This window comes from Liolophura sinensis, chromosome 9 (genome assembly GCF_032854445.1).
Source record: "Liolophura sinensis isolate JHLJ2023 chromosome 9, CUHK_Ljap_v2, whole genome shotgun sequence".
Lineage (NCBI taxonomy): Eukaryota > Metazoa > Mollusca > Polyplacophora > Chitonida > Chitonidae > Liolophura > Liolophura sinensis.
Genome location: NC_088303.1, coordinates 23,714,353 through 23,786,441, shown reverse-complemented (window position 1 = coordinate 23,786,441; position 72,089 = coordinate 23,714,353). Strand labels below are relative to the sequence as shown.

The following is a 72,089-nucleotide window of genomic DNA, read 5'->3' as shown; positions in this document are numbered from 1 at the left end:
GTGTACACTGATGCTTAGTATGATTTCAAGGCAATATTCCTAGAGTTCAATTATTCAGGTGGATATATCCCATACATGTATCGATTGATTGCATTTTTACCTTACGTTTACCCGAAAAATAAGTATAGGGTAACATGACCCGTTCGTTAAACAGGGTAAGTATAGAGGAATTGAAACTACGCTGTAGCCAGTAAACTAGTAGATTCAAACAGACACATTCTGATTTATACATGCAAAATCAGAGGCCGATCGACGTATTAGTCTTGCGCCGTGGAGCTTTCTCCCTGAAGTGAGTTACTCATCATGTTGTGTACTATGTGATGAGAGTTGTTGAAATACTGCATGGCTTTAGGGCCACTTCCCCATTATAACCCGCCAAATCAAAGCTTTATTTATAGGCTTTTCATTGAGAATTGATTTAAGTTTACAGTGCATATTGTATATTGTGTACAAAAAAATTATATTTGCATATTTATCAATATATCACAACATAGCGAATAGGCCTATTGACTGGTGTATATTTCAGTGCTCAACGTCTGTCATCAGCCTGTGGATGGTTGTGAGTTCCCGGGCTCTGTCTGGTTTCCTTCCACCATACTGCTGGCCGCCGTCGTATAAGTGAACTATTCTTGAATACGTCGTAAAACAGCAAATTGCTAATATTTAAGCATTTACATGCAGTTAGAATAAAGCTGTAACTTAGGTAAATTGACGAGAGGGCGCCTTTCACCGGTCATGTCTGTTACGTGTGACTATTTGCCAGGTATCACAATGATTGAATCAAGCGCTCAAAACAAACAGCGCCATTCGGTGTCTCAGTCAGGCAAATGGATATATGTCTTCGACCATAACAAAAGTTTCGCCTTTTTCACAACATTTCTCACGAACAATCAGTCATTTCACTATGATGTTTTACTTATTCATACAAAAATAAAATAGCAAAATGATAACTTTGAACTAAGGGTATTCTAGTATTAGCTTCATGAAATAAGAGCCCTCTTTAAGAAAAGAGTAGGCTTATTTGCCAGAACCATAATGGCTTCCACCGCTAAAACCAGTCACTGTTTCCGACTATAGATGTGAAATAAACTGTTATAACATCAGTGAAATAGATTAAACTTTTGACAGAGGCAAGTAAATAACAAACATTATCTGATAAAGTAGTGTCAATTATTTACTATTCTTTTAAAGTAATAGTACATAAAACAGAAACTAGAAATGATATCATTTTCACATTAGCGTATGTATGTACAAGTAACTGTTATAATGAATAAAGACTTGAAGTCTAAACGACCGTTCAGCTAAGTATGAAAAAAACCCATAATACAACAGTAATGTCGATGAAACGGTCGAACGAAGCGATGGAACGATCGTGCGAAGCGATGAAACGATACTGCCAAGCGATGGAACGATGGGACGAAGCGATACCACGATACTATGAAGCGACGTATGCAAGCATTGTTCCGTCGCTTCATAATATCATTCCATGGCGTTGTAGTATCGTGTCATCACTTCCCATTATCGATATGGTAGATGATATGGTAGATTTAACATTTTCCATAACTAGACATTATTTTTCTGTAAATTGCCTTTAATGTACACGCTATCTTCGGAGCTGTAAGATATACTGAATGGTTACCAAGGAAATCTCTGGTAAATATTTTAACGTAGAGACGTCTATAGTACAGTACACTTTCATAACAAAATGTAAAACAATCTGATCATAAACGACCAAACGATAAAAGACGCTAAAAGTGTGTTCCACCCATGGCACCCATTCGTCAACCATAATGAACGTTGGGGTCAATAATCTCAGATCAACTTTAAAGACAATGTTCAACTTAAACCAGCAACGGACAAGAAAGTATATAAAGAGAGAAATCAAGACGAAGTTAAATATGAGAAGCAGTCAATATTTTTCTATGATTAGGGAAGACGCAAGGAATGGTCGATGCGAATGAACGGAAGTGTCCAAATTGTGCACTATACTAGTTCGTACGTTGTCACTAATCAAAAAGATGTATCTTAAGCTCGGCAGAAACAAGAGCTTAATACGTGACTCAGCTTAACTCAACTGGTAGTACGGAGTTGGTCCAAATCACTGAGGGCCATGCCATTTCAAAATTGACCGGCATACATGTAACGATTGGAGTACAACTCCAATCGAGTCGAGTGAATATTTCGCACTTAGGACCCGCCTCGAGTTTAAGATCTCGTATATACCGAGCTTCAGTCGCCCTTTGATTACGTTTAAGATCTTGTATATATCGAGCTTCAGTCGCCCTTTGATTACGTTTAAGATCTCGTATATACCGAGCTTCAGTCGCCCTTTGATTACGTTTAAGATCTCGTATATACCGAGCTTCAGTCGCCCTTTGATTACGTTTAAGATCTCGTATATACCGAGCTTCAGTTGCCCTTTGATTACAACTGTTGAAATTAGACCCGGCGCGGTTGTTCAACGTTATGAATGTACAGTCCCTTGTCTCTTGTTTAGCGGAATTTGACACAATGACGTGGATGAACTTGGTGATCCAGGGCAACCCGCCCATATTCACTCAAGAGAAGAACTATGCTCATTTTACCCCCAGATCTACCGCAGTCAGGCTTAAAAGCTAGATTTAATGCGCGTAGCATAGATGACACGAACAAAGGAATTGCTGATTGCTGATGCTCACATTATTTACTCACAAATATTTAGCTCCAGTGTTCTATTTGCCTCAATTTATAATGTCCGCGTTGGACACAAGTCAGCAAGTAACAGGGCGAAGGAAAAAGAAGAGAATAAAAAGGAAAAAAAAAGAGTAATGCATTTGCTTGTATATATTTAATAAAAAATTGAATGATTACAAATATGGCAGTAATATCAGTGCATATTATCACAAATTCTCACACACTGTTTCCGTTACAAGTACAACATGAATGATTCTCTGCAAAAAACCTCAAAAGTACTGTTGGATATATCAGATACATGGCTGTACGAAGAGTTAATGAAAAGTTTACTGTTTCTCATGGTTGCATGCAGATGGGAAAAAATGACAGGCTAAGCCGATGACTGGTTAATGTTCTCAAGGAAATCACCCGAAGAGAGTTGTTGTTTAATTTTATCATTGGCACAGGTTATTTGCCGTTCCGCAGAAATACTCCAGGTAATTCTCTCTTGTTACCTCTTAAAGGCATGAAATACGTTGCCAATTGATTCACAAACTGGGTCCATACAGCAACTCAAACACATTCTAAATAACTTCCTTAGTGGCGAACAGTTGATCTCCAGCCATTTCAGGTAGGGTGTGATGTACCAGATGTGGTAGAAGGCCGTCTCAGCGAAGATACAACCCCAGTTCATGGCGATGCAGATTCCACAACAGAGAGTGGCGATGTTGTAACACAGCTGTTTCCAGAGAGTGAAACATTTGTAAGTGAACTTCCAGACACAGTCCATGGAACGGATTCCTTCCGGCTCGGCCAGCACATCTTCAAAGGCCACCTGAAAATAGATCCGAGATATAATTTAATGAGTTATTGGAGAATTTTGTTTTCAGTTCTTTTATTGATTTGATGTTTTTTTTAAACTCTGTACTCAACAACGTTTCTCTTATTTGACGGCACTAAGGTGCACATGTGGATGGTACCAGATTGCTCGGAGTAAACCACCGACCTTTCCTGTTTTTTTTTTACGTCTATGTAAGGTTCTCTTCACCGATACATATGTGAAAAAAGTGGAAGACAGATGAAATAGATGTCATTTAGCACCCATAAGTTGAGGCAACAATAAATTTTAGTTAAAGTTTTCTGTAGATACACATAAAATCAACCTTGGGAAAGAATTGTTTTTCTAATCCTTAAGGGGGCGTCCGTGGCTCAGTTGGTTAGCGCGCTAGCGCAGCGCAATGACCCTGGAGCCTCTCACTAATGCGGTCGCTGTGAGTTCAAGTCCAGCTCACTCTGGCTTCCTCTCCGGCCGTACGTGGGAAGGCAACCTGCGGATGGTTCTGGGTTTTCACCGGTCTTTGCCCGGTTTCCTCCTATCATAATGCTTGGCCGCCGTCGAATAAGTGAAATGTTATTGAGTACGGCGTAAAACACCAATCAAATAAATAAATCAAATAAGTCTGTGTCGAAACACTGAACTGTGTCGTCGGCCTAATCACGCGGAATTTTTCTTGATGCCCCTTTTATGATTGGTCGGATATAACTGGCGGCACTAAACTTTTCGAGTTTCCGTAAACGACATCAATAATGCGATTATTAAGAAACAACGGGGTTGAATATGCCGTTCAACAGGTTGACTTGAAATGTTACATCAGTTAATGTGGAAAGCTTTTTTTCTGACTGACGTATTTTTTTTTTACAATTTATGGAAAAAAATGATTGTGGCTGTTTTATTGCTCTCGACAGACAAACACTAGCGTGTCGCTTGTATTTCCAGTGGCAGCAAGCCAAATCGACCGGCTATGTATATACATTCCGCCAATTTCCAAGTGTCACAGGCGTATGCTCATTCCGTCAACTTTCAACGTGTCATATACTTAAAAGGCTTAAACAATTTTTGTTTAACACACGTTCTTTGCAAATATTACGCGGACCTGATTAAAGTTAAAATACTGTAAGATTCTGTCTTTTTAAAAAGTTTTTTGATTTCTTACCTGGATATGGCTGTTGATGTCATTGGGGTCTCGCATCTGTAAATCAAGATCTGCCATGATGTTGTTGTTGTCGCAAAAACCGTTGCACGAGTAATGGTGCTTAGACCAAATTTGAATGACTGTTTGATTTTTCCTGGACGTTTATAAACCAACATACCTGCATAAGCTCTACAGGGTTCATGATGACGTAACAAAGGCTCATTAACGAGGCCCAGCCATTGATTATTACGAGCCCGAACAAGACGCGCGGATTTGAAGGCCAACAGTGTCCACATATCATTGTTAATGGTCTATTAAGCCGTTTCCATAGTACGCATATGTATGATTAGTTAGATCTGAACACGAGTTGACGGGATTACATATTTAATAGGAAGTGTTCATTTATTGAAAGGACGCATCGCTTTCAGGTGTAAAATGTGCATTTGAGACATAAAATATTTATTCTATTACTGACGGCAGTGCATACCTCAAAACTGATTGATTGAAAATCCACAATCCACAAATGTTGGCTTAGCAATTTCTAATTTAGTGTTGGGTGTTAGAGTCGAAGAGGAGACTACGAATGCGTTAGTAAAGGTGTTATCAGTGGGGTAGAATGTATGGTTTAACAAAAAGTTCTCCAAACTAAATAAACCTCTAACATTAATCCTCGCCCGTTTCACCTTAAACTAACTCGGACAGAAGAGTGACAAACTGGGAAAACCTAACCAAAACATATCATGTACTGTATAACAGTAACTTGTTCGCAAAATTTCCATATTAATTTGGCCTTTTTCATGATAGGCCTACAGGTACATAATGTTGTGTTACCAAATAAGCACACACAAACATTTACAACGTTTACCAAAGAAGCAGTAGGATAGATAGGCAAACCCAGAAGTAGGTCTATTCGCCAAATCCTCGGGGAATAAAGAAATGGCAAACATAGAGCATTTGCATAATCCAAAATGGCTCTTAATGTTTGAAAGCGCAAATAAAGCTATAGCTGTTATTAGATCCAGAGATTATTTCTTTTTTCTAACCAAATAGACACATACTTGTTGTAATATATAACATCAGGTGTGCCCATCTTCGGGTTTTACTTCTTCTGAACTGCATACTAAGTTTATTATACTAATTATCTGTGGACAATTGGATTTTTATTTTGGAATGAGATGATGTATAAGAACAATAGTTTAAGGTATAACGCTATAGGGTGTAGATGTATGGGTGTAACGCCGTGTGCTATGTTCCAGAGGTCCCCAGTGCATGCGGTAGTCCACTGCCCAGGCCTCCCAGGCTACGTCACCCAATAACGGATTATGGTTGTAACTATAAACACGGGAGGCGTAAGCCGGTCAGTCTGAATTCGTAACAAACAATGCCTAGGCTTAAGTGACCAGCGTTTGTTGTGTTGTTGAGGAGGCAAGGAGACAACTGTGAATATAAGGGGCCGAAACAGTTGGCAACTCGAACCATTCCTTACCTTCCTAGGCCACAGTCACTTCCGATTCTTTGCGGTTGTAGTAGAGCATATAACAACACAATGGCGGATTTAGACTTGGTGAACCGAGATCCCAATGATATCAACAATCATTTACAGGTAAAACAATGCTCAGCTCACTTTTTACCTGCTTGGGTTTTTTCTATTGTTTTTAGCTCTGCTTAATTTAGGTAATTTCCTTCAGTCATTTGTGGACTGATCAAATGCTTTTCTCGAGGCCACCGTTCAAATTCCCTAACACAAATAGAAATTGCATGTTTATTGTTTAAAATGAAAGGGAATTCTCCTTCGTCCAGCTAAAAGGTTAAATATTGCCTTCAAATATTGTCAATTTGAAGCAAAAACAATTGGTACAACAAATCAGGTAACAAAATGACGTAAATGAATCAGGCTTTTTCCCGTTTAATCTTTAAGCCGAAAAAGAGAACTATGCAAATTATACGTGGCATCTTTCTCGAACAGTTCTATCAGTTAAAACAAATGTACGAGAGCAATTCAAATGAACAACAATTGGGGAATGGGAAAAGACGCAAAACTGTAGAAGCCCATTTTCTTTCTGAAGAGCTTGTTTTATACAAATATATGCATGGTAATAATAATCAAATTACTGCCCTGTATAGAGTGCCTTTATTAAATAATGTAATACTGTTGAATGTGAATTAAATTGCAGGTGGCCTTTGAAGATGTATTGGCTGAACCGGAGGATGTCCGTTCCATGGACTGTGTCTGGAAATTCACCTACAAATGCTTCACTCTCTGGAAACAGCTGTGTTACAACATCGCCACTCTCTGTTGCGGACTGTGCATCGCCATGAACTGGGGTTGTATTTTCGCGGAGACGGCCTTCTACCACATTTGGTACATCACACCCTACCTGAAATGGCTGGAGATCAACTGTACACCACTTAGGAAGTTGTTCAGAATGTGTCTGAGTTGCTGTATGGACCCAGTTTGTGAATCAATTGGTACCGTTTTCCATGCTTTTAAAAAGTGACCGCAAACCTGTTAAACAAAGAGTTAAATTAAACAGCATAAGATTAAAACATTTCGGAATATTCCAGTATTATACTGTATATCTGTTTTACACAAAGACAGCTTAATTAACGCTTAATTAATTTTTGTGTCATACTTTAATAAAGGAGATTGTCTGTGATTGCAAAACCTGAACTATTGTATAAATCTAACTTATCTAACTGAAAGATTAACATGTAATAAACAATACTTTATTTTTTATTCTGGCATTCACGTCTTCTTGACATTGTCGTATATGCTTGTTGTATGCTGTGCTTTGTCCGGCCGTACGTGGAAAGGTTTGGCAGCAACCTGCGGAGGGTCGTGGGTTTCCACTGGGCATTGCGCGGTTTCCTCCCACCATAATGCTGGCCGCCGTCGTATAAGTGAAATATTCTTGACCACGGCGTTAAACACCAATCAAATAAATAAATAAATACATGCTGTGTTTTGAAAACAGTATATAGAATGAAATTTTCTGAAAGGTATAAGTGCCATGTAAATAATTGTAATAGGTGGCACTGAGATAAAGCATATTGCAACAAAACGGTCAGTTATTTTTGCAGGGCTTCATCCCTCTGCCCCTGACTTTTTGAAGCGTCATATCGGAAATCGAATATATAATTTCATCTCCAGATGCGTTTCGTGCGAAGACCATAATGGTTTCCTATTGCGACGACTTTATTACAAGAGGGATATTGTCAATTTTGACATTGTGAGTAATCCTTACTTGGATACATTGTAGCAATGTAGCGAAAAGGCCGTAATTTGGCGTGTACATATCTAACCTTTCAGCAACTGTTAGATCCTGCGTGCTGTGTATAAGGATTCAAACCAATTAAGGTCACGAGTTACTACTGCAAAAATAGTATGACAAGGTTATTATATGTACATCAAACACATTCACTCTGAGTTTCACCGTGACTACACTGCCCTTTTCAAATAAATATGGATGGAGTGCCACACTTGTCCTAATTGTGTCCAATTCCGCTTAACCTGGGCAGGGTTCGGATATTCATCATGTTAAACACGATCGCCATGTCAGCATTCAAAGCACAACTAAGATATATCCTTTGATTAACGACAGCGTGTGAGTTAGCACAGTATACAGTTTGAATACTGATTGAATTCATTCGCATGGGACATTCTATGTACCTTACAGTCATTACTAAAAACTGCTGGCAGCCTGTCCTTGTACCAATCTGTCATAATTTCATACTTCATATACTTTCACACACTTTCTTTAATGGTTTGTATTAAACGTTTTGAAAATTGCTGTGGTGATAAATGATCCGGAAAATCCATTATGGTTACCGGCTGGTATATCAATGAGCGTTTTAATTACTGATGCTTTGATTCTGAATTCTTTATTTTAACCGAGAAAGCTCACTGGAATACCTTGCCGAGAAGTCTGAGTTTTGTTGCCAGATTTCCTTTTACCTGAATGCTGTCGTATAATTCTGATGTTCTTGATACAGAGTACCTGAACCAGTGAATCCAGAATTTAATCAGACTTATCAGTCCTGAGTATGAAAGTTCAAACTTGGTACAGGACACACGAGATAATATCTCCGTCACAGTCTCGCACAGGGAATCCGATTATCCCGCTTCCACTGGTTAGCAAGTCATAATTGGTGACAGACAGAGTGACTTAAAGGTTAAGTGATCTTGAATCATGTTCATTGGCAACTATTTACCGCACACCAATAAGGCATACACATTTTGTGCTAACTCCGAAGTTGAAAAGCTTTGTGTGGGTCGTGGGAAAGTCCTTCATTTGCGTTCTAATGGCGGGTGGTTTATTCCATGTATTTTGGTTTCCTCAACTCATAATACAGGCCCCTGTTGCATTACAGTGAAAAATTCACGAATATGGCGTAAAAGGCCCAATTAAATAATGAAATGTCTTGCTATGCCAAAGTCCCCGAATACAGACAAAGAGTTACAATTCTACATTTGAGACGAACCTGGAAATGGTCAAGAAGCGTTTAAAATATAAAAGATCCCTGCTAAGGGGGTAAAAAAAGAAAAAAAAAGAAAAACCAAATGCCAAAAGCCATGCAGGTTTTCCATGTATTGATGGTTCATCGACTTCCCTCTTCTAAATAAGATTTATAGTCTTTTTATTTTTCGCATTTTCCCTTGAAGGTTACCCTCGAAATGTGCAGTATACTTCCGCAAGAAATAGACTTTAGAAACACGCACAGCAAAACCTCAATTTGCACCCTTCCAACAATACAATTCTCAGCTTAGTTTTACCACAATAGAGAGTTATCACTAATAACCAGATTGAACTTGTGTGCAAAAGAAAAGTGTTCAAATATACTACTGAAACATTCCAGAGCAAATAACGAGTTAGGTTCTGAGCTCAAGAAGAACGTAAACAAATTTCGCCTCTTTAGGTGTGGGTAATGATGTGAATCAGGACAAAATTCTCGCTGATCTTTCTGTTAGACATTTACAAAGTTACAAAGTTACAAAGTTACAGTTACAAAGATACACATGTTCTGCAAAAAAAGTTGACAAAGTCGACAGCGGAGGGTTAACCTCGCCTTTTGGCTAGCTACACACACCAACGTAAAAAATCCAAATTACCATTGCTATATTCAACAATGACATATAAATGTACAGCTGGCACTTTTAGCTTGAAACAACTACCAGTTAATATTTCACCATCATTTTCAAGTTATTTTTCAACACTACGAAAAGGAAAAGAAGACAAAAAAAAAGATAACAAAACACACACAGTGACGACATTATTCATTGAGCCTATGTTGTCAGTAAATTGAAAATATCTTTCCTCCAAAGGTTACAGATGGGAATTAATGCATCGTCTTACATCTGGATAACATAAACATTCTTGATGTACATTGTTCTTGCAAAGCCGAAGAGGTCTCCAAAACATTCCATTGATGTCTGTATAATAGACTTTGACGTATAACTTGATACTAACAGACGTGTACTGTCCATAGCACACAGTTTAGGCCTGTAGACTATGAAGTCATTCTCTCTCACTTTCGAACGGTTAATTAAATTATTTATTTGTTTGTTTTATAGTTTTGTTCTCTATTAGTTTCACATACATCTATTTTAGTTTTAATTCAGTTTATTCAGATGTAGTGTAGACTCTATTATTATTATTATTATTATATACAATGTAGAACATTATTATGAACAAGACTGTCGGCCCTGCATGTATGTTCAGGTTTAGTATAGCCGTGTATATAGGTCTTCACTAATTATAAAGTTATACTTTCAGTTTTACCAATTTCTGAGCCTGTACACAAATGACTGATAAGATTCATTTTATGCCGTATTTCACATTTCTGTCCAGTTTCGGGACAAAAATTACATCATAGATTAAACAACTTGCACACTGACTCTTTTCAAGATCTATTCGCCGGATGTATTCATACATCTATATGTATATGCATTTTTAATGATGAGATGTAACAGTCTTTGTGTACTAGGGAGCAAACTTTCAAATGCATTTTGCACTAGATTGAAAAAATTCTTGAAAGATAAATCGAACTATTTTTAATGGTCTGACATATACTTTAGGTTTATGTTTGCATTGCCTTTTAACACAATCATAGCTCTTTCATTTATTATAGGGTATGCACGATCTGTAGCTTAACCAATTTTTTCCATTATCACAGGGCTTTTGCTCAATTTTCAATCAGCTATTTTCTCTGTTTCGTTTGATAACTCCCCGTGTTGTAACATGTGTATGTGAATCTGGATTTCTGGATTTAAACTTTTAACCTTCGAGAATAGCCAGTGGCTTCGCTAGTTCCGTGGCTGACCCCTGTATATGGTAATACCAACTGTGGTGATTAAAGTTGCTTCTTATAGAACACTGAAAAACGTTCATTGCACGCAGTGTACCGTTAATGTATTATACTGAGAAGAATGGTCCCTTGATAGTTTGTGGTTTTGTTGGATATTCAAATCTTCTTTTTTAAGAACCTATAATTTTTACAAGGTAGGCCTGCAATATAATTTAGTCAACAACATCGTATCAAGCGCCTTACACAAATAATTTTCGGGCTGTCCACGTGGCCCATTGAGCGATGAAGCTTAACTAACACTTTACACTAAGTCCTAATCTCAGTGTAATGTGATTAGTGCCGTTACGATAAACACTTATTGTTCCTACTGGTCAGTGCAAAAGTAAAAAGATTGCTGGTTCGGACCCGTCACAAACAACGCATCTAATCAACCACTGTTTGTTATGGTGTAACGAAGGCAGCCAAACATGTGCCTATATAAAGGCACCAAATTGTTGATACTTTCAACCATTCCTCGACCGAAGCTAGACTCCTTCAACTCGGCTCTTGAGTTACTACAACAACAACATCGCCATGGCGGATTTGGACATAGTAAACAGAGACCCTAATGACATCAACAACCATCTCCAGGTACGTCTACATTGTTTCATTTCAGATTGTTCAGTTACCATAGGCTCCTTTTTGTCAATTCTTCACTCTACTACATTTTGCCAACCAGGCCGCTGTTCATCCCACGTGATGTAGATCGATGTGTCTGTATATAGACCTAAGGTATAAATCAAAACTTTTCAAATATTGTCGATTTAAAGCAAAAACAATTGGTATAACAGATCAGGTAGCAAAATGACGTAAATAAATCAGGCTTTGCCCCGTTTAATCTTTAAGCCGAAAAAGAGAGATGTGCAAATTATACGTGGCATCTTTCTCGAACAGTTCTATCGGTCAAAAACATGTACGAGAGCAATTTAAATGAGCAACAATTGGGGAATGGGAAAAGACGCAAAACTGTAGAAGCCCATTTTCTTTCTGAAGAGCTTGTTTTATGCAAATATATGCATGGTAATAATAATCAAATTACTGCCCTGTATAGAGTGCCTTTATTAAATAATGTAATACTGTTGAATGTGAATTAAATTGCAGGTGGCCTTTGAAGATGTGCTGGCCGAGCCGGAAGGAATCCGTTCTATGAACTGTGTCTGGAAATTCACCTACAAATGCTTCACTCTCTGGAAACAGCTGTGTTACAACATCGCCACTCTCTGTTGTGGACTGTGCATCGCCATGAACTGGGGTTGTATTTTCGCTGAGACGGCCTTCTACCACATTTGGTACATCACACCCTACCTGAAATGGATGGAGATCAACTGTTCGCCATTCAAGAAGTTATTCAGAATGTGCCTGAGTTGCTGTATGGACCCAGTTTGTGAATCAATTGGTACCGTTTTCCATGCTTTTAAAAGCTGAGAACAGAACTGTCAAACAAGATACGGACGAATAAAAACAAAACTGCCGTACTTTGGCGTGATAGCTCTGTGTATATCAAGAGTTCAGATATTGTTATTAAATATTACACTTTTACTTATATTTGTATTATTTAATCTGCTTTATTCATATACAGTATGTATATTGATTCAGTCACCTCATAAGCCGCTGATTCATTGACATTGTATAATAAACTAGTTATATAAAACTGTTTCATGTTCCTTTATGTTTGTGTATTGCATTACCTTCAACAGAACCATTTAAAAATAATTACCCCAAAACCTGCGCTGAGGTTTCAAAGCTACAGGACCTGCCCGCGCATTGTAGTTACATGTCACGTACCAGGTTTATGGGCTACTCTAAAAAAATAAATGGTTGAATTTAACAGAAAGTCTGTCGTGTGAGTGATGCTAGTATGTATTCTTTTTGCTACAGCAGATTATTCTGTTAAATTAAATGCACAAATTCTATTAATTCTATACAAATATTCTAGTAAACAAACAAAATATTATGTTGAATGTGAGTGACAGAATATCTTGTTATGATAACAGAATAAATCTAGCATGACTCACACAGCAGATTTGCTGTTAAAATTAGCAGATTAATTTTTGGGGTGTGCCGGTATATCGGGAAGACATAAATAAAAATCATTGCCTCTTACCAGCTATACAGAACAAACCCTCAGTGTATTTCAACACATAACGTGAATGAACAGTTGAGTGGTTAATTGCTTAACACCGCATATAAGAATAATTTACATTTGTCCCCAAATCACCCGTGATTCTCCTCTGTCATTGGCTGATTAAACCAGTTAAGATGTCGATATACACTTGCCAGGGCACGCCCACACCGGCTGTATAAATCATATCAGGGGTTTAAGTAATTCATACTCTGCACAGGAATCAGCATGACTTCGGCATTCGATGGCATTCCATCAAAACTGTCTGCAGCGAACGACGCTTGCCTAATTTTGTCAAAATATTATGGGGACAAAGTCGTTATCCGCGAGTTGCAAGGGTATTTCGGGTTTTAAGCCCTAGGTGTGAAATTTGAACATTTCAGACTCAGGGTTTAAATCCCTATTTTCCCTAGATTTATTCGTTTATTGTAGATGAAAAGGAGCACTGACACTTGGCAAATAACTGACCACATTTTACCAGCAGAACAAGCTTAATGCTTATGCTAAATATAATGGTGGACAACAAATGATCTTCAAACAACTTCAAATAACCATAAATGATTCTATGTCTGCTTATTGCCATCAAGATCAGGAAGGGAAGTGGGGAGGGAGGGGGGGGGCACGACGTTCGAAGCTTAGCTTATAATACCAACATCGTGTATGTACGAACGATTGGAAGGGAAGCGTATACATATGCATGTAAATGTATGTTCAATAATCGATGCTTGTGATTTCATTCAGTATTACTACTAGCGATTAATCTCTCAGTTTCTTGTCAATTCACAGGAAAATAATTTGTTATCGGACACATGCGCATAGACGATGTGTTGTGCGTCTTTCAATTGGCAGGAGACACGTGGAGCGACTTTAGACCCCAAGTTTCGCTGTTCGTGAAGAACTTGAATGACATAAAGTTGTCGAGGACGCCCCCTGTTGGTCGTTAGCTGATTCGATTGTTCGCTGGACATTCGTCTCCTACTAACAGAGTGGCACTGCATACATGTATCTGTACGTAACTCTTCAATGTGGAATTCAACATAATCTTACAAAACACACACGGAGGAAATATCCCAACCGATGTATCCAGGCTGGATATGTTCCTCATTACACCTTTTAACTTCAGTAGGCGTATAACTGTTAATGATGAACATGGTTTCAGGCTTATGGGTGGGGAATAAAGGCTAGAATATAATTAAGACGTACATCATAGAGAGGAAAATCAGAGCAACAACGACAGCTGGGAAATGGTCACACGTAACCATTGAAATATGACCTCTTGTCAATTTACCCCAGTTCGGGTTTTATTCGGGTTTATAAATTTTGCATAAATAGTAGCAAAAGACACGCCCCTAGCACCACGGCTTACGCAGAAAAAGGCAAAAGAAAATATTGCAGTAATGTTAATTGCGATTTATTACACGTCACTGGTCTAGAGTTACTCAAAGTGTTGTGTTGTCATCACAGTTAAAACACTTAACCACCAGCTTGAAAACTTTCTGACAGCATAAGGCTTATTCGAACAGATAACCCCATCGATACTGGCCTAGAGCTCTGTGTCATTTAACAGACAACTTGGACTATTTCGATTTGACTTTAACTTTTGCGTGGTTAATGTTCTCAAAGTATTAAATGACCACTGAGTAGAGGTGTGTGTGTGTGTGGGGGGGGGGGGTGCGTTGGGGGGAATTGGTGGTATTAGGGATGGATCGGCAGGTTGAAGGGCCTCATTATTCAGTTTATTTTAACATATACAACACAGGAAAATCTGAATGAACCAACCGCCATGAACTTTATTTGAGCCGTTTATGATTAGCTCAACAACATTTTAATTCCAACTGTAGAATAGCTCAGCAGTATAACAGCTAGAAAAATGTCTGTTTGTTAAAGATCAAATTACATTTTATTACAAGAAACGTGGAATAAAACAGTATACGTACATTATTAAGCATGCTGTGGAAGATATTGCATACGCAAACCGGTGTATAAATATTAATTTACATGTTACAATATACAGTATTAAACAGTGGGAACAAAGATGCATGTAACACACGGATCTGTGAAAATGACGGAGTCTCTAACAAGGAGTATGGGTAAACACACTCCATCAGCATGCTATTCTATAGCATAGTCTAATCATCATGCCACATTCACAGACAAAAACTGCCAGAAAAATCAAATTTGATCAGAGAAGAAGTCCGGACGTTGCCTTGTTGATAAAAATTGAAAAAGTTGTGTGTCAGAACGTTAGGGTATTGCGATGTCAAACAAAGATGACGTTGCAAATACAGTCATTTGAGGGTGATGTTACAATTTTTCCTTTCCCACTATTGGAGGTGCTGCTCCAAACGACTTTCACAAGTACCCGAAGAGACATCTGTTTAGCAGCAATTAACAAGGCTATGAAAGAAGTATTAAAACTAACGTTTATAAGATTTTTCCACAACAGTGTTTTAAAATAAGTCCCACAAGCGATATAAGGTAATACACAAGTGACTGAACGTATATCATCCGCAATGTGAGGGCCCTAACAAGCCATGGAAGATGTATGACTGGTCATAAAGATAACTCGCAGGAATGAGTCGGGCGATACACGATGGTCCACAAGAACTGTTGATATCTTATAGGGAACCCAAGCGCTTTTACAGGCGATTTTCTGTGTACCACAATCAAGGAACATAACTTGGACTGTTCCCTGTGCGACAATTGGCAGGCGATGCAAGATGTCCCATGAACAAGGCAAAGTGGTGAAGTATATGGTATCAAAACAACGGAAAGCGACGAAAGATGTTTTTCAGATTTCACAGGTTGTGATGTCAGGTGTCCAAACACATGCCAAGAAAGTAAGCTGTTCCACGGGCAATAAACCATTCCAGATGTGCCACAGATGATATAAAATGCTTCAAGGGCATTACAAAACGTCCAAAATGTACCTCCGGCGATGTAAAGATTTTCCACATGTGATATCAAATCGTTCCATCTGTGCCACTGGTCATCTAAGATTTTGCACAGGTAATATAAACCGTTACAGGTGTGTCACAGGTCATGTAAGATTTTCCACGGGCAACATAAACCGTTCCAGGTGTGCCACGGGTCATGTAAGATTTTGCACGGGTAATATAAACCGTTCCAAACATAGAAGAGACCATGTAATATGTTTCACGGCCAGTGTAAACCATTCCAGACGTACATTTCAGGTGATGTAGACTGCCCCTCGGGCAATATAAGACGTTCCATATGGATTACATCTCACAGAAGGTGTTCCAGAACAGACAACGTCGTATCATAGGTGGTATCAGACATCCAAACATATAGTGCATATCACAAGAATTCAAAGGCGTTCCACAAAAGGCGAAGAGTCTTCCACGGGCGATGAAAGAGGAATTCTAAACCATTTTTGTTAGACATTTCACCTACGATTAAAGGGGGTCCATCATTGGTGTAAAGATACCTCTAATGGAAAGTAAGCATGTGTGATTAATATAGTCTCTCCGACGATTTGAAATCGGACATCCCAACAACACAACATGGGACCTGCTTTAAAAGGCGTTCCACAGACGACGAGGATTCTTTCACAGGCGATAAAAGAAGACCTGTCTAAACCATTATGGTTAGGTATTCCACATGCGATGACAGATGCTCCATAAGTCGGGTGAAGATATTCCTCATAGGAACAAAACAAATGTGTTTAGCCCATATAATTCTCTCTGACAGCGCAGTCTAGCCACCGATTCTATTCTGTAGATTACATTTCGACAAGTTTATACTTTGTAAAGTTTGTAAAATTTATGCTTTATGTTTGAAGTCTGTTAACTTGCCCTTTACCAAGTTCATCCATGTTTTTACAACTTTTCACATTTCATAACCATGGCAACGTCCGGACACCACTATATGATTCTTATAATAACTGACATACTGAAATTGGTGATAATAAATAAGCAAATCTAATGTATCAAAAACCTGTGATTAAATTAAGACAGCAAAGAAAAGATAATGGTTTTGAATGTTCATAGCGGAAAGAGAATATGAATATATATCAGATATGTTTGAGATTATTTCCTATTCATAATTTTAACTTATAAAAGAAATTATAATACAATATTACTGGCTGATTTTAAAAGGATTCTGCGAACATAAAATATACTGATTCAAAGAGGCGGAGGGCGTGAAAGCAATTTAGAAGTCTCTGCAGTGAACATAAGATTAGTACATAGTTTGCATAAAATTTCAAAATTACAAGAAAATAATAAATTATTTTAGAAGGAAGCCCTTTCTCATACCACAATATGTGTATGGTTTTGATGAGTTAGTTTCACTTTCTCTCTGTTCTGCCTTGGGTCGTCCCTTAGAGCACCCAGAATTTCCGGGAGCATCCTGGAGGTTTCTGTGAACTGTTTTATCAAAAAATACACAGCGATTATAACGTTTGTATAGAGATTATTACACTGAGACTATCTCAAGAATTTTAAATTTTTCTAACAGAATTTGCCCACTTAAACGCTTTCCAAAGTAAAACATCCTAACCAGTCCTTTTTACCTTTAAGAAAGGTGAATAATTATAATATTGAATGGAGTTGTTATTGGAATAGAGAGTTTGTGAGGGAAGTTGAGTTCGTATTTTTTGTTGTATATTTATAGTCAGAAATGTTGTTCATGGCTATGGTAAAATCAAATGGCGTGACATCATCAACTACCAGAAAAGATATAAACTTTCATCACTATAAACTTACCTTTCCCACTGTCACAGGAAACATTTATGGTAGACTTGTACTCAAACATAATTTTTAAAACTTCCAAGTCAGTCTTAACATACCTTCAGTTTTTTCCTTGACGGGCTTTATGTCGTATAAAGCGTAAGCGGCCATGGCCACAAATGTCAGAAATATCATTTTTACTCTATGATCTGAAACGAAACAAACGACATAAATGCATGCTGTGTAACAAAATGAAAGCATAATAGAGTTCCCGTCGCCATATATATAGCACCTATTCATTACCGGTAACAGCAGAACTTAATGGAATAATCTCTGAACGTCCAGTAGCAGATATCGGTAATTTATCATACGAACAAAACAGTCATATGCCTGTGTATCTATGTCGAAACAGCTTGAATATGATTTACTATATTAAGTAAATATATTTAAATAGTTTGCTTCTGTGATGCATCACATTAATAGTATCTCCAAAGATTTGAACATTCCAACAGACGCCATTGCCATGATGGGGCTACACTACAGCAATCTTAAACACAAGTGACCAAAGTAAAATAACTTAAGACTTGCCTTAAGCTCGATGAAAAAGCGCTTTCAAAATTGAATTCGCGATGACTACCAGAGCTTTGTTATGTCTAGTAACATGGAAATTTAACTCTTATCAATGTTAAAATCACCTTTTTTCCGCTGTTGTCGTATCGACGTCTTGTGATGCTGTGATCAACACAAGGTATGTGATTATGATAGCGACGTCACAATCAATGACGTACACTGCTGCAGTGACATTACGTCTGCGTGAATGTCCGTTGACAGTCAGAATGATCCCCGTGTATTCTCGGGTGACGATATTTTGTCTGCAGATGACTAGAGAAAACGCAAAGACTCAACATGTATGTATCCAAAATACATGCATACAAATGTAGGTCCCCATGTAATCAACGGGGTGGTGAGACATTCAGCCAGGATCATAAAGTTTCTTAGGTTTAAGCTCGGCTAGAAAATTCAAAACTGTTTACCGCGATAAAATTGTGAGTTACCCTACAAATGTTTAATTTAATACTATCGTAGTTTTATTAGCATTTACATTCAAACATATTCAAGGGAGTTTTGTGATCCTGGGGCCATGTAAGGATTATCTCTAATTCGGTCGTGAGTTTAAGCGTGATTTAGATTATGCAGATGGCCAAGTATTTTCTCATTTAAGTAATTAGGCGGTCGGACTAAGCAGGCTTCGCTTTTTCTCCAACACGAATAATCGATGGTATTCCGCAGCGGCCCATTGCTTTCCATACACAGTGACAACTGAACACCGTTTTGACTTCGGCCCGCTCTCTTCTTGTGCTTCCGATGGTCGAGAGTGTCATATGATGCATTTGTATTTGAATGTGTACACTGTGTAACTGTGTACACTCATCTGGTGTATGGTAGCTCGAATAGAGCAGTTACGTCGACCAGTGATTTTCTCTGATCTACACATTTGTCGCGGAAGGAATTAAAAGGATGGTGTGTTACACTTCGCTAATAGCGTTGGCCCAAACGTCGATACGGTTTTTTTGTCGTATCGACTAGTCGGATTCGTTGGATGAAAACAAGACATACGCTATATCCGACGAATTCTACAGGCAGCCTTACCTGTGTAAAGGCAACATTACCTGTGAGGCACTTTGCTTGTTGCATTCTTCTCCGGACTTGACCGTCGAGACGTTTGAATGTATGTATGTATGTATGCTTGGGGTTTTACGTCGTACTTAATAATGTTTCATTCATATGACTTTAAGAAGCCAGCAGATGTGTGTAGATCTATACTGTGTCTTCTTCTGGCAGGTCGAGTCCATGCCACCAAAGTGCTGAAGCCACTGGAGTATTATGTCGAAGACACAAGACAGGACCAGTCCTGTCTCCTTGATCTAAACTCTCAGTGCTGAGCAGCAAGTACCATTTTTAAAGTCCTTTGAATGACCCATGCCGGTATAACTCCAGGCTATAATTCTAGGCGGATGACTTAACCATTAGAACAGCGAGGCGGTATAAGGGGCGTTTGAATGTAGGTTATTAAGTTATGATGTCCTGTTATCACAATCAATCAAACAACAGAGCCACAGAAACACACCCACAAAAAAAACAACCTATATGCTTTAATATACTCACTCCAAATACAAGATGGTTTGTTTATTTACTTATTTATTTGGGTTATATGGTATATAGTATCTTTTCACCGGTGATGGTCATGCATGCATGGGTAAATTATTGGAACACGACCAAAACTGGTCTGTATATCAGATATCGCCATACGGCCACTTGACAACGTTCCTGGAAATAAAGCTACTGTTAATGTGAGGAGATTACTGAATGGTCTCCCCAGAGTTAATCCAATACAGGTTTACTGACTTTTACAGGTTTTTTGGAATATGTCGAGAACTATAGAGGTATGAGTTGATGTATGTTCGACCCCCGGGCATTCGGGGGTTTGATGTGTGACATGGTGGCATTGACAGCGTCCTGCTATCGGAAGATAGTCATGATGTCACCTGAATAATGGAAAAATCTCATCCCCGAATGAAGCTTATTACAGGAAACAAAGGCAACTATAGCTCCCCTATGCGATAGCACATAGTATTGACCACCGCAACCGGCACATTTGTCTTATAATGCTGGAGACCCCTTCGATGGCCTAATAACCCTGGTACATCAATGACTGTCGTAAAGCTATAAAGGACCGGGAAAACCCTGAAGGCAGATTTAATCATGCCCCACTGATAATAAGTTACACCAGGTTCGTATTTTTAGAGCCAAGGCTCTACGATTAATCAAGTCCAAGAGACGATCTTGTTGGCGAAACTTTGTTTCGGGCATTACGTCAAAAATACCTATGAGGAAGGTCTAGAACATGGGTCGGAAACTTAAGGGCAAAAATAATAAAGCAAAAGTCCAGCATTTAAAAGATGGAGATAAAATATTAACCTCTCCATCTGATATATCAAATAAATTAGCTGAGACAATTTCCAAGAAATCTTCTTCTGAGAATTATACTTCTGAATTCCAACATATTAAAAACCAGAGGGAGAAATTAAATTGCCTTTTTTCTTCTAAATATTTAGAAGATTATAATCGTTCTTTTAATATCGTGGAACTTAAAATTGCATTTAAAAAGGCACATGATACTGCGTGATGTCCTGACAACGTATATTATAAGTTTCTGAACCATTTACCGCCTGAGCCACTTCAGGTTTCTTGGACTTGCTCAATGATAGTTGGATAACTGGTAATTTTCCACCGTTATGAAGGGAGGAGTGTTTTATCCTGGTTCCCAAACTGGGTAAAAATCATACTGATCCGTCCAATTACCGTCTCATAGCTCTTACCAGCTGTGTCTGTAAGACTGTGGAGCTGATGATTAATGATAGACTTGTTTGATTTCTTGAAACCAACAAGTTACTTCCTAATATAGAGTGTGGTTTTCTGCAAGATAGATATACTATGGATCTTCTTGTCCGATTTGAAACCTTTATTCGGGATGGTTTCATCAATAATGAACATGCTGTGTCGATATTTTTCGACCTTGAAAAGGCCTATGACACCACATGGAAATATGGTATTTTATAAGACCTTGCTGACATGGGCCTTAAAGGCCTAATACCAATATTCATATCAGAATTTTTATCTGATCGTCAGTTTCAGGTTCGAGTGGGTCCACTCTTCCCGACTCTCATGAGCTGGAAATGGGTGTTCCTCAAGGCAGAATATCATCGCCGACATTGTTCAGCATAGAAATAAATAGCTTAGCAAAAACAAACAAACAGAGGGTTCCTTATACGTGGATGATTTCCTTATATACTATGCTATACCGAGCTAAAAATATGAATAACATTGAACGTCAGTTGCAGCTTTGTCTCAATAAGATCGAGAAATAGGCAACTGAAAACGGTTTTAGATTTTCAACGTCTAAAACCGTCGGCATGCATTTTTGTAATAAAGGGAAACTTCATCTTGACCCCGAGCTTAATTTTTGTGGTGAACAGGTTAAAATTGTTGGAGAAACTAAATTTTTAGGTATAATATTTGATAGTAAGCTATCTTTTTATACCTCATATAAAAATGCTTAAAGATAAATGTACAAAGGCTCTCGATATATTTAGCACCGATTGGGGTGCTGGCCGATCTGTTTTACTCAATCTATATCGTTCTCTGTTGAGGTCTAAATTGGACTGTGGGTCCATCATTTACGGTTCCGGTAGGAGTATATTCTAAAATGTTTGATTCTGTTCATCACCAAGGTTTGAGGCTAAGCCTTGGTGCTTTTAGAACCTCGCAAGTGGAGAGTTTATACCATGAGGGTAATGAGCCTTCTTTATATAGCCGACGTATAAAACCGACATTCAATATGCTACAAAGCTTAAAGCTCATCCAACAACCCCTGCCTACGACTGTGTTTTCAATCTATCTTATGTAGACAAATTTAATAAATGTCCCAATAAGATCCCTTCGTTCGGTCTTGGTGTACTGGACCATATTGTAGAAGCTAACATCAAGCTAGAGGAAATAGCTCCGGTGTCTTTTCCGGAGTCACCTCCCTGGCTTCTTTCACGGCCTAAACTGGTGTTTGATCTACATAGATATAATAAATCCAATACAAATCCTCTTATAATTCAGCAAAGTTTTCCTGAAATAAAGGGTTGCTGCTGCAGCTTTCTTAGAACAGCGGGTCACTTTTCTTCGTCTTCCAGATTCATCTATCTTTTCTGCAGAGGCTAGGGTTAAACTTTCATCCTGGATAGGAGCAGTACTCCCCAGTGTGTTGGATGTGATGCCCAATATGGCATCAGACATATCCTGGTTGACTACGTAGACCTTGTCCATGTCCGGCAAAGATCCTACACAGTCAACTCTATATATGATTTGTTTGACAGCATCGCTGGCGCCATTGGCCTTTATAATAAGATATAAATTTTAATTGTCATAAATATTTATAGATAAAAAGTTATAGACATATAGATTTCTTGATATACTATTTTTAAAACATGCTGGTTTTCGAGTTTTAACTGGTTTTGGTTGTTCTTTTCTGATTTTAAATATGTCCGAACATTTATGTTTCGCTTTTGATGTTCTCACCACCATATCGGAAACCTCAACCGCCTCGCGTTTTCATCTTGTTCTCGCCACGATATGGCTGAAATATTGCCGATGTGGAGTTAAGCCATAATCAATCATTCATTCATTCGATGGCGTAATGGTTAAAGTGTCCGAACGAAGAGAGACCCGGGAGAAAATCCGGATTTGGCCATACCAAAGACTTTACAAAATGGTGCTCGTTACTGCCACGCTAGCAAGGACACAACTGGGTGGCCCCGTCTCAATATAATGTGACTGGGAGTTGTGTCATGTCTTGTGTCTTCGACGCGACACTTCAGTGGACCTTGTCGACATGGACTCGCCCTGCCACAAGAAGACACAGTACATGTACACACAGCCAATGATTCCTTGCCGTTAAATCACTGAAAAAGTGCTAAATACAACGTAAAACAAGCATACATACATACAACATATAGGCATAATGTTGATAAAAGATAATTCCGCAAGCAAATATAACGTTCTAACACTTAAATCATTCTTTTCAGTTAATCTACAAGGTCGGCAAATACAAAGCGAAGCAGTGACAAGTGCATGGGAGTAGATTTTTTAAAATTGTATATGTAGAACTGAAAGCACATATAGAGGTAAATGTACATGGACAGACTCCACTATCTCTTTTCATTTAAGGAATGAATTGATATTATGTGTCTCATTAACTTGTTAATAAACAGACCACGTGTTCATGCTGGGTGCACAATAGAGGTACTATTGTATTGTATGGGTACATATAATCTACATCTTTCACACCTGCATGTTAAACAATAGTTCGTTTGGAAAGCGTCTATTATAACTGGCAAAATAGGTTTGCATAATCTTACCAGTGCAGGTTCAGACAAAACCAGCCGATTACATCTAAGGAAACGGCTTAAGGTGACTATAACGGAACCGCAACTGGTCAGTATGCACGTACTGACCTGCTCTGAGCACGTGACAAACAATGGTCAATGTTAGCGACGCAGAACATGTGCAGGTCGACGAGTACTTAAATACCCAGCCAAGCCAGGTGTACCACTTGTGCACCAGAGATCGACGACAGTATTGCAGTTGTAAGTTTGGGCAATCTTGAAGAAAAACAACATAATCATGGCTGATTTCAACTTGGACAATCGTGACCCCAACGACATTAATCAGCATATCCAGGTATGGTCAAGTCCATCTTCAATAGGCAGGCCACAGTAAATGCCATTTTGAGGAAATACCAGTAGAGTAATGTTTTGCACAACAAGTAATGCTTCATGTCGGAAGATTAAATATGAATTACGGTGATACATTGTTTTAGTTTAGTTACACATTGTTGTCTGCGAGCATGAGTTTAAAATGTAATGATTGACTTCATGGTAGAAATGAAGCTTGTGATTACAAACTCAGATATCAAAACAAGAGATTTTAAACGAGGCAATATCCCTATAGTCTTGCGAATGCAGTTAATTGCATTTCTCCACATCATAGGGTGTAGCAGATACTTGTTCAGTGGTTAACCATACAACAAAGATAAAAACGTACAACGTATCACTTGCTTTCTCTCGCATTTGGTGGGGGTGGGGTGTATAATTATGTTAATTATACCAGAAATGCGTGTTAAATAAGAAATACTTAAATTCGGGCGGTTTTACAGTGAATCATAGATGCTGATAAATGCTTATGAAACTCATGATCTAAGTCAAGGATTTATTTATTTATTTATTTGATTTGTGTCTTACGCCTACCTCAAGAATATTTCACTTATACGACGGGGGTCAGCATTATGGCTGGAGAACAAAGCCCGGTGGAAATCCACGACCATCTGCATGTCGCAGGAATACCTTCCCATTCTAAGTCAAGGAACTGCTGTGTTTGTATCTGTAGTAGCAGTTCATAGCATCAGGTATACCCATGCAAATCTTTACTTGCGTTTAAGCCTTCTCATTTTGCAAATTATACTTTGATGCTTTTTGAACTTAAACAAAGCATTCTCTTTGAAGCCTCTCCGAAGAGTACGTATATAATTTCCCCATATCACTGAACAAGTACTCTTATATCGAAAGGCTGACATCTTATTTTTTGTCAGCTTTGGTAACTTACTGAAAAAAAAAGAAAAAAGAAACAGAGCAGGTAGCGGAGCGAAACATGCCGGGAAGAAACTAGCGCGCTTCAGCTCGATCCGGTCAAACCTTTAGCTGTTAAGACGCAGACCACTGAACCAAAGCAAAGTTCGATTACGTGATCTCCTTTGTCAAGCGTTCAGGAACGTAAGACAGAATCTATTACCGTTCTTGACTTTAATTTCAAAATTTTAAGGATTAGAACGAATCACTTAGTCGAGCTGGCTTTTCATTTTCTTTGTACGTTTTCCCATAGCAAACAGGGCAGATCAGAATGTGATGGCATAACTATTAATGGAGCAATAAGAACAATTCATAATGAAATATGTTTTGGTGTTCTTTTCAGGTGGCCTTTGAAGATGTGCTGGCCGAGCCGGAAGGAATCCGTTCTATGAACTGTGTCTGGAAATTCACCTACAAATGCTTCACTCTCTGGAAACAGCTGTGTTACAACATCGCCACTCTCTGTTGTGGACTGTGCATCGCCATGAACTGGGGTTGTATTTTCGCTGAGACGGCCTTCTACCACATCTGGTACATCACACCCTACCTGAAATGGCTGGAGATCAACTGTACACCATTCAAGAAGTTGTTTAGAATGTGTCTGAGTTGTTGTTTGGATCCAATTTGTGAATCTGTGGGTACTGTATTCCATGCTTGTAAAAAGTGAAAGACTCGATTGCTTTGTAAGGGGAGGAAAGTGAAGAAAATATGACTGGAAACGCCATTAATTATATCTATTAATACAGTATATCAATTAATTATGCTGGATAACGATAATAACTAATGGAATGTTGTGAAAAACAACTTATCCCACTTTATTTAAAACAACTTATTTTCAAATTCAAATTCAAGCAAATCTGCAATAAAACGTCTGCATACTGCTATAAATACATTTAGTTTTGTCATTTCTTCTGTCAACATTTCAAAAATTTGCTTATAAAGTGAGTGTGGAGACAAAGGTAATTTCGAAGGCTTTAAAATATAAAGGCCGAAGAGAGGACCATATATACTGAATAACCCGTTTTACGTCATCAAGAGTTTTCAGTGGAGACTGGGTCCAAGCTGTTGTGGGCTTTATATATCCATTAAGAGAAGGTCTGTTAGAATGCATAAGAAACTTCGGTGACATACATGTACACCTAACCACTCAATTAATTCGCCACAGAAAGGACATAATACAATACTTGTAACATACGCTATCCGCGATTCTTTTGGTTGACAGAGGAGTTGACATATAGGGACAAAACCAAAAAGATATATATGTACATTTACACGTTTGACAAGTGGCAAACAATTTGACATAATGTACTACATTCAGTTAATCTAGTGTAGGCCTACATATGGGATTCCAAAAATTACACCATTCTTTAACAGGTCACACCATTAGCCAACGTGTATTTTGTGCTCTCTAAAACAACATCGACTGTGGGCTAAAATACCATTTAATCGACCTAATGGAAAGTCAGTAATTATGGTATATGATATCGACCTCTATGTAAATAACACTTAACAGAATACTTTTCCTCAGTACTAAAATAATAACATGTCCTCTCAGTAGGCTTATCGCCTATCGCCAATTCTTTGTTCCTCTTGGACGTGATGTATGCCTACAGGCCTATTATTAGAGTGTTATTCCTGTAGGATTATTATGACGACGGGATATACTCCTTACAGCGCATGAGCCGCTCTCTACCCTAGACACTTAACATAACACTTTACATAACACTTCCGAAGTCCATTGTAACGACTGACGGAAAACATTTGACGACTGGACAGTCAACACAGTGTCACGACAGGAAAAGTATTTAACGCAAGTTTATTTATTTATTTATTCATTGGTGTTGATTGGTGTTTTGCGCGTGACCGCATCAGGTGAGAGGTTCCTGAGTTGGTGTGCCCCTCTAGCCCGCTAAAGAATGAAGGCAGAAAATCAATCTGTAGATGTATTTATTTATTTGACTGGTGTTTTACGCCGTACTCAAGAATATTTGACTTGTACGACGGCGGCAAGCATTAGGGTGGGAGGAAACCGGACAGAGCCCGGGGGAAAGTCACGACCATCTGCAGGTTGCTGGCAGACATACATACGGCCGGAAGGAAGCCAGCATGAGCTGGCCTTGAATTCACAGCGACCGCATAGGTGAGAGGCTCATGGGTCATTACGCTGCGCTAGCGCGCTAGCCAACTGAACCACGGAAGCCCGCGAGACTATTATACATTTCTGATTAAACGCCTCAAACAGACTAAACGCCTCAAACGCAAGTTCATACGATATGAGAGGGAATGTAAACATTATTGAAAGATAAGAAGATTCACATAGGGCCTACATGTAGGTCTACATGACATGGCACCGAAGTTTCTAATTTTGTGTTTGGGGTAAGGGGCGGGTAGTAATGTAATAATATGTAAACCATTGTCATTTTCCATGCCGCTCACAAATAATGTACATATCAGTTGTGACAAAACAAGCCAGGACATTCTGCTGTAAATTGAATTAGAAGGATCGCGTCAGATATTCAAGCAAGGGCAACAACCCACGCAGGATTCCATGTAAGGGGAGATAACTTGTCCTCCGCCCCCAACAACGCCTGCGCGGTACATTCGAACGAACTTTCCGATGAGGGTGATATGTTTTCCTGGATAATGTTTTAGCAGTGTTTTTGACTAATTTCTGGAAGGATTTTTATGGAAGACATGTAGTTAGCAAAGTTTCTCATGGTTAAAGATAATGCTGTCATCGCCCTTGGTACTTTCCATCGTGCTTACAGCTGTCATTTTACCACAATGGCGTCTTCCGGCTGAAGGTAGGATGAGGAATACAGGCGAAGATACACTTTTATTTTATTTTTTCGATATGAAGATTTACTCTAGACTTCGTTTGGCAAGACATCTTAATAGATAACCCAGATAAAGCCTTAATTTTAGTACTGGCATATAGGTCTGTTTTAATATACATACTTGGTTATCCTGAAATGTAGAACATTGTTTGTAGTTGGAGCAAGACATTATCTCCAGCCAGAACATGGAAATTTGGCTTTGACGAATAAATGCAGGACATACGGGTGCGTACATATATAGGCTTATACATGTAGCATAAACCTATGTCAAACTTCCTTTAGAGCCTACCGTAGGCCTATTGATACACCGCTATCGGGTAGTAGCTTAGATCTAGTTCAATTAAATTAAATGTTTGTTTTTTTTTTTTTAAACTTAATTGAACAAGATTTCTATCTGCTTGCCTAATATCGTTTCTCGCTGTAATTCTAATCATGGGCAGATTACAAATGGTTACAGGGAGTTCATGGAGGTCACCCAGCACAAACACAGCTGCCTTGGGCAAAACCCAGTGGAATGTCAGTAAGCTGTTCAGTCACCCTGCAAATAATAAGTACAGGGTGTTGAAGAAGAGACAAGCGAGTGATCCTGTATTGCAGGTATGGACGTATAATTATAACTATATGCATCAGCTTAACAAATAAAGGATAAGTATATAAATATCTAATTCAGCTCCACAGCCATTTCAAACTTCAAAAAGTGAACTTTGGTAATTATCTGAAAATGCTTTTATGAGCTAATTGCAAAATTCAAAAGTTGTTCTTAATTATGATGTAATTATTTATTTATTTGATTGGTGTCTGACGCCATAATCAAGAATATTTGACTTATACGATGACGACCAGCATTATGGTGGGAGGAAACCTGGCAGAGCCCAGGGGGAAACCTACGACCATCTTCAGGTTGATGACAGACCTTCCTACGTACAGCTGGAGAGGAAGCCAGCATGAGCTGGACTTGAACTCACTGCGACTGCATTGGTGAGAGGCTCATGGGTCAGTGGTGCACTAACCAACTGAGCCACAGAGGCCCCCCTATTGTAATTAAATTTTAAAAAGAGCCAAGCAAGTGGCATATGTTTTTTTCTCAAGATATTCTGAAAGGCTGGGTAAGTAAACCATTAATCAGACTCTCAGACCGCAAATCACATTGAATAACAAATCACAGCTATCAAAAATGTTTCCAGAGCAAATTAACCTTTCAAGAATTTATTGATTTATTTATTTTAATTGGTGTTTTATGTTGTACTCAAGGATATTTCACTTATGCGACAGCGGCCAGCATTATGGTGGGCAGACACCGGGCAAAGCTGTGGGAGAACCTTCCAGCAATGTTGAAAATGAAGCAATATATAGTGTTTCTAAAAAGCCATGTCTCAAAAAACAAAAAATTGGAATTTGGAGCTATAGACTCTCCTCATAAATATGCCAAGGTATTTTTAAGAATTTTTCTTTTCAGAAAAATTCAAGGGCTCAGTGTAAAAAACATCTCTTGGGGGACTGATTTGACATATAATGACCCCATTGTGTTTGATGGTAGGATCTTGATGCCCTAGTGGCAGAGGAGGAAGCTAAAACTGTTGATGCGTCTAGCATGGCCGGTGAAGCAGGGCGAGGCTGGAGCAACTGGAGTCCCTGGTCATCCTGCTCTGTAACCTGTGGCACAGTCGGGGAGAAGATGCGAAGAAGACAGTGTCAAAACGACCCGCTGACGGGTGTGACCTGCCAAGGGGAGGATACTGACACAAAGACATGCAAACCTGAACTCCTTAGTTGTCCTGGTACATTTAGCCTACCCACTTTATCATACTCATAAACATGAACATTAATTTATATCACAGCATGTTCACTGTATAAAAAGTACCACCTGGTATCTATTATGTAGCGTACAAATTATGCAAGGCAAGATGTCTGTGAGTTAGCTAAAAATAGTAGGATATTGCTTTAAGTTAATATTTTCATGACTTGATATGCAAATAATTCCTGCATTGATACCAGGACTTCAGTTTTTCTGTTTAGAAATTTATCAAATGTCACAAAATAACAAAATGTTTCCACTATCAAGTGAAAAGTTGAATAAAAATTCTGCCAGAATTATTGTGAGGTACTTACATGTACATATCAAATAGGTCTGTCAGCCACCTGCAGATGGTTGGGGGTTGGGCTCTGTCTGGTTTTCTCCCACTATAATGCTGGCTGCCGTTGTATAAATGAAATACTCTTGAGTATGGCATAAAACACCAATCAGATAAATAAATAAATAAAGAAATATATCAAAAAATGCACAATGTACATATACATGCAGGCATGATAATCAGATTGAACTTTCCTCCTGTCTTACAGAGACCACCTCCTGGGGTGCCTGGGAGGACTGGGGCCCCTGTACGTTTTCTTGTGGAGATGGTGTGCGGACCAGAGAACGTTCCTGTGTGGTGTCAGACCCAGGTTTACACTGCCCAGGGGACAGTGCACAGACAGAACCTTGTAACCTTCAATCCTGTGACTGTAAGTAGGCCTGCATGAAAGTCAGGGACTGATCCAGGGCACTTTTGAACCTGCCAAAATGGGTCAGTAGTGAGAAGTTTGAGATTAAAAAATGGTGAATTTGACAGCTTTGAGAATCAGTTTATTTATTTATTTATTTGATTGATATTTTACACTGTTCTCAAGAATATTTCACATATACGATGGCGGCCAGCCATATGGTGGGAAGAAACCGGGCAGAGCCCGGGGAAAACCCACAACCATCCGCAGGTTGCTGTAGTTTTGAGAATCAGAAGGGTACCTTAATTATTCAGCTGGCTGTATCAAGCCCTGGAAGTATAATGTGATGCTAGGCCAAAATTTCTAATCCTAAATTTGTTACACTTAATTTATGGTATGAATTCTACAAAGCTTGCCTGCTAATCTTTATGAATGCATTGCAAGACACTGGTTATTACAAGACATAGTTTGGCTGAATTTCTCATTTTGTAAATATTACAAAAATGAAAAACGTATAAGAAATTTATAATGAATTATACTAAAGGCTAATCAAGCACTGTTTCAGCAGGGAAAAGAAAAATAGTTTTTTGTAGCATACAATGCAATTATTGGAAGTAAGCATCTTAAATGGCAAAGAAAGCACTAAAATAAAGTATTTATCAGATGACAGATCATTAAACACTGTCTGGGGAAATAGTTTGATATATTTTTTTTAGAATTTTTCTAAACGATTAAAATGCATTTAATGATAGCCTGTGGTCACCCAGAGGGTATCAGTGATGTCACAGCAATATTTTTTGGCCTAAAAGAGTTTGGTCCATAGGGTCAATATTCCTAGTTCTAAATGAAGATGCATTTTGAATGATGGAACATAGCAATCTGTGTGTGTCAGGTGGCAAAAAACTTAAGTGACATCACCCCCAATATGGTCAGAAAAGACCACAATAGAATCCAACGTTTTAAATGCATTTTACTAGATTGAAAACTGTTATAAAAATCAATCAGATTATTTCCCCGAGCCATTTTCAATTGTCTTCGGACGTTATGCTAGTGTGTTCTTTGCCTTTAAAGATAGTACTAAGCCCGTGTTGCAAAGTGGATCAAGGGAGACAACTATGGCTTACTCTGTTTCAAAAGAACAATGATAGTTTTGATCAGTTGACTGGTGTACTTATCTTTATGAAATCAGCTAACTTTTCAGTATGTAACATTGTCCATTGTAAAGTGGCCAAAATTGTGAACTAACTATTGACTTGTACATTAAGTAAAAGAGAGTTGGACAGAGTGGAGCGAGTGGTCAAGGTGCTCTGTGACGTGTAATGCCGGCCATAGAAGCAGAGAGAGGATGTGCCAAGACGATGCTACAGGTGTTGAGGCCTACCAGTGCCCAGGGAAGAAACACAACACTGAGGTCTGCGATCAGCCCATTTGTTCAACAGGTAGGAAGTCCAAAGCACAGTGTCATGGAGATGAAAATATTCGTGAAAATAATTCCCTAATGCACTTCCTCAGAGCCTTTTGCTACAATATGACTGCAATACTGGTGAAGTGGCATTAAGCTATAATCTCTGATTCATTCATTGAGACATTGTAGACTAAAACCTCAAATAAATAAAAGGCAAATTGACTTCAGAACTGTTTGCTGTGTAAAACTGATTACTAACCAATGACATTTTCATTGTTAATGACAAGAGCAGCTGTAAACTGCCATGGCAGACATAAAAATCAATGCTTATCTTCAAACTTCATTAAGGTCACACTAAGGCATCACAGTTTGTGCTTCTCAGGCCTGGGCATCCCGTGCTACTTTGATTTCACCTGTGACAATTAAATTATCAAATTTGCACCAAAGTAATAGAATAGCCCCTGTTGCACTTGGGTGCAGAACAAAACTTTAAGGTGGGTAGTCGCAGGCTATTAAAACTGGCACTTCCATAATACTATGACCAGCTATATACTGATCATCCTAATAATTCATGTACATCACTAGTAAACAAGTTACACACAGGCTGTGTCCACATATGTAGTGGCCTTATGTAATGCACATGTAAAATAGTTATAATAGACATGTGACATATGAATAGTTAAATCAAGCTATAGACTGGGCAGTCAACTGTGTCCAGCTTGTTAACATGGATAGTTAAGTAGATTAAGTGTGGGGATTAACTTTCCACACGTGCATTTGACTAATCAGTCAGTATTTGTAATTAAAGAACAAGTTTATACCTGAAACCAGCAGCTGTTACTAATAGTTAAGTAAACAACAATTGTAAGTATAAATATGGTTGCTTATCAAGTAGGCAGGAAGGAAAAGGGGTTTGGGGGTTGACCTCAGACTCACCCATGTTGTTACGTATAATAAATGTCTTGTTAACTGAGAACGCCTTGGCGAGTTTTCCTATCTTCGTTAGACATGGAATGAAGATAAATGACAGTGACCATCCCGGTCGCAATTTTACTGAAGACCCTAAACCGGTTGTAATACACACAGTGTTGTACACAAGGGGTTAGTCAGGAGTGTGAAGCAGGTATCCAGTCAAACAGCTCTTTTTGAGGCTATTTGGTTAGGCACGGTGTCCAAATAATATTTCGGACTCTTGCTATCTCTCCCAGTGTTAAAAATTCTGAAAACAGGACATTCAAATTATTGAACAGGTGGAAGGGTAGCCATGGTAGCTGGCTAATTCTATGCTTAGCATAGTATAGTAACATGGACCAGATGACTAAAAGTAAGAACCAAGTTTTCAAGTTCTGTTAAGTGTGCCTCTGTCATGTATTGAAATTACATATTTATAGAAACCAAAAAATGATTAACATATAATTTTTTTAATTTCTAAAAGTTCTAAACTTTTCACTCTGAATTTTTTTTTTTGAGTTTCTGAAAGTTCCAAGCTTTCCCTATAAAGTATAAAGTCAGTGTAGATATAAAAATTTTAATACACTAATATGCTATTGTTTTATACATTTTTATGAAATGTAACAGAATAAAAACACCATTATTTGATAGAAAATATGCCCCAGAAGACAGACTAAAGCTAAAAATAAAAGAATATAAAATTTCACAGCGCACAGAAGCTCATACACTGCAGATGTTCATATTAAGCTCACTTATGAGATTGCATTCAGATACAGTAGTTCATGTTATTGAAGGTCTTTCACATAAGGACATGTAAGACAGCAGACAGTTGCACTAAGACAGTTTATGCGGTTTCAGGTGCTCGTGTAAAAACAGTTCACGTGATGGAGGGCCATTCTGCCATGTTGAAATGTCTCTACGACAAGATGTCCCCACCCGTCTCCATCTACTGGTTAACTCCGGATCATCTAAAAATTACCCATCAGTCTCAACTCCCTATGTAAGCACGAGAATAGGCCTTATTGCATAATCTTGTATGTTTTTTCCTTCAATTATCACAGAAAAAGAATTGCATGTAAGTGAGGTTCACCTTCATCAAGGTAATTGTTTTTTGTTTTCTTATTTTTGTCACATTATAGAGTCATATGAAGAAGAATTAATGCATGTACTAAGCAGGTGAGCATATTCTGTGTAGAGCTTGTTGAGATTTTATGATGAATGATTTCAGAAAGTTATTATGTTGTATCTAGATTATGGGACCTGCAGGGATTTGTATAAGTGAAATATTCTTGAAAATGGCGTACATCACCAGTCAAATAAATAATATAACATTAAGGAATGATATTTCATTAGACGTGCATTGTTTATGGATGTATATGTGCTCTATGTTGGCTTTTGTCAGGTATGAAGCTATTGGGGACACGCTAAGCATTCGCCACACCTCCACTGACATGGTAGGACTGTATCGCTGTGTTGTGGAAGACATACACGGGAAGATTTTGATGGGAGAGGCCCCTGTCGGTAAGTTGCGGCTCAAAGATATGGGATTGTCTATTTGACTGGTTTTGTATGCATACTGAAGAGAATTATTTGGAAGAGGACGACCAGATGATCGAGGATGAACTGGATGATGTGTGTTATGAGTTCAAGTCCTTGATGTCAGGCATAGCTGGATTTGAACACTCAACCTCGTTTACTATGCACTGTAGTACCCTTAAGTGAAACACTCCAAATATAGGTCGTTCAGTTTGTGGGGAAGTCGTTATACTGACTGTGACAAAGTAATGCAAGGAGTTAAGAAGACCGGCCTCATTGAATTCAGTAGAGAGGATTTACTTTGATAAAACAAGGTATTTCCTATTTATCTGATTCTCGAACAAAATTTACCAAAATTGGCATGTTTTAGTTTGAATGAAACATCATCTTTACGACAGGGAGGTCTGTGGTAGCTCCAGCTGAACGACGGACAAATGCCATAGGTGCTCAGATGGCCAAACCTCTGGTTCGCTGCAACCCTCAGGTCTTCGACCAGTAGTTTCTCGTTTGTATCTGTCTCTGGATGCTTCAAATGTGGCTTTAAGTGAAGAGGTTTGTCAGGGATATCTTGCGAAGGGCGGCAGTTTACTCGAGGCACTCTGCTTTCATCTACACCATATTATAGCCGTATGGGAAAAATTCATGGGTGAAACACTAATGTTATAAATTAATAATAGCGTATCCTCCTCAGTTTGATGAGTGTCAGTCTCATTGACATCTATCTGCGTGGACGACTAGCACCTGGTCCTGTGCGAGTCTCATTGACACTTACCTGCTTAAAGGACTGGCGTCTGGTCCTGTGTCAATCTCATTGACACTTACCTGCGTGGACAACTGGCACTTGGCCCTGTGCCAATCTCATTGACGCTTATCTACGTGGACGACTAGCACCTGGTCCTTTGTCAATCTCATTGACACTTATCTGCCTAATGTCAGGCGCTGATAAACCAGTATGGTTTCTTGAGTGCTACATCAATCCCAGATATGTACCTGATGTGTAACCATGTAACCAAGTATATGTAACCAGAAACCGTTGTGGGACCAGGTATCACACTGTTGCCTCCTTAACGCTCACCATACAAGGGAGCTTAAGGCGCAGCTCAACAGGCTGCACTGAATTTGTTCCAGTCGCTGATGACCTAGCGACTTCTTGTCAAACTGGCATTCACTTAACGACAGGAATACAAGTTAAATTGCGTCGTTATTTAGCATACATGAGGCTAGCGCTTAGTAACCGATGCAACAGTCGGGTGGAGTTTAAGCTCTCGTATATGTCGATCGTAAGACACTCAACCATCCTTTTTCCACGCTGTACATAGCTCGAATTTCAACAGACCTGACGACACTTCCAAAGATGTCCATAGCGTTGCTTTTGAAAGCACCATCAGGGATTTGACCCTTGTGTCTGAATGCAGATGTCCTGATCATTAATTAAATGAAAGAGGAAGTAATGAGTGACTGTTTATGTATAAGTTACTGTTTATGTTATTAAGTATAAACGTCAGTCGTCAGAAAAAGGAAATCTCTCTTTTTTTCTTATTTTTTTACCTTTTCGTCATAGACGTTCTGGACTGTACAACCAGACCATGTAGGAATGAGGGCAGATGTGAGGAGGTACAAACTTTGGATCGTTTCAACGTCAGATTCACTACCTACAGGTGTATTTGCAGATTCGCCTTCAGCGGTCCAACATGCGAAAGAGGTAACATCTCTTTCCTTTTTTTGTCTGTGAAAGCTAATTCACACAAACTCTTCATACTACATGTATTTGATGAACCTAGGTTGATGCTGCCAACACGTTTTGATAGTTTCCACTCATGCTGTTAAGTTGTGCCATTCGACAAAAGCACCAACCCGGATAGCACAGTTGGTAGAGCGTCCGCTTGCCGAACGGTAGATCCAGGATCAATCCTGGGTCGGTTCACATCTAAGATGTTAAGCTTATTTCGGTAAGTCGTCTCAGTACAGCAGAGAGATAAAAGAACGGTGGAAATCCGCCCTGCAACATAGAGGCACATTACATACACCCTAGGGATTCCTTCGTCGTCATATGACTGAAAAATTGTTGAGAATGACGTTTAACCTCGACAAACGTAGGTTATTGCTACCGCCAAAATGTTCTCTTTTCACCCTTTCATTTTCTTGCAAATTAATCCTGGAACTTATACCTTGCACTATAGAAGGTATGGTTCCATAAATCCAGATTGATGCCTCCAACACTTTGCGATAATTTCCACTCTTCTGCCATTCGACAAATCCATACTAATCTCTCGCCCAATGTGTTCAATTTTTACCCTTCCCTTGATTTCAGACTAATTTTGGCACTTACACCTTTCGCTAAAGAAGGTATGGTAAGTTTCGTTCTGATCCAGTTCCATCATTGGAACAAGATGTTTTACACGTAGAGCTGTGAGATAATAGGTAAATGTGTGTTGTGTTTCAGGAATAGGTCCAAGCACAATCATTGCCATATTTCTTTTCCTGGTTCTGGTTGTGGCGGTTACCTTGGCTATTTACATAGTCTGGAGATTGAGGTAAGGGCACATGTGAGGCAGCATACAATGCAAGGACCCACAACTTAATATATCAGAAAACTGTATGGAAGACATATAAGGATTAATCAGAATTTACAGGTGTCTTTGTTTATTAGTCCTTGTGAAATCTGTATGAGAAACTCAAGGATCGTCTCTTTTCTTATGGTTTGCTTTGTTTATTATTATACAGACAGGCGGAAAGGAAACCTTCAAAAGGTGAGTAAATTGTTCTCTTTCGTAATGCTTAATTTTGAACCGTTCGAATTTGGCTTTGTATCACTTCACTCTTCACGATCAGTGAAGTCCATTGTGTCACAATTCATACGCATGTAAATGACTCGGATACACCTCTGATCTTACAAATCTCCATTTCCGAACCGCTTTACTCCTTTCCCATGCAAGCTCGATTCGGCTGCACTCAGTACCTCCGGTAAAGATACACTGGCGGAACCTGTGGAATACAACACGGAGATGTAGTCCTATACAATACCACTTGTGTTTTATAGTTTTGACTTAACACCAGGTCATATCTCCAAGTTATTATTCTGGTGAACTGACATCGATGCCTTGGTTATTTGGCTTAACCCCAAGAACCAAATGTATGGGGTTTGGGGCAACATCATGGGCAAATGATGTTAAAAGGTTGGTACTTTTCGCCAAGGAAGAGTAACATGGAAATATAATTGTGTCAAGTCAGAACTATATAACACAGAGTCATATTGCTTAGGACTACAAGAAGATGCAGATGATTAAATACCTTAATCCTTAACATTAAAAACGTATGAACAATAATTCTCTAAAGATAAGCATTAAAGACAATCTGCTTGCAGACACCAAATATGCCTTATACATGTTGTGACTAACTTCGTGCTAATTGCATAAAATATTACACATATACATTACCAACAAGGCTTAAAAGTTCCCTATAGGCTACCCAGCAGCAAGCCTACAAACTTGCCAATGTGTTACCCCAGTGTGTTTGTGCAGGATCGCAGACTGGAGTGATCATCGTATGTATAATATATTCCGCATCCTCACCAGATGAAACCAGATGGTGGAATCCTAGGAGGCCGCTGCAAGCCTAAGGCAACATATCCGCAGAACACAGGACCAACTCTACATTTGCATCCTCACCAAATAAAGGTTTTGTAGTGGAATGCGAGTGTGCTAGTGGTAGCCCAAGTGAAGATACAAATCAGAAGTGATGTCAGTGCAATATATTTCAGCTTTTCATTGAAAAGTTGGAAAGGTAACAAAGTGTTGATTGAACAGTCTTGTATATACGTGGTTAGGATGCACACTGAATTAATGAGGCTTTTTTGTTGCAGTGATAGCCCCAAAAGAGAGTAAGCTGATCGTGGTGACTTCTAGAGACGCTCTGGCTGTGTCCTGCGACGAGTCCTCGTCAGAAGCCATTCTCTCTGACTCTCCATTGAGACAGGTAGATTTTGACGGAGACGTCAACGCACCCCCAAACCTCAAGACCAGCCGAGGTATTGGTGCCATTTTCCCGAAGTTTGAATGGAACAACAACAACGTCTTGTATCAACCATTGTCGAAACAGCTGTCAAAGTCTCAAGACTCGTGGGCAAATTACGGATACATGCCGGCAAACACCTCGGACTTGTCGAAAAGCGAATCGGAAAATAACACGGCGTCAGCCCAGTCAAGCAGACATTCTGATAACGCAAATACAAATCATAAAAGTGAGAAATCTTCCTATCGCAATTCAGGGACAAGTTCTGGGAACACATCCAGTTCGACTTCAACTTCCACCGCACATCAGCGAACACTGAATCGCAAACACAACACACATCAAACACAACTACATCATCTTCGTCGTCAACCAGCGTTAGTTCCAGCAGCGAAAGTTCTGAATCCGGAGAGGAGAGCGGTAATAGTCGCTCCATACTAAGACGTTACCTTAAGGCTTCTCGTCAAAACACCGCTTACTATTGTCCGTCTACGTCTTCACTGGAGACACGTTTAAAACCCATGCCGTTAACTGATGGGTGTTCCCTCAAGAGCGATGTGACAACAGATCGCTCATCAAACAACTCTACTTACAGTCGACCTAACAGGTGGTATTATTCAAATCAGTCGCGCAGTAACGTAGCGCTGGACACCCCAAAACGGAAAGTACCGAGCATTCGAAACGGCTCATATAGATCCATGAACATGCTGTGCAGCAGGCCTACATCAAATCGCTTTACATATAATAACTTAACGGCGTCTTCTGTACTTACAGATGCCTCGTCCTCGTGTCAGCCACGGTTGGAATCTGAAGGTGAAAAAAATGTAGCTGTCATTTATCCAACAAGTAGTACCACAATACAAACTGTAAAGCCGATTTACCCAGAAACAGTGAAAGAAGGAGTTGTGGATAGAAATCAGTCGTGTGCTGTAACGACTGACCATGTGGTCATCCCGAATTTGGACCCTATAGATCCAGAGATCCAGGGGGAAATTCAATGTAACATCTCTCTAGATCCATTTTTTGACCCCTTCCAGTCTACCGACCCGAATGGCGACACAAACTTTGCTGAGTTGTTCCAGAATTTGAGGGTAAAAACTAAGCAAAGAACGAGGCAAGTACATGTAGTTACATCCTCACAAATTCAAATCAGCCATTGTTGTATATTCATGCACTGTCACATGTATTTTTCTTTTTTGCCTTATTTGGCCTTTCAGGTTTTCAGTCTAGGTATAATTAAGCCCTGTTAGTAATATATGTAGTTATTCACTTGATTGTTGCCATATTGAAAATTTTTCATTTATACAAAGGCAAAGGTTAACATTTATGAATGGAGGAAACCGTAGTGCGCGGGGTAAGCTATCGAAGTTAGTCCAGACGCTTGACCCGATTGACATGTAGGGTCAAGTACACACCACCGCCTTTGATTCCGAGCTAGCTTTTCGATTGGCTGTTGGTAAATCTCTGTTTAAATTATGACACCCTCGTTTTCAGGTCAGCTTTTTATAAACCAAGGCTTTTGGGAATCGCTTACTGACATATGGCCGCACAGCGTACAACCAGCAGTAGTCTATCATCGTTATCAGATTCATCCTCCGTGACGTAACATGTGTCGTTTAAGCTAAAATAGGTCTGTGCAAATCTGTGAAATAAATTTTAAAGTAAAAAAAGGAGAATTTAATTCCGTTCAACCCAAACGGGCTTATTGTTTGAAGGTGTATTTGGATAACATTGCGGTATCTATTCAATTGGAAAGGGATAAGTTATTTTCGGAATTATTCCCTACCTGAAGAAGGCAAAATTGTCTCAATTACATTTCGTGAGATTGTCCTGGTTGTTGCCCATCATGTTCACGTTAGCCTACATTATCCATCACATGTGTCAAACCAGAAGGGATTCCGTCAATGCCAAAGCAAGGCTCACTCTCCGAGCATGGGTCCTGTCATAGCACAGCAATGCATCCAACAGGGGGAATTTTCAAGCGGTCAGCGTCTCCCTGGCAGTTTAAACTTTTGAATTCTGCGCCACTGCTCTGAGAAAATCTCAGCCAATGAAACAGCGTCATGTTGGGCAATGGAGGTCGTCAGTACTGGAACCTCATTCCAAAACAATGTACCTATTGTCTCCATTGAGATTACATCTCTAATATACTTGAGCGCCGTGCTAACAACAGCGACGTCGAAAGCTAGGCTCGTGCATTACGTCAACTGATTAGAGATGACTGCTTTCACCTCATGTAAGTAACTCTGGGGATGTGATTGCGAACGGACCGAACTGTTGAGCATTGTGCTATTTACAGGCGTTCGTGGGTATTATTATCATCTTCGTCCGTGTTCAATCTGAACCATAGCAATTTAAATATATTTACACACTTACCACATGATTTGCAAAACAGAATACAGAGGGAATACAGCAATAGTTATCGTGAGTTCGTCACTGTCTTCTTGACGCAGGATGACCCGAAGCATAAGCTGATATACGGGTCTTTTACCATACCCAGTCGATTAGACTGCAATGACATCTATTTTATCATATACCGCACGAAGAACGTGGACCTGTTTTGCCTTCAACTCTACGGAAAATCTACCGCTTGCCTTGGCATACGCGATTATTTTTTTCGAACTTTATTTTCACGCTGTCTTTCGTAGGTGCCGCCATGTTGAATAACTTAATATCCATTAGTTAATACGGGAGTAAATAGTTCATTTTTATTTTGGATGTTTTGATTAATCCAGATACAGGTAGGTGCTTGATTTTTGTACCATTTATCCCTAAATTTGGGGTGAAGTCTCTGTGCTGATGACGCCCACCTGGTCACAGACCCCCCATTAGTTTTCCATAAGAGACAATGTTAACGTTTAGCGCTGTAGCTCAGTCCCAAACATTACGTGGCCAATAAGCTTTGGTGCATACCTGGCCCAGCCTGTTAGAAAGAAGCCATAAAAATCTTAACGTAGGTTGACCGTCAAAATCTGGACCTTTCTATGTCGGCAGCTGGAGGGGTGCCTAGCAACGCCAAGGGGCGTAACTCGCAGCCTCATTACCACCTGTCTCCATGTGTCCTCTCCCCAGAATTCATACTTTCATCATTAAACTCATACCTGCTCAAAGCTTAGACAATTTCCATTATTTTGATACCAAGCATGCACCCGCACACCAAAAACGGTAGGCTGGCAGCATAAAAATACTTTACACCCTAAAATACACAGAATTACATTCGCGAAAAATGGAAGTTGTAATGGGGTCTGTGTCCTACCTATACACGAGCCTTGTCCCGTACCGTAGTATCACGTGCAAAGGCACGTGATCTCGAATGAGGAACCTCTGATGTTGTCAGATCAGGGGAGGTAATACAGGTCTAGGTACTGGAATACCATCGAAGTTTGGCAAGTTACTGACGACCTTGTACGGTCAAAGGGCTAAAATATAAATCCTGTTTCCAGTTACGTTACACGAACCATATTTTTGTCTTCTCATCGTATGACCGTGGGGTAAGAGTAACACGTATCGTGTCTAACATGGCGCATCCCATGGCCTCTAAGGAATTCTTGATTAAAGGCTGATTTTTACGTTAGAAAAAATTTAGCTTTGTTATCACCCCTCTACCAAGATAACTCAAGTTATGCTTGTTTATTTGTTGTCTTCTAAATCGCTGGATCACTGCAACTATCCAGCTCTTGAACAACTAGGTGATGTGTTGGAATCCGGCTTTTCCTGTTTCCGCTGCCGCTTTAAGTTAATAACCCGACTATGGTCGATTTGTTACCCTGATCAGTCCAAGTTACCTAATCATCATGGAGGTAAATATAGAACATATATACCACCATGGAACCATGAACCTAATTTTTTGATTTTTTTTTTTCATTTTACTTTTAAGAGAAAGCAGTCGCAAAAGTAAACTGTTTAACGTCAATCCTGTCTGAGTCATCACGAAGTCAAGGCACGGTTGTTGGACAGACTGGCCGATCCTGTACATTACCGGCGTACGGGGAACCGTGGACACACGCAACCAGTAGCCCTGTTGACTCATCCTGCACCATCGGACCTCCCCCGAAGATTAACCTGTCTGCTGTATTATCAGATCAGACAGCCCCCAACTGCACGTTTAGCACGGATCGTATCTCCGAGTCGAGTGGGACCTTATGTAGATACTCCCCGAGAGGTTTCTGCCTTACCGTGTAATCTGATGGCTGCGTCCCTTCTCCCGGGGGACCAGGGATCACCTGAAATCCAAGACACTGACTGCCCTTCAAAACCACATTGTCTTCCGTGCAACCAGGATAACTGTAGGGGTGGCCAGAAGTCATCTGGTGTCTCACTTCTCGAGCTATGAATGTGTCCTGTTCCGTCATGAATAATATGGTTCTTAACATAAAAACATTTACTTATTTGTAATTTACACGAGCTTTAGTTCTTGTGTTCTTCATTTTAACAGAACCTGTATACAGGTTAGCCCGTCGAGTAAATCTGCCCTTAAATTTTGAAGAAACTATTTCATTTAAATGCGTTCTGTACACAGATTTGCCACATTTAATTAATGTATCATTTGAACACGACGATAATTAATTTCATTAACGTATTTTTTAATTAGAATCTGATATGGCCGTACTGCTAAATACATTGGGAAGCCACTTCAGATATACTGCAGCCATGTAGTGGCGAGCGTGTTTCCAATGGATATATACTTGGGATTTTCACAATATGCATTGAAAATCTTGTTTAATATATCCATACAACATATATCGATTAGCCACAAGATAATTTCGTCTGAACTTATAATTACCAGACAAGTGGCAAGAAAGGTGACCTATACCATCATATGAATGAAGCCTAGTGGCGTCGGTTCTAATCGTTTACCTTCCTGTTTTCTTCAATATAAAACACTCAATAACCAAGCTGAAACTAAGTAAATCAGCAATTTCCGCATATGCAGGTGTTAATATTCAGTCAAGAAGAAACCTTTTGGTCATCAACATTATGTAAATTTTACTGTAGACCAGATTGTTCTTCATGGTCACGTTCTTAAAAGTTACTACGCGGTTTCCTACCTAGATCTTCTGGTATCACAAAAAAAATAACATGCAGGGGATTGGAGAACTCGAACGAAGATCCATTCAAACTTACACTAACTAGAAAACAGTGTTGTAATTGGTTTCATCTTAGCGTGTTGGAGCACATTTGTGCTTCGTAAATGAAAGAAGCGCTAACAATCTTGAGAAAACATACATTTGGTTGAGCTAAAAATACATTGTGGACTAAATCTGGAAAAAACGGAAGACGACGCCTCCTGTGACAGGCAGGTGCGAGATCTCGCTGGTCTGACACCCTGCTAGGCTGTTTAGCATTGCTGAGTGATATATGATAATGAATGGGCTAATGAGCGGATAAAGAACAGTTGCATGACCTGTGTTTTTCTGGTAAGGGAGCACGTCCCACTCACAGTTGAAACCTCACAAATAGAATGTCAGTAGATGTTTTTACACTAGATATGTCGATCTGCGTGTATGTCCAAATGGTCGCGGATCCGTCTTTATTCCTTTTGGACGGACTTTCTCGGTACTTTATACCATGGTACATGTATAGATGCATAGGTTGATTTTGTATTGTGTTGGTACATCAATTACGACTGGATTTATTTCCATCTGAACAGCTTTTGTGTGTAAGGATGCATCACCTATAATTTTAGGCTGGATCTTGGTAATATGAACTATTTTCCTATTTATCTTCTTTTGAACTCAAAGCAACTCTTAGCTTATACCTTACAACTAATTTTACTGACGCTTTGGAAACATGTAGTATATGATATAAAAATGTGCATGTGCTTTGTTGGTATTAATTCCCCAAATTACTTTTCAAGTTATCGCCTTTTGAAGACGGAATCTGAACTTTACCGAGATCTTACGGGGCTGCATTGGATCGTTCAAACTAATTGGTCATGGACTGAACACGCCTCGAAGCATGTTAATATAGGACAGACCCAACAGCCATCGTTGAGACGGCGACCTGCACATTTTACCTGACCATCTTCTATCTGCATATAAGGCGTTCCGTAGCTTGCAGAACTATGTCAGGCGCCAAATTCCAAATTAAAATAACCAAACGTTAATTGTCAATACTTTGACACTGTAGCGAACAATACACCGAGCGATAGACCCAGAACTGCTGGACCGAATTTAGTCGAATTTGACATGTAGCTAGCTAAAGAACATAAGCCTTAAGCATGAACCAACGTTGCGTGATGTCTATCACTTTTATAGCCACGGCGACCCGCGTAGGTTTGTTTGGACCATCCCAGCCTCACCACTGGTGCCCTCGTTCGGACATGCTGTAAATCAGCGTTCATCAATAAAACTATTTCAGATGTCCGTTATAACCATGTGCTTACTCCTAATAAAGAGAATGCATGTGTATAAGTAATAATAGAAAGGAATGATATAGACTTTTTGTGTTTTCCTGCATAACTCAAGCTCATCACCATGACTCAAGTGACCTTGGCGTTGTTCAAAATTTCTGTACAAAATTTCATCAATTAAGTTGTTTCAGGTGTTGGCTAGAACCATGCAAGAGTATAAACAATTATTGGAAGCAAAGATTGAGAGCGTTTTTATGCTTTCTGATATCATTTCATACCTCATAACCATGACCACAATGACTTCGGCGTTGTTCAAGATTTCTGCACAAAACTTGTTAGTGGTGGCAGTTATAAAATGCGAACGGAGAAAGCGGCGAATGCCCGGTAGAAAGCACGTTCGGCTTTATGAGCTGAATGACGTATTTGCTGTTACTCGACTGCTCTTATAGTACATCAGTATGCAGGTGCCTTAACTTTGCCACAGCCGTTTTAAAATAAGCACAACTTACATAGGCCCATGTCTCGCACGAATTTAGTTGAAAGTAATTAAGCATGAAAACGAAGGACGATTAAATGCAGACAAGGTAAACTTGTAGTTTACACACTCCATTAAACATCCCTGAGAATTAGGGCGTTCCAAATGTAAACTTCGTATACATTCACAAGTGTGTGATAAACATGTTGCATTCGTATTTTCCGTATATGGCACATCGACTTAGCTGCAGGTGTACAGTTATATTTATTTTCATGCATGCATGGTTATCGTAGAACAAAAGTATTTTTATTAATGAACTATTAGATTGATGAAGTTAAGATTTTTTTAAGCTCATAAAACACTTGTTGCTGCACCTCAAAACTTTGGCAAATAGGTTGCTACATGTAATATTTTGTCCTTACTATTTTAAATTTATACATGAAAGTTGTGTGGTGTATTCTGTCGTTATCCTATCGAGAGACCTTAACATAGCCTAATGAGCGACAATGTAGCTTAATCCAATTTAACTGTATAGGCGATCAATACATTTCGCGAAATGGAGTTTGGCAAGGAAGGGAGGAAGGAAGTTACCTATTATCGCGACCTTATAATCTGGAATGACTTTGGGTCTGGATTAGCACGGCCTGGCTTAGATCAATTGGCTTTGCTCTAAGAAGATAGGTGGTACTCAGTGGGGATATCAAATCTCCTGAGACCAAAATCCGATGTATAAATCCATGCATTTTATAGGTCGATGTGTTCTACTTCCTCATTGAACGTCGGTAAACTTGCACTGTTGGACCCAGAAGAATCATATTTTCTTCTAAAGCGCGCGCCCAGGGTCTTCTAAACTATCGGCAATATCAACGAATGGCCTTATTTACCTTAAGTTTTACCTGGAACCTATACATTACTTAATCTTGGCTTGTATATATGTACATGGAGGTCTATATTAATGTACACAAGATTTCGTTTTGGCTCATGTGCCCTATATCGTACTGGGCAATAGAAACTTGCCGAACGCTATAGACAGGCTGTTAAATACATGTACAACACTGAGTAAACTAGATTACTTGGAGGAATTTCCCATTTGGAGCAATTGGCTATTGAGTTAAACATTGTCTCGTCAAGTGAGTAATGACTCGTGAATCTGGACTTGGAAAGACTCCATGCTTTACCATAGATATACTGCTTGGTTATCACAGATAAAGCATACGTTTTGTCTCCATAGTATTTTCCTCCCGCCTCTAACCGTGACAAATCCGTACACGACACTTGATTCTTATCCCCTCTCGATTCAAGCGCGAGAAACCCAAAACATTATCGCCAATGGTGAGTATTTATGCTGCGTCGCCCCATCAGCGTGATGGCGACAAAACCAGAGTAGTCTCCCTTGTACCCTAAAAGATGCATTCGTAATTATCATAATTACCTAATGTGGAATCGAGCCACAGAGATACAAGTGTCTAGTTTGTGGAATCGTGGCTGATGTAGACGACTAAACATAAACCGTTTGGTATGGCCAGCTTCTTTAACAGTGCCGTGGGGTGTGCAAATTCAGTATCCTTCAACCATGAGACTGCATGACCGCCGTCATATAAGTGAAAATTCGTTAGTATGCGGTGTTTAGCACCAATAAAATATGTCTTCCTTATGGATGTTTATCATTCCGCTTGTATTGCTTTAGAGACATTTTGAATTTGATTCATATCACAAGTTGAGACTACGTCAAGCAGTTGGATGAGAGTTTTGCAAGAAAAAGCAATCAATTGCCATCAAAACCACATCCTATATATCAGAGTACGAAGCCCTCTCTGACTCTTTTCATAAAGTAAGAATGTAAACCGCTTTATAGATTTTAGAAACTTTTCTTAAACGGTAACACGTGCAGACGAGGCTGTTATTTTGTGAAAGGTCTGCCCTATTCTAATATGAGACATTTTGTTTTTAATCTTTAATATTCACTTTGGGATGTGTCCTAACATACAAATGGCTATGGTTGTGACTGAGTGTACAACGAGTATAATTCTCTTGAAGGCATATATAGACAGAGCGTCCAGCATCTCTGACGCTGTGCCTCATGATTGTGTCTAATTCCGCTTTACCTGGGGCAAGGGGCTGTATATTCATCGTGCTGGATTAGATCGCCACGTTGGATATATGAACAGTTTCAATCAAAGTGCAGCTGACATATATATTTTGTTATCGCCAACTGATATTCTAGCATAGTATACAATGTTAATACTGATTTCACTCAGTTGTTTGGAACGTACCTTGCGTATGTTTATTGAAAACTGTTGACTGCTTCTCTTTGAATGATTCCGTCCTATTTTCGTACTTTATGTACTTCCTTAGTTCTTTGGTGGTTTGTGTTATACGTCGTTTTGAGAATTGGCCTTATGGTTGTTGACCTGGAAGGTCCTAATTTGTTGACGGCTGCTATATGAATGTCTGTTTCGACTCAGAGGTTAAACTAGTTTGTTAAGGTTCCAGCGGTCAGTCCGGAAATTAAGTAGCCTGCAGTTATAGCTGTCAAAACAATGTGAAGCAAAGAGCCCAACTGGAGGGCGCTAAGCTGGTTCTAACATCCCAGTAAGTTCGTCTTTCACAACGTTTCCTAAATTTTGGAATCAAAGTGTGCTGGTTGTCAAGAGATATAAAATATATCTCATTTGTAATATATTTTTTTCGTATTTTGACATAACCTTCTTCATTTCTCTTTTAAACCATAATCTTTGTTTTAAAATTCCTTTTTATGTTGCCTCTGGAAAGTCTGTGACATCAGTAGTCCTATTCTTTTTATGTTGCCTCTTGAAAGTCTCTGTGGCATCACTAGTCCTAACGCATCACCCGAATGGCATGGAACAAGAGAGGTTACAAGGGTCCTGATACTTAAGTATGGCATCCTGCAGCATTGGGTCTATGTTCGCATCCAGTGATAATTGCAATATTTAACTGCAAAGAACGACGGCTTTCTGCTCCGGAACCTATCCAGTTCCATGCCTATAACCACAGACGTTAACATACAATACGTGTTCGTACAAGAACAACGGACGCTTGCAAATTCGTCTAGTTTCTGTTAGCTTCTATAGCTGTTGGTTATTGTGTGGACAGCTAATTGCCCACACCAGTTTTCTTGTGCTAGCAAAATTTATATGCGAATGTCAATTTAGGTAATAATATAACCAAATAAACTTACATGTATATGTTGATAATTTGTTAATCAGTCATTTCAAATTGAGCTCAATATCTTATATAACCGGATAGCACAGTTGGTAGAGCGTCCGTTTTAGGAGCGGTAGATCCAGGATCAACCCTGTGTCGAGTCACACCTAAGACTATAAAAGAGGAAGCTGTAACGCATGGCGTTCAGCAGGAAGGGGATAGTGCAACGACTGGTTGACCCATATCAGTATAATAGCTTGGGTGGGGAGGCTTACTTGCCTTCGGTAAGTTCTCACAGTGGAGCGGCTTACTTGCCTTCGGTAAGTTCTCTCAGTGAAGCAGCACTAGATGAAAAAGCGGTGGAAATCCGTCCTGCAACAAGGAGGTGCATTACATACACCCTAAGGATTCCTTCGTCGTCGTTAAACCCCAAGCACTCACTCACTCACTATCTTATAAGGCATCGTAATTACTATTGATTATTTAACACAGGCCGTCGTGCTCATTATGGAACAACGTCTGGTCTCATAGATCATCGTGCAGAAAGTGTATGAACCTCACCCCACGCAGTGAAACCACACAATGAGGTACTTTACAGACAAGCAATTTGTTGAAGTCTTACATTGGCAATTCCTCGTTCTGTCGGCTTTATGGACTAGGTCTGGTATATAAGACGACTTATACAATACGACTTATTTATTTCAATACGGGTATTTACCGGACATACGGCTAATGTTATTATGTATTGACAAAATTGGATAGTCTGGGTCAGGTACAAAACAGGTTTCAAAACATGTGGACGTTTTGTAGCGTCTGGAGGACTCTGACCCGTCAGTATGTCTCGTCACTAAAGGTTTTACAGATACACTGTATGTGCGCAGCGTCATACGAACATCATAGATGGTATAGGGCATGCTAAACCAATGTAGTACTTTTTTCCTAGCAATGGCAACTGTGGTCCAAGCCAGGTTGTGTGCTCTTCACTTGCAATGCAAGAATACTATGTTACCAGATTTTTCACAAATTTTGAGCTCAAAGAATGGAACAGGCAATAGATCAAGCAGCTTTGGGCCGAATTACTTTGGTTGTTACCCATGCAAGAATTGGATGTTGCACAGGTATCTTTGATATGCGTTGATTCTGAAATAGATTTCATTACAGTCACCTATTCTTACGAATTCAAACCAACTTTTGTTTTCGATGTTGGTCTTCTACGATTACTGACTAGAGCTTTTCAACCCTGATCCTTGAAACTCAGAGACTAAATAACAACACAAATGACTAGTAGGTAAAGGGACCCACAAAAATGCCGGATGCCAGGGTCATGTCGCAGGCATTGAAGATAAATACAGCAAAAACTAAAATGAAAAATATATCTAAAATATTTTCACTCATTCATAAATGTTTTTGGAATAGATTTGTAGACCACATTTATATAATTAACTGGGCTTCCCGGGCACTCCACTCAGGCAATACTATAAAAACTAAAACCAAACAAACTTCAGTGAATTTTTGTATACACGTAAACTTTTTTTAAGTGAAGAGTGAAAAAATATTGTAGAAGGGAATGGGTGTTGGTTTGTCGGCCCATTGCATTTTTGAAGTGTTTTGTCTGTGAAAAGTACAGATGAGCAGTTAAGACAGAGAATATACTTCGATGTAGGACTGTGTATATCTCCCGTAGTAAGGAACATAGTGATGTAGTATTGGTTGGATTTACATGTAGAAGAAGCTTTTCGTTAAAGTCGTTTCATAACAAGTTGTCTGGTTTTATACCTTTGGGCGTACATATTCATTCTCCCCATTTACCAAGTGCAAAATTCAAAGTTCCATAGTATAATGACCACTGACAGTCAAATTTATGGCCATTATTCCTGAATAACATTATGATGAAGTGTCGGAACATTATCCTAAATGATACATGAAACACTTGGCTTTTGTGTTCTAAGGAGTCTATGACCTAATATACGGACTCACAGAAAAGCTTCTCAGTTTTCTTTGCAGGGCGTTAAAATGGATTGAACTACAATTTTAATGCGGTGAGTCCAAGAATGAAGTAACCTGCTGTGGTGACATCAACAGTGACAACTGTCAGAACAACTTCATTAGGGAGAGAGCTCACATTGGGTGCGCTAAGCTGATCCCGCATTCCCGGTATGTTCATCGATGACGTAATTTCCGAATATTTCCGACCATTGATGAAAAATATGCATTTATTTATTTGATTGGTGTTTTACACCGTACTTAAGAGTACTTCACTTATACGACGGCAGAGCCCGGGGAAACCCACGACCATCGGCAGGTTGCTGACGGACCTGCCCACGTACGGTGGGAGAGGAAGCCAGCATGAGCTGGACTTGAACTCACAACGACCGCATTGGTGAGAGACTCCTGGGTAAAAACGCTGAGCTAGCGCGCTAATCTACTGAGCCACGGAGGCCCCCCCCCCCCCACCTGCATTAAATAGAGGGGCTATTAAGAAAAATGAAATATGCCTCAAAATGAAAAAAAAAACCCAAAAAACAAGGTATGTTTTGAGGACATATCTTTCTTCATTTCCCTGAAAACCATAGTCTTCGTTTTATAGTATATTCTCCTGCATCCTTTAAGAAATGCATTACATGCTCAGGAATGATGTCAATTTAACCGAATCCCCCGGTGGATGAAACAAAATTCGTATTGTCATGTATATCCCCAGTACTCTGAAAATAGTGGTGTCATTAAAGCAAAAACTGATAGGTCGTTCACTTCAGCAAACACCTTGACTCTTTGTTTCCCAAGGATTACAACCAACAGTGGCGCTATTGTTCTGAGACATCATACCAGGCTGTTTAACCTTTTTTGTGGTTATCATGCTGTGATCATTTAGGCACTCCAGCAGAAAACTGTTTTCCGTGACTCCACCTCGTAACTCTAATTACACTTCTGTGATGTCGGTGTAGGTGGGTGTCTATAAACGTGATACATCTTGGGACTTTTGTCTCTCTCAAGGGAAAAAATGTTAGGCTGAAGTGTTCAGTGACTGTTATATCTTCTTCGGCCTCACGCAATTAGACCAGTGCTGCATCAGTGCAGACCAGGAAAACAGCTTCTAGATATGTCCTTGGTTCTATTTTGTCACTGTTCTCTCCGGTTTTAGGGAACATTTTGTGGATAAGTCCTCCCTGTAATGGGGATTCTCACGTCAACTTAACGCAACCTTCCTGTAGTGCTATAACTTATGGTTAGGTGCAAGGCTAAATTTCAATGTACCAGTTAGCCTGTTCCATTACTAGTGAAGTCAGTACGTATGTTAGCACTGTATGGCGCTCAAGTGATTGAGCTTTGAAGAAATGTAAAAATCCGTATTAAACTGGTGTATTTATTTGATTGGTGTTTTACGCCGTACTCAAGAATTTTTCACTTACGACGGCGGCCGGCATTATGGCGGAGGGAAACCTGGATTAAACTGGTGTAGGTTATGTCTATGGTATCACACACGCTATCAAGTGTGTATATAGGAAACCAAGAGTTGGGGGGAGCAGGTATTTAGTAATGACATTGGCAATTTATGGTTTAGCGAGTGCACATTGTGTAAGTGTTAATCAGGAACCGGTATATTTCATTGATGTATCAGTTGTAACTTAAGAAATAATCAGTTATACATTGGCTAATCCCATCATCGTGGGGTGGGGGACAATATATGCTGTAAATGTATCTACGTCGACGCCATATTGAATGCTTTCGTCTGCTTTAGTCTACTTCTACTTCTGTTCACACAGATGTTTCTTAAAACCTCATTTTTCCCATGCAAGAATCTTTCTGCTTAAGTTGGTCGACTGTTGTCTACAAATAACTTAGAACCAACATTATCAATCGCACTGTATCCATACTCATTTTTCTTTTTTAAATGTACTGAAATTAAAGATTTGGCTTGAGTGGGTGAGCATTCAACTGACTTGTACACTCTTTTGCCCAACTAAATTTATTTAAAAATCCAACTTAGTTCAAAAATAGTTTAGTTTTATCGCAGTTTTGCTCGTGTAACGACACAACACAAGTTGTCAAAGCAGAGGAAGGCCTATTATTGATCCAGTGGGTTTCAAAACAGGAAATCAAGGGAGGGGTGAGACAATCATCTTCAGTACCTAGGGCGGGGCTTTTAGTCAGTGTTACATTCATCTCAAAGTAAACACTGTATCAAACTAGGAAAAGCGGCTTCCCCAATCATCTGATGCCATTCTGTGGCAGTTATCGGTTTTCGGCAACCCGATACTTCATACGGCAGGTGTGTGGAGTTAATATTCATTAGTAGAGAGACTATAACCTTAGACAGCACCAGTAGCCGAATGCCTTACGGTTTGTAATGCTCAGACCCAAATACTCGAAAACGCATTTATGTTAATGGGCTTTTATTAACAGAAATTAAATGGATGTATAATTATACATTCCATTAGGCTTTATTATGCACATGAATCTCCGTCATATGTATGTAATAGTCCAAGGGGCAAGGCGGTAAAGCCATGGTAACATCTCTTCTGACAGTTACTGATGCACTTCGTTCATTTATTCACCATTTACTCATGTGAGTGGTGGGCGGGAGTAAAACCCATGCAGTGAACATGTTCTAATCCCAAAGAATTGAGTGCATGATAATGAGAAGTGAGTTTCTGTAAAATTTGTATTTGCACAAGAGGTTAATTGAGGTTGAGTGGGGAGGGGGCCAGGAATGGTTAGTCTGAGAATAGTACCAAATATGCCCACCAGTATTAAAATATTAATATCCAGGGGCCATTTGTTCAAAAGTGTATTAGATGTTAAGCCAGGCTTAAAACGTAATAACAGTCTTTGCCTATTACAAAACTAACATTTGGCACTTTAGTTCCCACTATAGTTAATACTGGGCTTTACTGCTAATACACTTTAAAAAAAACTGGGCCCAGACAGCCTTAGTGTAATTGTATGTTAAATGTGATCAAATCTAGATCACGGACATCTAATCAATTGCAATTAAGATCCCTGGGTTTTGTAGCTAATGATGCTACAAAGCCATGATGCAAGAGGTCGTGTAAATTGCTACTATTGAAGCATTTTATACATGAACAGTTAAAATAAAACCTTGTTTGAGGTAAACTGACAAAAGAGGCTAGATTTCACCGTTAACGTGTGACCATTTGCTAGCTATCACATTGTCGTAACTGCAATGGTTTTACTCTCCATGCTGTGTGTATTAAATTATACAATAAAGTGGTTTAAAATCTCAGCGTTTCTTTTTCGGGAAAATGTTGGTAAAATGAGACAAACTGTTAAAGAAGCGTAAGTTTCTTAGTAGTGATGTTATGACGCCTCTTTCAATTCATTGTATTAGACCGACAACAAAAATGGTAGGTCACGCAGACGACAAACGGTGTTTGCAGAAATCGATGGCGCCAAAGGACACTGATTGAACTGTAGGCTACTTTAGCAGTGTCGTGTGTCCAACTCATCATCTTATCCTGCCTTCCGGTTGTGAACACCTACACTTGCCATTATGAAAATAATCCTAAATGTTTCTGCCGTTATTTTCACAGGCAATCAGAAGTCCACCAATACAATACACGTGATCACCATCTACACTCATATAAGACTATATTTAAGTCTATCTTTTCTTATTGCTCACTTAAAATAATTGGACCTCGCGATTGTAATACGTTGCCTTCGTTACTTAAAACAACACAATCTTCCCATCTAAAGTCGTTTCTATATAAATTATTGACTAAGTTACTTTCCCTTAGGTCGTCACGGGTTAATCTTATACATATTAATTTATTATTATTTATTTATCTATTTATTTTATTCTCCTCTTTATGATATTATCATGGCTTTATGGATATAAGGCTTAACTGAGCCTTATTCCTGCCAATAACTTATATTTATACGGTTTGTGAGTTTATATGCTGCATGTGTTATATGGTTTTTATATTCTGAAAGAGATCATGATTAGCTTGATACTGTTCTAGACTGATTAACAGAACAAATTAACATCAATTTCGATCTAAACAAAGATAAGTTCGTTGCGTGGGAGGCCAGAGTGAGTCATGGAGCAGACAGATTTGCATTGTGTCCGAGACTTACGTAATACCCTGGACAGGGTGAGACTATAACTGGTTCACTTCGCATTGGCGTCAGCATAAGTGTAAGTGATGTCCTCAGGGACTTGTCATTGGCTGTTTGTTTGTAGGTATTATTATCCAACGGCTGAGAAATTCTAAAGCAGACAAAGTTGAAGCCCCACGCGGTGAAAGAAACCCCTTTAGTGCTTAATTCACCACGATGAGTAAAATCTTTTACAAGGAACTAATTTTTCTCCTTAGCTGCCCTTCTGAACTGTCTGAAGCCTAAATTAATGACTGGATACCTATATCTGCGTGTTTAATCAGTCTGTTTGGAAATAATTATTGCAGGCATAGTTAAACATACCAATGTTCTCGGGGCCTTTGGTTGCTATTAGCCAATGGCGGTATTCCCATGGAATTTCCTGAAGACCACTTGTCTTCTATGCACTAATCTTACTTACATGTACATGCTACATGAGGGAGAGTTCGTTACTCTCTAAACTCGCGTAACAGCGTTGTTTTAGTCCGGTTGCTCAGGATTTCTCAATTTTTCATAAAACGTGTCGTTCCAAAATTCTTTATTATGGCCATTAAACAACAAGCAAGTAAATATATAAACACTGCGAATTTGTGAGTGGAAATAGGCGTTCTGCCGTCCACCATAACTGACGTTCCGGATTAGTTATTGCAAGATCAGTTTCCAAGACAATGTTCATCATAAACCACCAAAAAACTATGAACGTATAGAGTGAGTGCGAGTGAGTGCTTGGGGTTTAACGTCGTACTCAACAATTTTTCAGTCATACGACCACGAAGGAATCCTTAGGGTGCATGTACGTGTAATGTGCCTCCTTGTTGCAGGATGGATTTCCACCGCTCTTTTATTTAGTGCTGCTTCACTGAGACGACTTACCGAAGGTGAGGAGAAAACGCAAGGAATATTCCATAGCTGAATTAATTAAATTAATATGTAAATTGTATACCATACTAATTTATAAGATGTAGTAATTAGAATAAGTATCTTCATAGAGGCGAAGAGCACTAAAATAGCTGGATTGCTATGTTTCGAATCTGGCATGTACGAAGGTGTGCGCTACCAGTCGTTTTAGAACTCATCCCTAGTAGGTGACACCATTTTACCACATAGAGAACAAGAGACCTACATGGGTGTAATGTGGTGTTTCATAGTTACACCTGTACCCAAAACAATCCGGTGTTGGAATAATGTGGTACGACTGGATGATGTGTTCCCTACCTGTGTGGTGTGATACATGAATATGTGTCAGAAAGCGGCAAAAGATAGAGTGAAAAATACTTACACCTGAATTACAACACTTGTGCGTTTTAGCTTGATTCTTTTCATGCAAGGAAAATCCTTCGCCTGTGTCGGAATCGCCTTGTTTGAGTGAGTGAGTGAGTGAGTTCTGGGGATTTTTCGTCGTACTTAACAATGTTTCAGTCATATGACGACGAAGAAATCCTTAGAGTGTATGTAATGTGTCTCCTTGTTGCTGGCGGGATTTCCACCGCTCTTTTATCTAGTGCTGCTTCACTGAGACGCCATACGGTCTGTTTGTTTTTTTCGCCCATACCAAGTACATGCAAGCTAATATTTAAACATTTGTACTTCATAAGGTGCTGTGAGTTTTTCTAGATTTTTTTTAGATCAACTCATAAAACTAACCGCTGTCAAATATTTAAAACTGATCATATAACAACTGAAAATATTTAATAACGACCATCAATACAGATGGCCACTTTTGAGTCAGCATCAGCCTGATTCGTATGAACAGTCCTAAAGGTGAGAATCTAACGTGGTCCCAACTCTCACCTATCCTAGCACTTGTTATTCTGAATATCACGTGAGGATCAGTTTTTCTACCGTCAAATTTATGTGCCATGTACATTTATGATATTCTTAACGTAGCATTTATTTATTTATGTCATTGGTGTTTTACGCCGCATTCAAGAATATTTCACTTACACGCCGCCGGCCAGCAAAGGTGGGAAGAAACCGGGCAAAGCTAGGGGGGAGCCCACGACCATCTGTAGGTTGCTGACTGACCTTACCTCTGCGGGCGTATTTAAACGTGATGTTGAGAATCCAGGCATGTATGGAACATCCTCGACTGTTGAAAATTAAAAATGCAAAGCCTTACTCGGCTTGTACAACTGTCACCTTACACCAAGACCACGAATCCGTCTTAAACATTTAGGACTTAAGTGAGACTTAGTTTTAATTTTTATTCCGCAACTTTTACTTGAACTTAAAAGTTATTTTCCGCTTTTGTTTTGTAACTCTAAGACTCTTCTAAGTATCACACATAAACATTCTTAACATTAAAATAAAATCTGACTTAAGTCTAAGGCTGATTCGTGGGCCTGGGGGCCAAGAGAATTAACACAGATAGACTCCTCCAGTCTGCTTGATGCTTAGGGTGTATGATCATTAGTGTGAGGACATTTTGTCTTCGGATCGTCAAACTGCGACTAATTTTTTGTAGGGTGTTATATGGGTTGTCTGAGAGCGGATGCTCCGGTCATCGGATGTCATGCGGTGTACCTTGTGTCTTCGACGAGATACACTGTTAACTGGATGTCATATCTTATGTAGCAGATATGTTACTCCGGTTATCCGGTGTGATCTAACTGCTACTAGATTCATGTAGGGTGTCGTATCTAGTGTCATATAGGGTGTTCAAAATCGTACACTGTGGTACAAGATGTCATATTTATATCATAGCCATTATAACTCCGTTATTGAATGTCATATCTGATATCTGCGACGCGATACATTGTAAACTGGATGTCGTATCTTATGTCTAGGATATGATACCGGTACTCCTGTTATCGGGTCTCATCAAACTGCGATTAGATTCTGGTAGGGTGTCGTATCTGGTCTTATCGGGACCGGATAACCCGGTCATTGGATGCCATGCATGATCTTTCCCACGCGATACGCTGTTATTTGAATGTCATATTTTATATCTCAGACGTGATACTCCGGTTTATCGGGTGTCATCAAACTGAGTCTAGATTTTTTTATGGTGTCGTGTCTGTTGTCATATCGTGTGTCTAAAACCGAATACTCCGGCCATCGGATGTCATATTCTATGTCACAGACACTATGTTTCGCTTCTCGTGTGTCACATCTTACGTCTTAGGCATAACGCATCGGTTATCGGGTGTTTAATACATGATACGCTGTCAATCGGATGTCATATCTTATGTCTCAGACATGATATTCCTGTCATCGGATGACGTATCTTGTGTCTGCAAGGGGATACACTATTAGTTGGATGTCATATCCTATGTCTGGAACACGATACTCCGTTTATCGAATGTCATATTTGGTGTGTGACGTTGATCGGATGTCATATTCTGATGTCATACGACTGAGACATGATACTCCAGTTAACAAAACTAAACTAGATAAGCAATGAGGAACAACAGGTGATGCGAGGAAAACAACTTGTCGGCCAGGTAACCCAAGACAAAGCAAACATGTGAACGTAACCTTCTAGTATTGCTCTTTTATTTATTTAATTCAGTGTTGCTAAGCTGGTACTGCAGTATTGTAGTACATGGATGTGAAGAGCAATACGGTGTAAAACATCAATGAAGTAAATGAACCCAAAGAGCAAAAATCGATTTAAATCAGTCAAAACTGGGTTTGTGAAGTAGGCCGAATACTGGTATCATTACTGTCACAGATACTGAGGCGCCTTTTGTTTAAATCGCCGTTTTAAAGACTGTTCTAAATTTAAAAGTCCGGAATAAATCGGTTTGAAAAAAAAGACCCTTTATTCACAACGCCAATGACATGAAAATATCGATATTGAAATGAAACTAGAACCGTACAAATAAATTAAAGAAGCGACTACCCATCCAGTCAGAAAATATGTGAAGGCTCACGGGAAAAAATAAGTTACATAAATAAAACTTGCAGGCAATGACGTAAAGACATTCCAAGATGACGAAATATTATCTCCAAAGTAGAAAAGCCCCTTTATAGACATTGCCGTTTCAAATAAAAATTGGAAATTGTTTTTGCCACTTAAACAAAAAAAATGGAGTCATATACAGTAGCACATGTGGCAAATGAAACTGGCACTGAATAACTTTAATGTAAAAGACTGAACCAGTATAACTTAGCAAAGCGAAATAATAATTAAACACTTCATTACATGCTAAACACCGTACAAACACATTCAACTGAACCCGATAAGTTCTAAGTGCGAATTGTTCTAGTCTGTCATTCGTCGTTGCGAAATGGATCCTGGATCCATGTCCAATCCAGCAGATGTATTAGGGGCGTATTAACCTGTTGGTAATCAGGCATCTGTACTGGATGGAGACAAAGGTTGATCTGGGGTGCATGATGTCCGTGGGTTTACATTCCGTGGCCGGAGGACAGACACACCTACAAGACAAACAAAACACATCAGAACTGCTTTTACGGTTATTATGATATCTCTTATTTTTAACCAGTGACATCTCACATTTGAAGTTTTCTCACGATGTTTTAAATACATAATCGTAAAATTCGAAATATATTGCTTCGATGTATTTGAAAATCTGTCAGTATATATATAACACAAGATATTGAAAAAAGTGTTTTAATTTACTTTAGAGTGACTTTTCCTTTTAGTTTATCTTTAGCGTTTTGTCTTTCTGTCTTGTTTATTCTTTTACAGCTCATATTTTTAAAACTTGAGTTGCTAAACTTAGGATAACATTTAAAAGTTCATAGAATAGTTAACTATTCCGGCCGAGTACAAAGCCAACTTCTTTGGTAGATATAATCAAAGGTATTTATACCGTTTGCAACAAATCTTTGGTGAATTGCAGTGGTTGTGCAATGGTTTATTTCAGCACATTCTTCATTCTGAGACTTACTCGTTTTCCATGATTTCACATCGACTGGGTTGGCTAGGATCCGGTTCCCACGAGCACATAGCCCATTTGCAGGGAACGTTCTGTGTACACGTTAACACTTCCGGCTCCTTAGGGAGTGAAAAAGAAAAAACACATCATTGCAACCCTTTTATAGCGAGTTTGTGGTCCTATTTCAGAGGTATTCAGTAAAGTCTTCACGTTTGTTGTTTAAGTAGTAGATGGCGATTCTTTACTCTCCTCAACACAATGAAATTAGTCAGTGGCCAGCTGGGAGAAAGGAAGAGAAGTTCTTTCCCAGTGACCGGGTATAACGTCATTAATTTATGTGCTTAGCATTTGCTTTTGACAATGAAAATTTAAGAATAGTTGAGAATGTGAATAACGCCGGAGAAATTTTGATCGGATTTCGATGGAACACCTGAGACACTTCGATAAACACCGGGGAGATTTTGATGAACACCGGATATATTTCGATGAACACCGGAGAGAATTCAATGAACACCGGAATGACTCCGATGAACACCGGATATATTTCGATAAACACCGGATATATTTTGATGAACACCGGAGAGAAATGGATTAACACCGGAACGACTTCGATGAACACCGGATATATTGCGATGAACACCGGACAGACTCTGATGAACACCGGAAAAGAGAGTGTACTTTATTATATCGTCTGTATTTTAAGATGTCTATTAACATCAGTGTGAAGTCTTTATTAAGATTCCAGGATTGAACATGAAAATTTTGTATTTTCCAGTTGTCTGGTTTTAGGCGTTAGTGACAACAATCTGTCGTCGGTGCCCGTGGGACAGCTTTACGACCGTTGAAGATCGTGCTAATAGAGCGTGTAAATCTGTTCGTTTCGTCAGTAACTAGCCAAGTGGATGGTTTATTCCGGGAGCTCCGGTTGTTATTCCGCTGCGACATTGACTGGACAAACCATAAAGTCCATCATGGAGTGTTTCTCGAGAAAACTTGAATAAAATACTTCATAATCAGTGTATTATTTTGCTTAAGCTGAACACTTTTGCTTAAGCAAAAGAACAAGAAGTTGCGTGAATCCAGGCTTGTTAGAACAAGCTGTTAGAGTTCATGCGTCGTTTGAATATCCACGTAAATGTAGCATATGCTGTGTTCATGCTCATGAGGCAGGGCGAGTTCATGTCGCCGAAGTGCTGACGCCATTGAAGTATCATGCCGAAGACACCAGACATGACATCCCACCCAGTCACATTATACTGACACCGCGACTGAATGGCCCGGTGTTAGTATAATGTGACTGGGTTTGGTGTCTTCTCTGATGAGTGAGTGGGTGCTTGAGGTTTTAACGTCGCACTTTATCAGACATATGACTACGAAAAAATCCTTAGAGCGCATGTAATGTGCCTACTTGTTGTGCAGGAAGGATTTCCACTGTGCTATCGGGACCGGTTATGTCATGTCTGGTGTCTTCGGCATGATACTTTAGTGGTGGCAACACTTTGACGCCATGAACTCGCCCTGACACATTTGGATGTATCCTTGCTCTAACCCTCCTTGCTAAGCGCCAATCGAGGCAGCAACGAGTACCATATTTAAAGCCTTTGGTATGTCGGGTTGGATCCCAGGTCTCCCGACTTCGATGCGGACTCTCTAACCATTAGGTCCCCGAAACGTTCTACCTTAGAACAAGAGTTTCTTGTATTGAGAGATTGGTATTTATCAGCTTTCATTGTTCGTTCAACCATAATATATTACAAGCTTTCAACATATCTGCATGAGTTTTGGCTTGCCTACCACACACCTCATCGCTAAGCCTATGACGAATATGCACAGACGTCTTCTGTATAGCTATTGAATTAGTTTCCATAAATAATGGGTGGAACAGTGTGGTACCATCTGGCATCTGTGCAAGTATATTAAATGGCCTGATGTGAATAATGTTCAGATGTTCTTGGAACAGTCTGGCAGTATTAAAAATCAGACATTATGTGTGCTTAGAAAAGTCCTGAAGTATCAGATTCCATACATTTGTGCTGTCTATTTGATACAGTCCTGCTTGAGTTCATCAGGTGTTCTCTCCCATTGCGATCTAGCATAATTCAACGTACGTGTACTTAACCTCTTACCGACTTCGCATTTTACATGTAAGTGCATGTATGCTAAATTCAGAGCTTGTGTTGGCTCTCAAATTATGCCCAAGAGAACACAACTAACACTTCAAAACTGTTAGACTCCTTTGAGAACGCTTGGAGCACTTGTTATACTCATGAGAATCAAGTTTTTCACCATCAAAATTTGTGTGCGATATTTAGGACATTCTTAACGTAGTAAATGACGACTAAATCAGTCTATTGAACATTCGCTTAACAGCAGTGGTATTGTTTCTTTCTGACATCAGGCCGTCTTTCACCGTTAACGTGTGATCATGTGCTTATTATAATAGCACATTGTTCTTCGCGGCTCTGTTTTTACCCTCTATGTTTACGCTATACTCAAGAATATTTCACCTATATGGTGGCATTTTGGTGGCAGGAAATCGGGCAGAGCACAGGATGAAGCCATGACCATGCACAGGTTGCTAAGATACTTTACTATGTTTGGCCGAAAAGGAATTTATTTATTTATGTATTTATTTGATTGGTGTTTTACGCCGTACTCAAGAATATTTCACTTATACGACGGCGGCCAGCATTATGGCGGGAGGAAACCGGGCAGAGCACGGGGGAAACCCACGACCATCCGCAGGTTGCGGTTGACCTTCCCACGTACAACCAGAGATGAAGCCAGCATGAACTAGAATTGAACTCACAGCGAATACGTGAATTCCCTCTAGGTTGTACGTCTTTGATATTATATATCACGTTTACCAGCCTGAAGGAAAATGCATGATGCTAAACAGGAAATAAGCCCATGAAAACGCTATCCTACTGCAGCGATTAATTTTACCTTCATGTATTTGCATGCACTATTGTGATGTACAACTCAGCCTTCTTTTTAAATAAAGGCGAAATATTCTTCCTACCAATAGCATATACTGCGTTCAATAATGTGGTTTCAGTCTGTGTTGACGAGATTGCAGGGGGTGTGTAAAGGTCATAAGGACACGACGCAGGTGGCACTTTCTATAGGCAATGGGTAATCTTCATAGCCATTTCTTTATATACACAAATTAAATAGTCCATTTAACATTGATTTCTAGTGTATCATTTTCACTGTATTACAAATTAACTGGGGTTTCAATACTAACTTAATTAAATTTCGTTTAGTGACCTTTTCCTTTAATACAAAGGGGGGCCTCTCTGTCAAATAGTTAAAGCGCTGGCTCGCAGGACTCATGATTAATCCTTTGACTTTGAAGTCACGAGGTTTGTTAGGTACCTGACAAAGGTCGGTGGTTCACTACCGTTTCATCAGCCGTGGTATAAACGAGCAGTTCTTGATCGCGGCGTAGAACACCAACATAAATTTATATAGAAACCGATGGTTTGTGGGATTAGCGTATCCAGTTTATGCCTTGTTTTGAGGTTAATACAAGCGAATTTTCCTAGCACAAATACACCACCATATTATAGATAATGGCTGTGTGGTCCCGCCAGCCTTCGCGGTGTGCTGCCAACGTTTTGAACCCTTCTGAAGCGTTCAGTATCGTGAGGTCGCGGCCTTGATGTAAATGTCTGTATTTAGGTATTTGGTTGTATAGCTTTTATTTAATTTGGCTACAACAACGGTGACAAGGGGCGAACTCCCTGATATAATTATATATTGACAGGAACAGTAATAATACAATCCTGTTGAAACATAAGAAAGTGGAATTCTATATGAGGGTTAAAACTGGAACCTTTTATATGCGCAATAACTGCTATAGAACTTATTACTTCACACCACATTGTCCGAGAATCGGGTAAGAAAACCCTGAAGACTTTCACTTTCCTCGCCTTAATCTTGATCGAAACGTTGATAAGAGCATTAATGTTAGCATGAGGCGAGTACATCGCTGTGCATAATGTGCAGAGCACGACATGGTAAACTTAGCCAACAAACAAAAACAGGTGAGAAAGTCAACCCACTTGTAGTCAGCTAGGGCAAATTACTGATGGTAATTAGAAACTCACGCTATAGGTTTTATGACAGAAGAAAGCCATGCTCTGCGGCAGAAAATCTGTCATTATACGTGTCCTACTAATTAGTCCATTGTTAGTGCAATTTGTCTGAACACCATCTTGTTTTGTGAGCTTTGTTCTACTTGCGTAGGACACAAATGGGTAATTGACAGTTTGGAACACAATGGCGATAGAGAGGTATCCATGTGGGAAGTTCGAAAGTTGGTAAATAGTTTCATTCCACGTGTTAAATTCTAATTTAATAAGGATAGTACAATTTCTCACATCACATTAATCATACTGAAAAATTCAGATAAACTAATCCGAGTCCGATAGACCTGGGCGCCTAGAATATATCCACACTTGTACCAATAGTTGAAAAAGACAAACGCCTTGTGATACAGTGAAGTCCCTATATTGTCAGATTTAAACGATTTAGAAAAGTGTATCTCTAAGATCAAATGCAAAAGGAAACAAAGTTTGAAAGGTTTATGAAGTATGACACTATCCTCAAAATTGTGTTTCAAATGACACCTATAATTAGTTTTAGTCTGTATTTATATTGGCTCTGTTTTGAATTACTTCCTATTCTTGCCCTTGATATCTTTTCGGCCTTATCCACCAATATACTTTCAAGTTGCACCAAGGCCTCGTCGATAAGGCTATGATGCTGTCTCACTGAATTATCTAAAACATACACTGATAGGTCAATGACGGACAAGTATGTCCCATAAAGAAATCAGTGCCGTGAGCAAAGATCTTTATACTGAGGTGAACAGCCAGGTCCATGCCCTTACTACGAAGTCTTTGTACACCTCAGGACGTGTACCTAGTGACCTCTGAAATTAAGACGTGTTCCACAGACCCACTGACCTCCGGCGCGTGACTTCCAAAATGAGACCACTTCCGGTCAGGATATCTTAGGCTGACTTTTGACAGTGGGAATGACCCCAACTAAAGTTCATTATGTCCTTATTCTTCGCCGACGTACAATCTCACCATACAGTGTTCACTCGGTTAAAGGAAGGTATGCAAATCGTACCTTATTCTCTCAGTTTTGAATTAGAGACTTTAGCGATGTGTGACTATAAAAGAAAAGTTGTCTAGTTCAAATAGCAACACATCTATAAGTTCAGATTTCAGAGCCACCCAGACGCTTGAGACTACTCTGTCACTGTGCACTTTAGGTATGCACTTTTAAACTTGTCAAGTTGTTGTTTGGTACTATGATGTTGAATGTCAACGTTTTGCGATTAATACAAATCAGAATAATTGCGAAGTTATGAAGGTTATCGTTTTTTGTTTTGTTTTTTTTGGGGTTTTGTCGGGACCAAACTATATATATGTATAGACTGGAAAGGTTGAATCGCAACAGAGCTCGTTTATAATGAGCCCTAATTAAGTTTGGTGTTGTTGGAGTGGACGATGTATATATTGCATGATACGTAACAGCCTGAGTTTTATTAATTTATATTGGATACATGATATTTAACATGTTAAAATAGCTTCGCGAAATTTCATTAAAATGGACCGATGTTTCCAAAAGTACCTCCATCAAGGCGTAATGCTAGATCTTACTCATGTCCTTGGTCAGTGTGGCTATGAAATCGTAACTGCTTCGGTTAGCCTGGTACTTTAAGTACTTTATGGGTCTACATCATTAGAGACCGCCTTATAGATTGCACAGCTTGAGGCCTTGGTTGCAGAACTGTGAAAAATTAAACGCTTACACTGGATTTGAGGTAACGATATCCACTTGTTTGGATACATGTGCGTTTAACTCTCCTATTTTCACATCTCCCAATACCCACCAACGGAGACAGAGAGAGGGGGGGGGGGGGGGATGAGAGAATGTAGATACCCGAGAAAGTGCTGACGTTCGTTATGACGTCTGAGATTTGTTATCCAACACCATATTCCGGCGTGCCTGACACGAACCCTAACATGTTGTCCAGTCAATACACAACTGTCACATGAGCATTTTGGGGGGTATAAGCAATGATACGGTTGGTCACAACTTAAAACAACTCTGACTTAAAAGTGTTGTGCTTTCTGGTCTACATTTCAGCCGAAACTTGAGATCTAAGGAAAGAATAAGTCATTCTAGGAGATACTTCCACAAATACTTATCACACTATACGCAATACTAAGCGAAAAGGCTGTTATAGTTTAGAAAGTTTTTGAGATTCTCTCGATTAGTATAGTCGCACACTTCCCCAACAGTACCTTAAAATTTTGCGCAGTGCTATGTTCCCTTAAGAACACTAATCTTAACCGGTAAGGGAGACGTATCTGTACGTGACACGTGGGAAAGTTCACCGGTAACCATGCCAAAATTGGTGGTTTACCCCAAGCACCCGTTTCCTCCACACACAAAACTAACCGTCATCGTATAAGCGAAAAATTCTTGGATATGGCTAAGAAACAATCAAATAAATAAATAATGTGAAATGACCTTCATGCACATACAATACATATCACTGTTTATGTAGGAAATGTCATGGTTTTGTCTTCTATGTACATGTGAAGATAGGCCAAGCGGTTACTAGCTTTCGACGGTAAGTGTCAGTGACCCTCGTTCAAACTGATGATATAAATGTATTAGACATATTGTTGTTGTCTTACACTCTACATCATTCCATGTAATATGATCCTAAAACAAGCTTATTCAGTGATATTTGATTCCATACGTTCAACCCCAACGGGTTTAGCTTACCTCATATAATGACTTCATTTAGGGACTTGGGATACTCAATCAGTACGTGAGACTGTACGTTCTTGTATATGTGAATAGTGCCCGAAAGGACTTCACTCCGTGTTTAGTAATTAGTCGCATAAATTGTGTAGGATCAATACAAAGGATCATTCAGTTTGTCCGGAACACCATTCATCATCACAGTAACACAGTGAAAGCCTTATCGTTAACGTTTATGTTTATACCGATATAAACATATACCATGAGTTAAGCTTGCTACCAGTACTAGTGTGTCACAGTCAAGCCATGGGTGCTTTATCTCTTTTATTCATGTTCATTTAAGCTCATAGTGTATATATCAAAAGTTATTTCATTTGTGCGAATATGATCAGTTTCCGCGGAGTGTATTTATTGCACAATGCAGTTATTTTCCAAGCGCCTTAATATTATAGAAATATTTGTTGTATACTTCGGCAAGGGTAGTATGTGATTTACTTATTTGATTCGTGTTTGACGCCGTACTCAAGAATATTTCACTCATACGACGGCGGGTAGCGGCAAAGACAGTAGGTGGAAATTATGCGAAAGTTACCCCTGGCTTTCTCTGCAACACAACCCATGTGTCAGCCATCTGTCCCCTGCATGGGTGTACAGCTGTACGCATGTTACATGCCTGCACTATCTAGTTAACAAACTAGCCGCCCTAATTAGGCCAATTTTGTATCACACAATATCTCCACGCGCAGGGTTGCAACTGAAGTATACTCATTAACATCTAGAGACACCCCAAATCATATCTAAGTACATGTACTTTTCGAACAATTTATCCTGAGGACTTTCTACTTGCTTACAGAAAAAAATAGTACTAACATTCGCTAACAAGCACATACTGGCACTTAAGTGATCCTAATATGTTGTGCGTTAGTATGATACATAATTGATGTACTTCAATAATTTAACTTGGAAAATCCTGCTTACAGTCTGCGGATGGTCGTGGGTTTCCGCCGGGCTGTGCCCAGTGCCCTCCCACCATAACGCCGCCGCATAAGGAAACTATTCTTGACTACGAGGTAATACTCCAATCAAACAAATAAATAGTTTGAACACTATTAAAGCTATATTTTCCATCAAAATATACGTAAAACGTGATCAATTGTACTTTGACATATTCATCCAAGGTTAGTTTAAATAAGGCATCCGCTACAAAGTGAGCGGGCCTTGTATTCTTCGTAAGATAACAGAAAGCTCCTCGTACATACCTGAACGATACCTGCCCCGACGTTGACTATCAAGTAGCAAGAAAGAAGAAAATAGAAGCCGTTCATCTCCTCTGAAAATGTGTTAAAATAAAACTCAACAAGCGACGAAGGCCTCGGGGAAAAGGACGGGTTTCCTGGAATGTCCGAAATATATATCACCGGCTTGTGTTATAATTAGTATCTGTGTCCCGTCGCCTTCAGCTTAAATATGCACTCATAGCCAATGGTCAGCAAGGAATGCCCACCATACGCATGACGTCTTCCAACAATGGTATTTTTCAGTCGATGACGACATTGAATCCAGCATTATTGGACACTTTTGGCGCCTTGGAGACCATCTTTATTGCAACTATTTCAAGCTTTGCCATATTCGTCAGCCTAGACTTGTTAGCACGAGCTAAACCTAACCACATGAATATCCATTGTCTGTTTTCAGGCCAGTAATTGGACAACGCTGACCAATCATATTGGCAGGCACATTCCGATCACACACCCATTGATGCTATCAGAGTTGTCCTATCAGAGATCATACCAGATGTTGACAGTGAATGAAATGGCTCTTAAATCAATACTCCATCTACCTCTCAGGAAAGAACAGTTGTCAAGTAGCTTGATCGGCTACAAAACTGTACCTGTCGCGAAATGTTATCTATCAGCACTCTATAATGTCAGCTAGCTAGCAACCAGAAGGAGTGGACAGGATCTGTTTACGCGCCAGCTCTTAGAGTGGCGATACCTAAGAAAGATAGCGTCTATGATATTGTCATTGTATCTAGAGAAAACAGGAAGGTCAATAATTGCTGTCTTGTTCATTACTGGGAGACAAGGATTGTTGCTTAAAGTCCAAGAGACGGCCGGAAGTTAAATGCCCCTGACTGAAGAGTGATTTGTCCTTTATCAGAGGCGTTAGTAACAACGCACGCTGTTCACACGCAATCTCATACAAACACATTTGCCGTAACATTAATACAGGTTGTTCCTATAGTAGTGAATTTGTAGGAACCAGAACGGCACTCTTTGTACATACACATTACAGTTGAAAATGCGTAACACAAAATCCAAGAGCATGGAGAGTTAGACTAGAGCAGTGACAACCATGGCTTAAGAAGAATTTGGTAAAAGGAATGCAGTGATGTTGATTGAGATTTATGAGACGTCACTGATCTAGAATTGCTCCAAACGAACATCCACACATTGAATGAAGTTAGTAATGAAGATCAAGACCCTGTGACCTGCAAGCCTAGTTTTAACCGATAGTAGATAAGGTTAGGCCTGCATTTGAATCCCGAATAACCACTTCAGTTACAGACTGGCCCACATTCGCATCGTATTGTACCATCAGTTTAGCGTTAGGGTTATTTCGAAGCATTTACAAATTACACCGCGCAAGCTATGTAGATTATCCCTTGGAAATGTCAGTCCAGAGAATTAGCTAATTAGCTTTGTCAGCAGTTTCGTGGGACCTTGCTTTGTAAACAGCAACTCCTCTCGGAAGATAAGCTGCATACATATATAAAGACATATAAACCTAACGCTGTAGTATTTATATCTGCAACTCATGTGTACAACATCTAACATGCCATAGGATACTGCTACAATTGTCATGTAAGATACCCAACGAATACCACATGATATCCATATAACTGACCTGTACCACAGGATATTGGCACAGCTGGCAAGTGCGATACCTAACGAATACCATGTGATGTCCGTATAATTGACCTGTACCACAGGATATTTGTACAACTGACGTGTACAGTACCCAGCAAATACCACAAGATATCGGTATAACTGACGTGTATAACAGGATATAAGTACAACTGATGTGCACAGTACCCAGCGAATACCACATGATATCAGTATAACCGATGTGTACCACAGGATATAAGTACAACTGACGTGCATAGTACCCAGCGAATACCACAAGATATCGGTATAACTGACGTGTACCAAAGGGTATAAGTACAACTGACGTGCATAGTGCCCAGCGAATACCACAAGATGTAGGTATAACTGACGTGTACCACAGGATATAAGTACAACTGACGTGCACAGTACCCAGCGAATATCACAAGATATCGGTATAACTGACCTGTACCACGGGATATAAGTACAACTGACGTGCACAGTACCCAGCGAATACCACAAGATGTCGGTATAACTGACGTGTACCACAGGATATAAGTACAACTGACGTGCATAGAACCCAGCGAATACCTCACGAATATCATAGGATATGGGTACAAATGGAATGTATGATACATTGCGACGTGCAAGATAGCTAGATATACCACAGGATATCGGTACAATTCAACAGTATGATATATATAATGGGCACCACACACATGTGATATCGTGGAAGCACGCAATTTAGCTCTTGTAATCAAGAATAGTTAAATTTTAGGCATCTTTTTAATGATTGTAACAAATGCACCAGTGCTCAGTATGAGTACATGCAATACTGCTGTTACTGCTACAACAACAACTACCTCACAGGCAACATTGATAATGGTTAAATCATTTGGAACATGATAAAATTTTTTGGACATGGGGTTTTCTGCTATTTTCACAAAATTTGGAAAAGTGATCCGGCTGTTTATCGCTCTCTGTCAAGAGTTACTCTCCCTGTCCTTTCATATCGTGCTGGGTTGTCCTTTCAAATGAGAAGCTGTAACCAAGGTTGGGTTGGGGACGAATTCGTTTTCGTCTACCGCAATCAGTTTTACATCCTGGAATGAGATACAGCTCAACATGTACAGTTTCGTTAGACATCCTGTGTTGACTTTCAGCAAAGATTTTCTAGTAGACACTGTGTAGACTTCACACCTTTCAACATGTTGATACATATAACCACGGACAACTACAGGGATATTTAGCCCTGTACGGTTCAATTTCCAGTAAATTCCCTCGTTTGCCGCGCCCTCGTTTGTCGCATCGGGATATTGGTAACTGCGTTTGATCTAAAGAAATTAACACGGTATCCGGATAACGGTCGGAAAACTAGATATTTGGATGAAGATCTGCCGTTCTGAATCAGTTAGTAACAAAGTAAATGTCATGTGAATCGAGACAAATGAATGCTATCTGCGCAACATTTACGAAAAAATAATAATGATAGCAAATAAGTCAATCAATAAATAAATACAGAAACGGAAGTAAGAAATTGCAAACCAACCAGTGTTAAAGAAACTGAAAGTAAAGATTTCCTGATTTTTATCTTACCATGAACCATTTCTCACGGACATCACGATGATTTGAAGATTTTACATGGTCATCGTCTGAGGAAGATTTTCTGTTGATGATTCCTTCTCTCGATCCAGTTGACCTACTGATCTCACTGCTAACAGCGATAGAGCCTGTAGCTCATCCATTTACACCCTGTGTTCATGGTCGCGTTCAACGTGCGAGACATTGTGACACTAAAGGCGTTTCTTGACGTCAACTATTATCACCTGTTATCAAATCTCGCAGCACTGGTCGCCTCAAAGGACAGGTCTGGATGGTATCCACGAATTCAACAATTAAGCCGAGGCTTCAAAACATGCATTTCGTACACCAGTCGTCAACCGGAAAGGACGTTCTCAAGACAAATTATCGAAACAACACCAAACACAAACCACCAAAGTGAAAAGTTAGGACGAGTTCATGTAAACAACTTTCAGTGTCCTTGAATACTGGTTATTTGAAGTAAAACCATAATAAATGGTTCACTGATTCATTCTTTAAACGTTTTGGAGAAGAGTGGCTGTACTAGTACTTGAAAACTGTACATATTTCCACATTGCTGCTATGAGTATAAATGATAGCTTACATACCTAGCTTACATACCAGCTTATGCCGCATGCATTCCTCTCGGGCCGCACGTGGGAAGGTCTGCCAGCAACCTTCCTCTCGCCAAAATGCTGGCCTCCATCGTATAAATGAAATATTCTTGACTAGGGTGTGAAACTTTAGTCAAATAAATCGCAACGCTGCTTTCATTGCTCAGATGAATATAAACATTCCATACGGTGACTTATTGGTGCCATATAATCAGATTTGAATTTTCTGGCAGTTTTGTGTATATACTTGCTAGTAAGGCTACATATGTGTTATCAGTAACTTTAGTTGACCGGTTTACTTTTTGGCGAAGAAAATTCTATTTCACAATGGTAGTCTTTTTTACACAGGAAATCATTTTTATGAGGAAATCGTTTTTTTTTCCTTTTTCGAGGAAAGCATTTTTACAAGAAATTATTTTTTGCGAGAAAATTATCTTTTCCGAGTAAATTATTTTTTCACAAAAAAATAGCGAGATGGAAATATTTCAAATGCGATGGAAATCATTTACACCGTGGTAGAAATATTTTTCTTGTGAAAAAATAATTCCCTCGCAAAAAAATAATTTTCTCGCAAAAAAGTAATTTCCTCGTGAAATAAAATTTCCTTTGTGAAAAAAATGAATACGATTCGGATAAAGAATTTTCTTCGCTAGAAAGGTATTTCCTGTGCAAACGAAGCAACTAAATTTACCAATAAGCAACCGCATAACTAGTATGTATATGTAGGAAGATGCCCAAAAAATTCATATGAAATTGCATTGAACTAATAAGTCACCGTAATTCCATGACAGAAATCATTTGCTAATGAGTTTAATAACAAGAAACGCAATGGATAATTTCTCTGCGCTAAGATTTTATGTTAGACGTTCACATACAATGCGAATGTAACAATCGCTTTTCAAATTTCACGATGCTATGAGTGGACATGTAAATCTGTTGATGGCGCCAATATTATGTTCTTTTAAAAAGTAACAGAACCGCTAAAGAGCGTAAAAACATTGCAGTTTTAGCATCCATGGCTGACAGCA

The 72,089-nt window shown here is 39.3% G+C and overlaps 5 protein-coding genes and 1 long non-coding RNA gene across 7 annotated transcripts; 4 read left to right on the top strand and 2 right to left on the bottom strand.

Annotated features, from left to right (window-relative positions):
• Nucleotides 1–3,163: 3,163 nt before the first annotated feature.
• Nucleotides 3,164–4,703, bottom strand: LOC135475721 (caveolin-3-like). The gene is made up of 2 exons (XM_064755654.1): nucleotides 4,647–4,703; nucleotides 3,164–3,487 (listed from the first exon to the last, which is right to left on the bottom strand). Exons 1-2 carry the CDS (start codon nucleotides 4,701–4,703, stop codon nucleotides 3,164–3,166), a joined length of 381 nt encoding a protein of 126 aa, XP_064611724.1.
• A 1,468-nt stretch (nucleotides 4,704–6,171) lies between these two features.
• LOC135475911 (caveolin-3-like) lies at nucleotides 6,172–7,123 on the top strand. Its single transcript, XM_064755869.1, has 2 exons — nucleotides 6,172–6,228; nucleotides 6,800–7,123. The coding sequence occupies exons 1-2, from the start codon at nucleotides 6,172–6,174 to the stop codon at nucleotides 7,121–7,123; spliced, it is 381 nt and encodes a 126-aa protein (XP_064611939.1).
• Nucleotides 7,124–11,504: 4,381 nt separating this feature from the next.
• LOC135475720 (caveolin-3-like) lies at nucleotides 11,505–14,036 on the top strand. Its single transcript, XM_064755653.1, has 3 exons — nucleotides 11,505–11,561; nucleotides 12,072–12,366; nucleotides 13,942–14,036. Exons 1-3 carry the CDS (start codon nucleotides 11,505–11,507, stop codon nucleotides 14,034–14,036), a joined length of 447 nt encoding a protein of 148 aa, XP_064611723.1.
• Nucleotides 14,037–24,014: 9,978 nt separating this feature from the next.
• LOC135475719 (caveolin-3-like) lies at nucleotides 24,015–25,682 on the top strand. The gene is made up of 2 exons (XM_064755652.1): nucleotides 24,015–24,071; nucleotides 25,359–25,682. Exons 1-2 carry the CDS (start codon nucleotides 24,015–24,017, stop codon nucleotides 25,680–25,682), a joined length of 381 nt encoding a protein of 126 aa, XP_064611722.1.
• Nucleotides 25,683–27,627: 1,945 nt separating this feature from the next.
• LOC135474710 (uncharacterized) lies at nucleotides 27,628–67,925 on the top strand. Of its 2 annotated transcripts, none has more exons than XM_064754274.1 (12): nucleotides 27,628–27,819; nucleotides 28,310–28,449; nucleotides 29,390–29,630; nucleotides 30,193–30,354; nucleotides 31,599–31,772; nucleotides 33,548–33,689; nucleotides 34,092–34,210; nucleotides 35,787–35,927; nucleotides 36,669–36,759; nucleotides 36,950–36,975; nucleotides 38,088–39,347; nucleotides 67,677–67,925. In XM_064754274.1, exons 1-11 carry the CDS (start codon nucleotides 27,744–27,746, stop codon nucleotides 38,672–38,674), a joined length of 1,899 nt encoding a protein of 632 aa, XP_064610344.1. In that variant the 5' UTR covers nucleotides 27,628–27,743; the 3' UTR covers nucleotides 38,675–39,347; nucleotides 67,677–67,925. The 2 variants fall into 2 exon arrangements, with proteins under 2 accessions (XP_064610344.1, XP_064610343.1); XM_064754273.1 differs by lacking the exon at nucleotides 67,677–67,925 and adding an exon at nucleotides 42,111–42,637.
• LOC135474712 (uncharacterized) lies at nucleotides 57,818–67,580 on the bottom strand. The gene is made up of 3 exons (XR_010445000.1): nucleotides 67,241–67,580; nucleotides 59,199–59,305; nucleotides 57,818–58,722 (listed from the first exon to the last, which is right to left on the bottom strand). It is a non-coding gene; the product is annotated as an uncharacterized LOC135474712 (long non-coding RNA).
• Nucleotides 67,926–72,089: the final 4,164 nt, after the last annotated feature.

Excerpts from the sequence above, each read along its gene's own strand:
- LOC135475721 (XM_064755654.1), bottom strand. The coding sequence starts at position 4,703 with ATGGCAGATCTTGATTTACAGATGCGAGACCCCAATGACATCAACAGC. Across the intron at positions 3,488-4,646 it reads ACATCAACAGCCATATCCAG|GTGGCCTTTGAAGATGTGCT; the intron begins GTAAGAAATCAA and ends ATCTATTTTCAG.
- LOC135475911 (XM_064755869.1), top strand. The coding sequence starts at position 6,172 with ATGGCGGATTTAGACTTGGTGAACCGAGATCCCAATGATATCAACAAT. Across the intron at positions 6,229-6,799 it reads ATATCAACAATCATTTACAG|GTGGCCTTTGAAGATGTATT; the intron begins GTAAAACAATGC and ends ATTAAATTGCAG.
- LOC135475720 (XM_064755653.1), top strand. The coding sequence starts at position 11,505 with ATGGCGGATTTGGACATAGTAAACAGAGACCCTAATGACATCAACAAC. Across the intron at positions 11,562-12,071 it reads ACATCAACAACCATCTCCAG|GTGGCCTTTGAAGATGTGCT; the intron begins GTACGTCTACAT and ends ATTAAATTGCAG. Across the intron at positions 12,367-13,941 it reads CCCAGTTTGTGAATCAATTG|GAGACACGTGGAGCGACTTT; the intron begins GTACCGTTTTCC and ends TTCAATTGGCAG.
- LOC135475719 (XM_064755652.1), top strand. The coding sequence starts at position 24,015 with ATGGCTGATTTCAACTTGGACAATCGTGACCCCAACGACATTAATCAG. Across the intron at positions 24,072-25,358 it reads ACATTAATCAGCATATCCAG|GTGGCCTTTGAAGATGTGCT; the intron begins GTATGGTCAAGT and ends TGTTCTTTTCAG.
- LOC135474710 (XM_064754274.1), top strand. The coding sequence starts at position 27,744 with ATGCTGTCATCGCCCTTGGTACTTTCCATCGTGCTTACAGCTGTCATT. Across the intron at positions 30,355-31,598 it reads TAACCTTCAATCCTGTGACT|TAAAAGAGAGTTGGACAGAG; the intron begins GTAAGTAGGCCT and ends TTGTACATTAAG. Across the intron at positions 31,773-33,547 it reads TCAGCCCATTTGTTCAACAG|GTGCTCGTGTAAAAACAGTT; the intron begins GTAGGAAGTCCA and ends ATGCGGTTTCAG.